Genomic DNA, 72,089 nt, shown 5'->3' with positions numbered 1-72,089 from the left:
GTGGTCCTTAAACTGGATAAGTTAGTATCAGTTATATCACAAATTGCACAGAATTGAGTAACGTGTTCTAAACCAATGCAATTTAGGTATTTTATGTTGCTGATCACTATTCAAGCATTTTATCACTGTAGCACTTCAACCTGAGAAGATAAATGCACATAGATTACACAAAATGCATAAAGCAGTAAGTAAAGCATACAGACTAAAAAGCATTCAGTACAATTATGCTCAAAAATACTGAGGGGTGACAATGTATAAACGTATTATTCTTACAAAACATATGATGCAGAGTCATTTGGAACCAGTATTATGTGTATGCTCCTTAAACAGAAGTTAGTATCAGTTATATAAAAAATTGCACATTATCAAGATTTAGCCTTTTCAGTGCAAATGGCATACAATATGCAGTTCCAGGAAAATGCCATGTGGCAACTTGTTGGAAACCGCTTCACTTTATGTATTCAATGGTCCTGCTCTGTATTCAAGCATTTTCATCACATTGCCACTTCAAACTGAAAACTTAAGTGCACAGAGCAGAATGTAAAGTATACAGATAAAAAACATAGAATGCCTAAATTGTGGTTGTTTATGGCACATTGCCACTTAGGAACTTTCCTGGCAATTGGCATTGTACGTCTTTTGCTGTGAAAACACTAAATCTCGATCCTGTGCAATTTGTTAAGTTAATGCCTCAAACTTGTTCAGTTTCAGGACCACGCACATAATACTGGTTCCAAAAGACTTTACATCATAGGTTTCGTATAAATAATACATTTGCACCTAATTACCCCTCCGTATTTTTGAGCAAAATGGAAATGTATGATTTTTGGTTTCTATGCATTACTTTCTCTCATTAGCATTTTCGGTGAAGCTGCGCCACTGTGATGAAAATGCTTGAAAAGTGATCAGCACCATATGCTATTTCTTATGTAATTGACTCAAACTTCTTCCATTTAAGGAGCATATAATACTGGTTCCAAACGACTCCACATCATACGTTTCTACATATCATCATATGTTTCTACATCATAGAGCATGGAGCACAGAGCGTAGACGATACATTACAGACCACAGAGCAAATAGCATGGACTGCAGAGCAGAGACCATATAGCCAAGACAACAAACATACACCATAATGCAGAGAAGAGAGCATAGACGGTAGACCACACAGCATAGACCATGTAGCCAAGACAAAAGAAAATATAGCATTGACCATAGAGTATAGAGCAGAGCATAGACCATAGAGCATACACCATAGATCATGGAGGATAGAGCACAGAGCACGTGCCAGAGACCACAGAGCATAGACCATAGAACATGGAGCATGGAATGTAGAACTCAGACTGTGGAGCATCGTCCATATAGCTTAGGTCAGAGACCATAGATGACAACTATTGAGCACGGACCAGAGAGCTTCTACGAGAGACCATAGACTACAGACCATAGAGCACAGACTGAAGAGGTTCAGCCAGGGACCAAAGACCACAGACTGTAGAGCATAGTCCATACATCTTATATCACAGACTATAGTTGACAAATAATCGATCACAGACTGTAGAGCTTAGGCCAGTGACCATTGGCCATAGACCACAGAACTTCTATGAGAGACCATAGACTACAGACCATAGAGGATAGGCGGTAGACCGTAGGCTCGAGACCATAGAACACAGACTGCAGAGCACAGTTTGAAGAGTTGAGGCCAGAGACCATTCACCACAGACCACAGAGCCCAAGACCAAAGACTACATACTTTAGAACAGAGACTCTAAATTTAGGCCATAGACAATAGATCAAGGACCTTAAAGCAGAGACAGCAGAGCTTCGACCACAGATCGTAGTGCATAGGCCAGAGATCATAGGCCATAGACACTAGACCTCATAGTGTAGACCTTAGACCATAGACGACAAACCGTAGAGCTAGTGCCAGAGACCAGAGAGCACAGACCATAGAACACAGACCGTAAGACTTAGGCCACAGGCCAAAGACCACGGACCATGGAGCACATACGGTAGAACTTAAGCAGAGACCATTGACCAAAGTCCGTATTGCACAGATCATAGAGTTTAGGCAATAGACCAGAGACAGCACAGTGTAGATCAAAGTCCACAGACCTTAGGTCAGAGACTATAGATGACAGATCATAGAGCACAGACAGTAGAGCTTAGGCCAGTGACCACAGACCACAGACAGCAGAACTTCGACGAGAGACCATTAACTACAGACATGAGCACAGGCCGGAGAGCTTAGATGAGCGATCGCAGAGACTGTAGAACACAGTTCGAGGAGTTTAGGCCCGAGACCATAGACCACAAATCGCAGAGCACAGACTGAAGAGCTTAGGCCAGAGGGCATAGACCACAGGACATAGACCATAGACTATCGAGCTCCTACTGTAGATCTTACGGCAGAGACCATAGTCCACAGACAGTAGAGCTAGTGCCAGAAACCAGAGACCACACACCGTAGAGCACAGACCGTAGAATATAGGTTTGAGCCGTTAGACTATAAACTGCAGAATATAGACCACAGACCTTTGGCCAGAGACCATAGACCACTGACCATAGAGCTAGAGCAGAGCCTAGACCAGAGACCATAGACAACATCCTTTAGAGCACAGACTGTTGATCTTAGTCAAGAGTCCATGTACCACAGACCATAGAGCTTTGGTGAGAGACCATTGAACACAGACCACAGAGCTTCTACAAGAGACCATAGACTAATGACCACAGAGCTCAGATAGTAGAGCTTATGCCAGAGACTACAGAACACAGTTTGAAGAGTTAAGGCCAGAAACCATAGACTACAAACCATAGAGCAGAAACTGACGAGCTTCGGCTAGTGAACATAGATCAAAGACTGAAGAGCTGAGGCCAGAGCCTACAGACCACAGACCATAGATCTTAGGCAGTGGAGTTTGGGCTAACGACCATAGACCACAGACTGCAGAACACAGTCGAAGACATTAGGCTAGAAACCATAGACCACAGAACGTACACCGCAGATAGTAGACCACAGACCGAAGAGCTTAGTCCAAAGACCATAGACTACAGACTGTACAGCATAGGCCAGAGGCTATACACCACAGACCACAGAGCTCAGACCATAGAGTTTAGGGCAGAGACCATAGACCACAGACTCCAGAGCATGGAGCAAAGGTGCTCTTTCAAAACACAGATGCGGAGAAATTTCTTTAGCCAAAGGGTGGTGAATTTGTGGAATTTCTTGCCTCATGCAGCTGTGGAGGCCAGGTAATTTGGTGCATTTAAGGCAGAGATTGATTGGATGTGGCATCAAAGGTTACGGGGGGAAGGCCGGGAACTGGGGTTGAGGAGGAGATAGAAAAAAGGATCAGCCATGATTGAATGGTGGAGAAGATGGCCGATTCTGCTCCTATATCTTATGGTCAAATCATCCTATTCATCAAGTAACTGGCGTGTAGCACAGGCTGTCATGGTCCGGTCCATGAAGTTCGTGTTCCATTTCACGGTACGGTCCATGGACTCCGGACCCTGGGTCTTCCGGCTGCCCCTTGTTTCAGTTGGGCTTAATCATAGGCACCTGATGCTTGTCTTGGGGCTGGGAATATAAGTGGCCCTGAGTTCGAGTGTGGTGGCTGGTTCGTCTTGTCAGTATCCCGTCCTCGCCTCCGTGGGGTAAGTCAGGCCATCTTTGACATTACCCTGAGGCTGGACTGTTCCCTTCCTTTCCCCTTCCTTCTGAAGCCGTGCCTGCAACCTGTGTCTGAAGCCTTGCCTGCAACTTTGTCAAGTTCAACCACCGGAGCGAGACCGGAGCCTTGCTGTGTCAAGATAAGGAACTGTCTATCATTGAGTTGGAACTGTCTCTGTGTCCACACCTTCACTGGGTAGTTCTGGCCGTTTGCCGCTATCTAGTATTGGGAACTGTCTCTGTGTCCATGCCTTCACTAGGTAGGTCCGGCTGTTTGCCGCTACCTAGTGCTGGAAACCATCTCTGTGCCCATGCCTTTGCTAGGTACATCCGGTGGTTTGCCACTACCTAGTATTGGGAACCGTATCATCGTGTTCAGCATTTTATGCAGATCCCCAGCCCCAAGTCCTGTTCCCAAGGAAGGGTCCTGGCTCTGTGTTCCATGTACTAGTCCCGGCTCTTAGTCCTGTTCCCAAGGAGGGGTCCTGGCTCTGTGTTCCATGTCCCTATGTTCCTGTCTCTCAAGTCCAAGGCTCCGTGTTCCCGTGCTCTAGATCAAGGCTCTGTGTTCCTGTCCTCCCCAAGACCAAGGCTCTGTGTTCTACGTTCCTGTCATCCCAAGTCCAAGGCTCGGCTGTTCCTGAGTACCAAGTTGAGGCTTCATGTTGTCGTCCTGTCCATGTGCTTCGTCTTGTATTGGAGTTCCCTCGTCTTGCCCAGGAGTCTCTCATTCTGTCCTGTAGCCTCGCCTAGTCCTGTCTCCCAAGACCACGTCATGTCTTCACCTAGTTCCGGAGTCCAAGCCCAACTGAAGACCCAGGTTCTGGGTCTTGTCCAGTCTCTAGCTCAGAGTCCAAACCCAAGCCTCATCATGTTCTCGCCTCGAAGAACCCAAGCCTCATCATGTCATCGCCTCGAAGTACCCAAGCCATGAAGAACCCAAGCCATGTCCAGTCCTGTAGCCACGACATGTCTTCGCCAAGAGTCAAGACCCAAGTTCCATGTCCCTGTCCAGTCTCTGGCTTGGAGTCCAAGCTCAGGCTCCTAGTTCCCAGTTCCTTGTACTGGTCCTGCTTGCCTAGCCAATGTCCTAGCCCAAGTCTGTGTTTTTGCCCCAGCTCTCTAGTCAAGTCCTGTTCCTTGTACTTCACTGTCTGTGTCTTGCATTTGGGTCCGCCATCAATGCCCACCTTATGACACAGGCAGCAAACCAGAGGCACTACCCTGGAGATCCTGTTTTTCACCTTTATTCCTAGCTTGCTAAAGTCTCTCTTCAGGACCTCCTCACATTGTCCACATATACCTTTGGTACCAATATGTACCAAGACTTGATGCTGCTCCCCTCCTCCACTGTTGATTCATTGGATCTAATTTGGGGGCTACAGCACGAGACTCAGAGCTAGAGACCATGTGATTGTGGCTCCCGCCTAGAAGGGGTCCTCACCAAGATTAGCTTCAATAGGTTTCAATAGGTACATTTAATCTCAGAGAAATGTATACAGTATTCATCCTAAAATTCTTTTATAGGGGTTATTCGAAGGGGTGCGGAAGGGTATATAGAAGATTGGAAGGGGTAACAGAAGGCTTCAGGGAACGCAGGCGGAGGAGAAGTGTATCAGAAAGATTGAGGGAGAAGAAAGGGGAAGAATAGGAGAGGGGAACAGAGAACTGCGAGTGGGCATAAAGGAGTATGGGGAGAACAGCAGTGGGAAAAGAATGATATAGGCAAGGAGGTAAGTATAGGGGATATTAAGGGGGTGATTGGAATTGGAGAAAAATGATATCGTGAACTGGGAATTGGAGGAGAGGGGAGTAGGGGAGAGTGGCAAAGGCCTAGGGATATAAGGGAGATTGGGAGAGGAGGAGAAGGATAAATGGTAGTTTGGGAGTGGTGAGAGTGGTTGGAGATGGGTAAGGGGAAAGGGGGTATAGGAAAGTTTGGGAGGGATAAAAGATGTTTATAGGGGAATATGGTAGAGGTGGTGTATTGGAGAAATTAAAAGAGGAAGAGATAAGTATGGGGGAGATTAAGGAGCGGCAAGGTATGGGGGAGATTTTGAGTGGAAGAGAATGGTATATAGGAATATCGACAGGGAAGAGGAGGGATATGGGTATGTTGGAGGTTTGAGAGGTATAGTGGAGATCTTGAAGGGCAAGAAAGAGGTATGGGTGAAGGTGGGATATAGTTGAGATTGGGGAGGGAGAGGGTTATAGGGGAGAATAGAAGTGGGATTGCAAGCGTATAGGGAACTAGGTGGGAGGATAAACGGATAGGGTAGAATGGGAGGGGAAGAGAGTTACAGTAAAATGTGACAGGGGAAGAGACGAATATATGGGATTTTGGGAAGTGGAGTAGTATAGGGGAGATTGGGAGGTGAAAGAGATTAGCACAGAGGAATGTGGGGGAGAGGAAAGATGCATAATTGAGATTAGGAGGGGGCGGAGAGGAGTATCAGAGAAAGGAGGTGTAGGAGTGATGTAGGGGAGTGGCAGGAGGAGGAGGGGCCTAGTGGCCCTTTGGAAGGGGATATATATTAACATATATTATATGTTATATTGAACATTATTGATCTCATGAAATTATGGTGTTAAAAGTTGGGTCTTTTTTTCAGCCAAAGTGGCATGCAGAGCTGAGAAACGTTGTCCAGAATTGCTGGGATTTTCCGTTGGGTCCTTTATTCTACCACAGCCACCAGTGTGGTCATTTTGACTCCTATAATTGAGCCAGCCTTTCTAATCAGTTTATTGAGCCTGTTGACATTGCCCGTGTTGATGCCATTGCCCCAGCACACTACTGCATGGAAGATTGCACTGGCGATAACAGACTGTTAGAATGTACACCAGAATAGCTCAGTTGCCTCAGGAAGGATAGTGAATTGGGAGTCAGAGGCGAAGGGTATGACATTGCGTTAGGGGTATAAGGGAAATTGGGATGGGGTGGAGAGGTGTATAGAGAACTGAAAGGGGAGGAGAAGGGCATAGTGGAAGTTAGGAGGGTGTAGACGGGTATAGTGAACTGAAAATAGAAGAAATTGAGATGGTGTGGAGAAGGGTATAGTGGAACATGTCGGGGAGGGGAAGGTTATAGTGAACTGAGAGTCGGAGGAGAGGGGTATAGGGGAAGGTGGCAAGAGCCAGGGGTATGTGGGTATGGAATGGGGAGGAAAGAAGTATAGGAGATTGGGAGGGGAAGGGTATAATAGAGATTGGGGGTGATAGAGTGGTATAGGGGTTTAGTGGTATAAAAGAGATTGGGATGGTGAAGAAAAGGATATGAGAGTGATAGGGAGTGATAGGAGAGGGATAAGGAAAAAATATGAGAGGAAGAGAGAGGTAATGTAGGATTGGGAGGGTGCAGAGAAGTGCATAGGGGAGATTGGAAGGGGTATTAGAAAGGTATAGGGAAATGGGAGGGGGTGGCCAATGATATAGGGGAGACTTTAAGGAGAGGATTGGTATAGTTGAGATTAGAATGGGAGGATATGTGTAAGAAGGAGAGTGCAAGGGCCGGGGTGAGAGGGAGTTTCAGATGGGATGAAGAAGGATATAGGATAGGTTGGGAAGGATGAAAACCTGTATGGGGCATTGAGAGCGGGTAGATGGGCTCAGGGGGATTGGGAGGGTAAGGGGAGTCATATAAGGGAATGTAAGAGTGGGAGGAGAGGTATGGTTGAGATTGGAAATGGGAGGAAAGTGCACTGGGATATCTGAGAGAGAGTGTATGTGGTACAAGAGCAGGACACCAACCCGTAGGTAGTATTAACAGAAGTGTGTTTATTAATAGTTGCAAGGAAAGCCGGGGAGCGAGGATTAGGCCGAGGAGTGAGCGAAGCTGGACCGGGGATCAAACCCAGGTCACTACAGCAAGACTGTAGTGTAATGGGAATTTAGAGGATTTGGAAAATTTTAAATCCCAAAAGAAGGCAACTAAGAAGTGATTAAGAAGGAAAGATGGAATATGAAGGTAAGCTTAGACAGTAATATTAAAGAGCACACCAAAAGTTTCTTTAGATAAATAAAGCGTAAAAGAGAGACGAAAGCACATATCCGACCGTTGCAAAATAATGTTGGAGAGGTAGTAATGGGGGAAAGGGATAAGGTGAGCGAAATGAGTAAGTATTTTTCATCAGTTTTCACTGTGGAAGATAATAGCAGGACGCTGAAAGTTCAAAAGTGTCAGGTGATGAATTGTGTGAAGTTTCCATTACTAGGGAGAAGCTCCCTGAGAAACTGCAAGGTCTCAAGATAGATATGTCATCTGGACCGGATGACATACACGCCAGGACTCTGAAAGAAGTGGCTGAAGAGAGTGTGTCGCATTAGTAATGATCTTTCAAGAATCAATTGATTGTGGCACAGTTTGAAAATTGCAAATGTCACTCCGCTCTTCAAGGAGGGAGAGAAGCAGAAGAACAAAAATTATAGATTAGTTAGTCTGCCCTCAATGGTTGGGAAGATGTTGGAGTCGATTGTTAAGGGTGAGGTTTCAGGGCTACTTGGAGGCACATAATAACATAAGCCATAGTCATTGTTGTTTCCTTAAGGAAAATTTTGCCTGATAGAATTGGAGGATGCTGAGCACTTTCAGAAGGCCTTTGACAAGGTGCCACGCAGGAGGCTGCTTATCAAGTTAAGAGCCCATGATATTACAGGAAAGATGCTAGCACGGATAGAGAACTGCCTGATTGGCTGGGCACAATGAGAGGGAACAAAGGGAACCTTCTCTGGTTGGCTGTCGGTGCCTAGTGGTTTTCCACAGGGTATAAGTTAGGACCACTTCTTTTTACGTATATGTCAACAATTTGTATGACAGAACTGATAGCCTTGTGGTGAAGTTTGCAGACGATATGAAAATAGGTGAAGGGCAGATAGAGAAAGGTATTAGAGGGAATTAGGCAAATTTGGAGAAGGGCAAAAAAGTGATGGATGGAAGGTAGTGTCGGGGAGTTTATGCACTTTTGTATGATACTTTCTAAATGGAAAAAAAAATCAAAAATCTGAGGTGCAAAGGTGCTTGGAGTCCTTGTGCAGGATTCCCAAAGGTTAATTTGCAGGTTAAGTCAGTGGTGAGGAAGGCAAATGCAATCTTAGCATTCAATTTGAGAGCACTAGAATATGAAAGCAGGAATGTAATGTGGAGGCTTTATAAATCACTGGTGAGGCCTCATCTGGAGTATTGTGAGCAGTTCTGGGCCCATAATCTATGAAAGGATGTACTGGCATCAGGAAGGGTGAAGATGAAGATCCAGAGATGAGGGAGGGCGATTGGAGACAGTGAGTGAGTGGGGAAGAAGGTGATCCAGTGACAGGTGAGGAAATGGGAATGGGCAATCCAGAGGCTCCAGGGAGAGGAGAGGGATGGTAACATGTAAAAAGCGATTCAAACATTGGTAGGTCTGGTGAACCAGAAGAGGTTGGCGAAAGATGGCGACCACGAGACAGGATGGGAGGTGAGTTTAAAATGACGTTGAGTAGAATGTGGGGAAGTTGATAACCCAAGTACAGGGGGTGAAGGTGAATGATGTGACCCAGGAACGGGCTATTGGGGATAGGATAGGGTGATCCAAAGATGGGGAGTGAATGGGATTTAGAAGGGGGTTGGGGAGACATTTCGATGACAAAATCTTCCATCATCTTCAGGAATAATCTGGTGATAGGCAGGAGTTACAGAGGTGTAGTCACATCTTGGTTGGAGTAGGCGTGTAACTAGGTGACTTTCAAGAGAAGGAAAGGATATAGGCAGTTAGCGCAGATGTGAGTGCTACTGGCCAATAGTTGTGAAGGAGGCTCACCAGTTGACTAGTTGATCAGTGACATCACTTCATCCAGATTGGTGACCATTCAGAACCTGTCAATACAAGGGTAGCCTGAGCTGGGCAGCAGGGATGGATTTAAGGAGAATCTGAGTGAACAGAGACGGGAAGAGACGGATCAGGAACACTGACAGGGGCTAGAGGGGCAGGATGGCATTTCTACTACACAATGAGTGTTCTGCAGAGTCAGTAAGCATGAGAGACACGAGATTTAAAATAGAACTGATTTATTTATGACAAAACCACAATATTTAACTCAAGTCCATTGCAAGACTGATGTTCTCAGAACAAACCCTTCCCAAGTCCAGTGACCAGAGTTCAGAATTTAACGCCAGGCAGATGGATTGAAATGGCAGGGTGTTGGGACACAAGGGAAGGGTTGAGCTGGTGCTCCTAAAAATCCAGGTGGGTGAGGAAGGAATGTGACAGGCGAAAGACCATAAGACATAGGAGTAGAATTATGCAATCTAGCCCATCGAGTCTGCTCTGCCATTCAATCATGGATGATCCTTTTTTCTTCTCCTCCTGAACGCCAGTTCCCATAACCTTTGATACCCTGTCCAATCAAGAACCTATCAATTTCTGCCTTCAGTACACCGAACGACCTGACCTCCATGACTGCACGTGGCAACAAATTCCACAAATTCACCACCCTTTGGCTAAAGAAATTTCTCCGCATCTCTGTTTTGAAGGGGCGTCCCTCTATTCTGAGGCTGTGCCCTCTTGTCACCATGGGAAACAAACATCCTTTCCACATCTTCTCTATCCAGGCCTTTCAACATTCGAGAGGTTTCAATTAGATCCCTTCTCATCCTTCGGAATTCCAGCAAGTACATACTCAGAACCATTCCTCGTATGATAACACCTCCATTCCTGGAATCATCCTTATGAACGTCCTCTCGACTCTCTCCAACCCAGCACATCTTTTCTAAGATCAGTGGCTCAGAACTGTTCACAATACCCAAGGTGAGGCCTTACCATTGCCTTAAAAATCCTCAGCATCACATCCTTGCTCTTGTATTTTAGACCTCTTGAAATGAATGTTAATGTGGCATCTGCCTTCCTCACCACCAACTCAATCTGCAAGGGTGTTCTGCACAAGGATTTCCAAGTCCCTTTGCATCTCAGATTTTTAGATTTTCTCCCTGTTTAGAAAATAGTCCACACATTTATTTCTACTAGCAAAGTGCATGACCATGCATTTTCCAATATTGTATTTCATTTGCCACTTTCCTGTTCATTCTAATCTGGCTAAGTCCTTCTGCATCCAACCTGTTTCCTCCAATACTACTGCCCCTCCACCACTCTTCGTATCAGCTGCAAACTTGGCAATAAAGCCATCTATTCCATTATCTAAATAAGTTATATACAGCATAAAAGAAGTGATCCCAACACCGACCCCTGCGGAACACCACTAGTCACTGGCAGCCAACCAGAAAAGGATCATTTTACTCCCTTTCGCTGCTTCCTACCAGTCAGCCAATGCTCTAACCATGTTAGTAACTTTCCTGTAATACCATGGGGCTCTTAACTTGGTAAGTAGTCTCATGTGTGGCACCTTATCAAAGGCCTTCTGAAAGTCCAAATATACAACATCCACTGTATCCCCTTTATCTATCCTACTTGTAATCTTCTCAGAGAATTCCAACAGGTTTCGTTGGGCAGGATTTTCCCTGAAGAAAACCATGTTGACTTTGTCCTATCTTGTCCTGTGTCACCAAGTACTCCATCACCTTATCCCGAACAAATGACTCTAACATCTACCCAACCACTCAGATCAGGCTAACCGGTCTATAATTTCCTTTCTGCTGCCATCCTCTTTTCTTAAAGAGTGGAGTGACATTTGCAATTTTCCAGTACTCTGGCACCATGCCAGAGTCCAATAATTCTTGAAAGATCATTTCTAATGCCACCACAATCTCTAACGCTACTTCTTTCAGAACCCTAAGGTGCAGTTCCTCTGGTCCTGGTGACTTATGTAATCATAGGCCTTTCAGCTTTTTGAGCACCTTCTCTCTTCTAACTGCACCCACTTCTCTTCCTTCACACACTACAACATCAGACATACTGCTAGTGTCTTCCACAGTGAGGACTAATGCAAAATACTCATTTACTTCATCAGCCATCTCCTTGTCCCCCGTTATCATTTCTCCCGCCTCATTTTTTAATGGTCCTATATTCACTCTCATTTCTGCCATCAACGTCCTTTTATCCTTGCAGTTTCTTAACTCAACCAACAAGGATTCAACATCTTCCAACCCTATGTCACATCTTTCTACTGATTTGATGCCATTCTTTACCAGTAGAGCCACACCACCCCCTCTGCCGACCTTCCTATCCCTCCGATATAACATCTAACCTTCAACATTCAGCTACCAACTACAAACCTCCTTCAGCCACGATTCAGTGATGGCTACAACATCATACCTGGCAATCTGTAATAGTGCAACAAGATCATCCGCCTTAATTCTTATACTACGTGCATTTAGATACAGTACCTTGAGTACTGTATTTACTATTCTTCCAGTTTCTGCATCCTTAATGTTTTGATACTTAGCATGTTGGCTGCAACTAAGTCCCATTACCTGCCTGACCTTTCTGACAGCCTGACTGCACGCTATTTTTACTTTTTTTTACCACCTGTCCTACCCTGAGTTCCTGCACTTCAGTTCCCACCCCTGCCAAATTAGTTTAAACCCTCCCTAACAGCTCTTACAAACCTGCCTGCAAGAATATTGGTCCCCCTCAAGTTCAGGTGCAAAGCGTCACTTTTGAATAGGTCATAGCTATCCAAATAGACAGATCCAAATAATCGAAGAACCTGAAGCCCTACCCCCTGCACCAGGTTCTCAGCCACACATTTATCTGCCAAATCATCCTATCTACCCTCTCTGGCGTGTGGCACAAGCAGCAATCCAGAAATTACTACCTCGGAGATCCTAGAAACATAGAAACACAGAAAACCTACAGCACAATACAGGCCCTTCGGCCCACAAATCTGTGCCGAACATGTCCTTACCTTAGAACAACCTAGCTCTATTTTTCATAGCCCTCTATTTTTCTAGGCTCCATGTACCTATCGAGGAGTCTCTTAAAAGACCTCACAAGGAAATCTGCAGATGCTGGAATTTCAAGCAACACACATAAAAGTTGCTGGTGAACGCAGCAGGCCAGGCAGCATCTCTAGGAAGAGGTACAGTCAACATTTTGGGCCTAGACCCTTCGTCAGGACTAACTGAAAGAACAGCTAGTAAGAGATTTGAAAGTGGGAGGGGGAGGGATGGAGCCAAGAGCTGGACAGTTGATTGGCAAAAGGGATATGAGAGGATCATGGGACAGGAGGCCTAGGGAGAAAGAAAAGGGGGAGGGGGGAAAAGGCCCAGAGGATGGGCAAGGGGTATAGTGAGAGGGACAGAGGGAGAAAAAGGAGAGAGAGAAAAAGAACCTCCTGTCCCATGATCCTCTCATATCCCTTTTGCCAATCAACTGTCCAGCTCTTGGTGAGTGCGTGGAATGGGCTGCCGGCAACAGCGGTGGAGATGGATAAGATAGGGTCTTTTAAGAGACTTGAAGATAGGCACATGGAGCTTAGTAAAATAGAGGGCTATAGGTAAGCCTAGTAATTTCTAAAGTAGGGACATGTTCGGCACAACTCTGTGGGCTGAAGGGCCTGTATTGTGCTGTAGGTTTTCTATGTTTCTATATTAACCCATCCCTTCACTTCCTCATCCAGGTCATTTATAAAAATCACGGAGTCCCAGAACAGAGGCACACAACTGGTCACCGACCTCCATGCAGAATATGACCTGTCTACAACCACTCTTTGCCTTTTGTGGGCAAGCCAGATCTGGATCCACAAAGCAACGTCCCTTAGATCCCATACGTCCTTACTTTATCAGTAAGCCTTATCAAATGCCTTGCAGAAATCGATATGCACTACATCTACGGCTTTACCTTCATCAATGTGTTTAGTCACATCCTCAAAAAATTTAATCAGGCTCATAAGGCATGACCTGCCTTTCACAAAGCCATGCTAACTATTCCGAATCATATTATGCCTCTCCAAATGTTCATAAATCCTGCCTCTCAGGATCTTCTCCATCAACTTACCAACCACTGAAGTAAGACTCACTGGCCTATCATTTCCTGGCTATCTCTACCCCCTTTCTTGAATAAGGGAAAAACATCCGCAACCCTCCAATCCTCCAGAACCTCTTCCGTCCTCATTGATGATACAAAGATCATCGCCAGGGCTCAGCAATCTCTTCCCTTGCTTCCACTGTAGCCTGGGCTACTTCCCGTCCGGGCCCAGTGACTTATCCAACCTGATGCTTTCCAAAAGCTACAGCGCATCCTCTTACTTAATATCTACATGCTCAAGCTTTTCAGTCCACTGCAAGTCATCCCTACCTTCGCCAAGATCACTTTCCGTAGTGAATACTGAAGCAAAGTATTCATTAAGTACCTCTGCTACCTCCTCCGATTTCATACACACTTTTCCACTGTCACATTCGATTCTCTCACGTCTTATCCTCTTGCTCTTCACATACTTGTAGAATGCCTTGGGTTGTCCTACTGCTCAGCTTTCTACCTCGCTCTCTAAATTCTCTTTTCAGGACCTCTTTGCTTTTCCTTCCCATATCATTGGTACCTATATGTCTTAAGCCACCTGGCCGATCTCTCTCCCTCTCCAAAATGTTGTGGACATGATCTGACACATCCTTGACCCTGGCACCTGGGAAGCAACATATCACTCAGGTGTCCCGTTCACATCCACAGAATCTCCAGTCTATTCCCCTCACTGTGAGTCCCCTATCACTACCGCTCCCTTCTTATCTCTCTTTCCCTTATGCACCACTGACCTATGCTCAGTGCTTTTAACCCAGTCGCCATAGCATTTTCCAGGGAGGTCATCCCCCACAAAAGTATCCAAGGCGATATACTTATTTTTGAGGGAAAGGGAAGAAGTAGGAGACCCAGAGGGAAGTGATAGGCAGGTGAGGAGAAGTAGGAGGCTAGAGGGATTAGTAAACCACTATGTAACGTTTGCATAGGTTTCTGCCACTGTAACATTACTCCCACTGCTGTGCCCCAAGCAACCAGGAGGTACAAAAACGTCGTGATATTTACATGCGCTTCTCCTGGAAAATTGCAGTGATTTACTTTGGACGTTCAAATTTGAAGGCAGAATACAGAGCTAATGACAGGATTTTAAGTTGTGTGCAGGACCAGAGGGATACTAGGGTCCACATCCAAAGATCTCTCTAAGTTTCCAATAGAGGTGGTTCAAAAGCCATTAAGTTGGCTTTCATTACTCAGGGATTGAAAAAATAACGAGCAGGATAGACAAAGGAAGATCGGTTGATCTTTTTTGTCCAATCCTGCTGAAGGTTCTCATCCCAAAACACTGATTTTACTCTGTTCTATAGATGCTGCGTGGCCTGCTGAGTTCCTCCAGCATTTTCTGTCTGTTACTTAGATTTCCAGTATCTGCAGGTTGATGCTTTGTACTTGGAGTTTCTGAAGGCCTTTAACAAGGTGTCACACAAGAGGCTGTTTAATAAGCAGGAAAGATTACAGCATGGATAGAGGACCAGCTGATTGGCAGATGACAAAGAGTTGAAATAAAGGGAGACTTTTCTGGTTGGCTGCCAGTAACTAGTGATGTTCCACAGAGGTCTGTATTGGAATTCATCTTTATTTTTACATTATATGTCACTAATTTGGATGATGGGATTGATGGCTTTGTTGCAAAGTTTGCAGACCATTCAAAGATAGTCAAAGGGGATGGTGGTTTTGTGGGAGCAGGGAGGCTATAGAAGGATTTAGACAGATTAGGAGATTGGGCAAAGAAGTGGCAGATCTCCGACTCCGACTCAGGCACAAGACGGAATACAGTGTCAGGAATGTATGGTCATGAACTTTGGTAGAAGGAATGAAAGGGTTGATTATTTTCCAGATGGAGAGAAAATTTTAAAAAATCTGAGGTGTAAAGGGTCTTGGAGTCCTTGTGCAGGATTCTCTAAAGGTTAATTTGCCAGTTCAGTCTGAGGAAGGCAAATGCGATGTTAACATTCATCTTAAGAGGACTTGAATATTAAAGCAAGGATGTAATGCTGAGACTTTATAAAACACCAGTGAAGCCTCACGTGGAGTATTGTGGGCAGTTTGGGGCTACAATCTTAGCATATTAATGCTTATCCTAAAACCTGGCTCCACAAAACCCCTTAGCTATCCTCCATCCACTACCCCTTTATTCTAGTGTCTTCTCCCTCGCTTATAAATCCGGAAGAAGGGTCTTGGCCAGAAACGTTCAATGTTTACTCATTTCCACAGATGCTGCCTGAGCTGCTGAGTTCCTGCACCATTTGGTCTGGCGCTTCAGAATTCGGTAAATGAGACATAGGAACATAGAAAACCAACAGCACAATATAGGCCCTTTGGCCCACAGAGTTGTACCAAACATGTCCCTACCTTAGAAATTACTAGGCTTACCTATAACCCTCCATTTTACTAAGCTCCATGTACCTACCTAAAAGTCTCTTAAAAAGACCCTATGGTATCTGCCTCCACCACCGTTGCCGGCAGCCCAATCCACGCACTCACCACTCTCTGAGTTAAAAAACTTACCCCTGACATCTCCTCTGTACCTACTCCCCAGTACCTTAAACCTGTGTCCTCCTGTGGAACCGTTTCAGCCCTGGGAAAAAGCTTCTGACTATCCACACGATCAATGCCTCTCATCATCTTATAGACCTCTGTCAGGTCACCTCTCATCCTCCATCGCTCCAAGGAGAAAAGGTCGAATTCACTCAACCTATTCTCATAAGGCATGCTCCCCAATCCAGGCAACATCCTTGTAAATCTCATTTGCACTCTTTCTATGGCTTCCACAGCCTTCCTGTGGTGAGGTGACCAGAACTGAGCACAGTACTCCAAGAGTGGTCTGACCAGGGTCCTATATAGCTGCAACATTACCTCTTGGCTCCTAAATTCAATTCCATGATCGATGAAGGCCAATACACCGTACGCCTTCTTAACCTGCGCAGCTGCTTTGAGCGCCCTATGGACTCGGACCCCAAGATTCCTCTGATCCTCCACACTGCCAAGAGTCTTACCATTAGTACTCATCAATGTGTTTAGTCACATCCTCAAAAAATTCAATCAGACTTGTAAGGCACCACCTGCCCTTGACAAAGCCATGCTGACTCCTCCTAATCATATTATACCTCTCCAAATGATCATAAATCCTGCCTCTCAAGATCTTCTCCATCAACTTACCAACCACTGAGGTAAGACTCACTGGTCTATAATTTCCTGGGCTATCTCTACTCCTTTTATTGAATAAAGGAACAACATCCGCAAACCCCTAATCCTCCAGAACCTCTCCAGTCCCCATTGATGATGCAAAGATCATTGTCAGAAGCTCAGCAATCTCCTCCCTTGCCTCCCACAGTAGCCTGGGGTACATCTCATCTGGTCCCGGTGACTTATCCAACTTGATGCTTTCCAAAACCTCCAGCACATCCTCTTTCTTAATATCCACATGCTCAAGCTTTTCAGTCTGCTGCAAGTCATCACTACAATCACCAAGATTCTTTTCCATAGTGAATACTGAAGTAAAGTATTCATTAAGTACCTCTGCTATTTCCTCCAGCTCCATACACTCTTTTCCACTGTCACACTTGATAAGTCCTATTCTTTCACGTCTTATCCTTTTGCTCTTCACATACTTGCAGAGTGCCCAGAATGTCTTTTATCCTGCCCGCCAAGGCCTTCTCATGGCCCCTTCTGGCTCTCCTAATTTCCTTCTTAAGCCCTTTCCTATTTGCCTTATAATCTTCCAGTTCTCCAACATTACCTAGCTCTCTGAACCTTTCATAAGCTTTTCTTTTCTTGACTAGATTTATTACAGCCTTTGTACACCACGGTTCCTGTACCCTACCATAACTTTCCTGTCGAATTGGAATGTACCTATACAGAGCTCTACACAAATATCCCCTGAATATTTACCACATCTCTTCCATACTTTTCCCTGAGAACATCTGTTTCCAATTTAAGCCTCCAATTTCCTGCCTGATAGCCTCATAATTCCCCTTAATCCAATTAAATGCTTTTCTAACTTGCCTGTTCCTATCTCTCTCCAATGCTATTGTAAAGGAGATAGAATTATGATCACTACCTCCAAACTGCTCTCCCATTGAGAGATCTGACACCCGACCAGGTTCATTTCCCAATACAAATCAAGTACAGCCTCTCCTCTTGTAGGCTTATCTACATGTTGTGTCAAGAAACCTTCCTGAACACAACTAACAAACTCCACCCCATCTAAACCCTTTGCTCTAGGGAGATGCCAATCAATGTTTAGGAAATTAAAATCTTCCATCACGACAACTCTGTTATTATTACATCTTTCCAGGATCTGTTTCCCTATCTGCTCCTCAATATCCCTGTTACCGTTGGGTGGCCTATAAAAAACACCTAGTAAAGTTATTGACCCCTTCCTGTTCCTAACCTCCACTCACAGAGAGTCCGTAGACAATTCCTCCATGGCGTCCACCTTTTCTGCAGTCGTGACACTATCTCTGATCAACAGTGCCATGCCCCCACCTCTTTTGCCTCCCTCCGTCCTTTCTGAAACATCTAAAACCTAGCACTTGAAGTAACTATTCCTGTCCCTGAGCCATCCAAGTCTCTGTAATGGCCGACATATCTCCAAGTACTGATCTACGCTCTAAGCTCATCCACTTTGTTCACAACACTCCTTGCGTTAAAATAGACACATCTCAAACCTTTGCTCTGAGCGCGTCCCTTCTCTATCACCGGCCTATCCTCCCCCTTGCACTGTCTGCAAGCTTGCTCTATTTGTGAGCTAACCTCTTCTTCCCCAGTCACTTTAGTTCTGTTTCCACACCCCCAGCAATTCTAGTTTTAAACTCTCTCCAGTAACCTTAGCAAACCTCCCCGCCAAGGTATTGGTCCCGTTGGGATTCAAATACAACCCGTCCTTTTTGTGCAGGTTACATCTGCCCCCCAATGATCCAGAAATCTGAATCCCTGCCCCCTGCTGCAATCCCTCAGCCATGCATTTATCCTCCACCTCATTCTATTCCTATCTCACCGTTGTGTCGCACAGGCAGTAATCCCGAGATTACTACCTTAGCAGTCCTGCTTCTCAACTTCCGTCCTAACTCCCTCTAGTACTCCGTAGTATAATTCTCCGTAACTTCCGCCACCTCCAACGGGATCCCACCACTAAGCACATCTTTCCCTCCCCCCTCTCTGCTTTCCGCAGGGATTGCTCCCTACGCGACTCCCTTGTCCATTCGTCCCCATCCTTCCCCACTGATCTCCCTCCTGGCACTTATCCTTGTAAGCGGAACAAGTGCTACACATGCCCTTACACTTCCTCCCTTACCACCATTCAGGGCCCCAGACAGTCCTTCCAGGTGAGGCGACACTTCACCTGTGAGTCGGCTGGGGTGATATATTGCGTCCGGTGCTCCCGATGTGGCCTTCTATATATTGGCGAGACCCAACGCAGACTGGGAGATCGTTTTGCTGAACACCTACGCTCTGTCCGCCAGAGAAAGCAGGATCTCCCAGTGGCCACACATTTTAATTCCACATCCCATTCCCATTCTGATATGTCTATCCACGGCCTCCTCTACTGTAAAGATGAAGCCGCTCTCAGGTTGGAGGAACAACACCTTATATTCCGTCTGGGTAGCCTCCAACCTGATGGCATGAACATTGACTTCTCTAACTTCCGCTAATGCCCCACCCCCCCTCGTACCCCATCCGTTATTTATATACACACATTCTTTCTCTCTCTCTCATTTTTCTCCCTCTGCCCCTCTGACTCCTTGCCTATCCTCTGGGGTTTTCCCTCCCTCCCCCTTTTCCTTCTCTCTGGGCCTCCTGTCCCATGATCCTCTCATATCCCTTCTGCCAATCACCTGTCCAGCTCTTGGCTCCATCCCTCCCCCTCCTGTCTTCTCCTATCATTTTGGATCTCCCCCACCCCCTCTCAAATCTCTTACTAGCTCTTCCTTCAGTTAGTCCTGCCGAAGGGTCTCAGCCTGAAACGTCGACTGTACCTCTTCCTAGAGATGCTGCCTGGCCGGCTGCGTTCACCAGCAACTTTGATGTGTGTTCCCTCTAGTACTCCCTTTTCCTACCTATGTCATTGGTACCTATATGTACCATGAACTCTGTATGTTCTCCCTCCCACTGCAGGATATCTTGGAGGCGATCTGAAACATCCTGGACCCTGACACCTGGGAGGCAAACTACCATCCGAGTTTCGTTCCTGCGTCCACAGAATCGCCTGTCTGACCCCCTAACTATAGAGACCCTATCACTACTGCCTTCCTTTTCCTTTCCCTACCCTTCTGAGCCACAGGGCCAGACTATGTGCCAGAGGCACGGCCACTGTCACTTCCCCCAGGTAGGCTGTTCCCCCCCCCCAACAGTACTCAAACAGGAGTACTTATTGTCAAGGGGTACTCTCGTACCTGACTCTTCGTCTTCCCTCTCCTGACTGTGGCCCACTTGACTGTCTCCCGTGGTCCCGGTATGACCACCTGCCTATAAGTCCTTTCTATCACCTCCTCGCTCTCCCTGACCAGGCGAAGGTCATCGAGCTGTATCTCCAGTTCCCTAACACGGTCTCTCAAGAGCTGTAGCTCAACACACCCGACGTAAAACCCTCTGACCACGCAACCAAATACGCATGCGTACGTATCACAGCCAGTTTCCGACTGATGCACATGTCCATTCCTGCCTCTCGCGTTCTCGCGCATGCGTACGTATCACAGCCGGTTCCCGATTGATGCGCATATCATCCCTGCCCCCTCCCCCCATCGTTCTCGCGCATGCGTATGTAGCACAGCCAGTTCCTGACTGAAGCGCATGTCATTCCTGCCCCCTCCCCCCCCACTTCGTTCTCGCGCATGCGATCAGTGGACAAAAGCTCTTGGAGAATCGGCAGCAGGTAGGAACGGGAGGGGCTTCCGAACCGCCACTGAGGGATAATTACTGTGAGCCCGAACAGTCCTTTCCCCCTCTGTCAGCCCCAAGATCTGTACCCGGGCCCCGCGGAGCTTTCTGCTAATGAGGGAAAGAGTTGGCGTCATTTCTAAATTCAGATCCAGTGGTCGTGACCCATGACCTCAATATCAAATACGTATGTCACATATTTTTTCCCTCCGATTCTCGCGCACGCGCTTAGTAGCCGATAGGCTCTGCAGGAATGGCGGTAGCGCCAAATGTTGGAGGAACTCAGCCGGTCAGGCAGCATCTATGGAACAGTCAACGATTCAGTCCGAGACCCTTCATCAGAACTGGAGATAAAGATGAGGAGTCAGAGTAAGAAAGTGGAGAGAGGGGAGGAAGAACCACACTGATGGGTGAAACTGGGAGAGGGAAGGTGAATTAAAGAGCTGGGAAGTTGGTTGGTGGAAAAGATACGGCTGAAGAAAGGGGAAATCTGATAGGAGAGGGTAGAAGGCTATGGAAGAAATAAAAGGGGGTGTAACACTAGAGGGAGACAATGGTCGGTTAAGGAACTAAGGTGATAGAGGGACAAGGGAATGGATATTCATGCCATCAGGTTGGGAGCTACCCAGGCAGAATATAAGGTGTTGCTCCTCCATCTTGAGCATGGCCTCATTGCGACAGCAGAGTAGCCCATGGCCTGACATCCGAATGGGAATAGAAAGTGGAATTAAAATGGGTGACCACTGGAAGTTCCAACTTTTTCTAGCAGGTGTAGCATAGGTGCTTGGTGAAGTGTTTCCCCGATCTACACTGGGTCTCTCCGATATACAGGAGGCTACGGCAGGAGCACTGGATACAGTAGATGTCCCCAGCAGACGCACAGTTGAACTGTTGCCTCACCTGGAAGGACTGTTTGAGGTCCAGAATGGTAGTGAGAGAGGAGGTGAAGGGGCAGGTGTAGCACTTGGTCCACTTGCAAGGACAACTGCCAGGGAGGGATGAAAGGTCAAGGGAGTTGTGAGTCGTGTAGGGAGTGATCCCTGTGGAAAGCAGAAAGGGGGGTGGGGCATGAAAGTTACTCCCACTGGAGGAGGCAGAAGTCACAGAGAATTATGTGCTAGGCACGGAGGCAGATGGGGTGGTAGGTGAGGACAAAAGGAACCCTCTCCCTGGGCGGGGGTGCCGGAAGGATGAGGTGAGAGCAGACATGCGCAAAATGGAAGAGATGCAGTTGACGACAGCGTTGATGGTGGAGAAATGGCAGAAGGCAGGAACAGGCATCTGTTCAGGTATTTCACCACCAATGGCATCCACGCCATGACTGTGGGACAATGACTGTAAGCTCCAGACACGTAGTGGTCACGCATCACCAGGACTTCCCTGGTCAACTACCTCTATCTCAGCCCCACAATCCATACCCGCGCCTTGGGGAGCATTCTACTGCTCAACAAAGGAGCTGCCACTATATATCTGATGTACACGCATCTCTGGGCTCATGGCCATTAGACACATTTCTCATTCAAGGGAGATTCTGGGTAGACAGGATGACATGGGGTCATTATCTGGTAATTGGCAGGATGTGGTTGAGTACTCGGGTGGAATCATTGGATCAGACTGACATTGCTCACCTCCAGCTTGCTAAATCCCATATTTAGGAAGTCAGTACAAGAATATAGTCCTCCGTTAATCTTAGATGAAGAGTCTACCATCCAGTCAATGATAATAATGAAAAATAACAAAATCCTTCCCTCAGCTTTAGTACTTGAGAAAATCACTTTTGTTCTACCTCCTCTTGTTCTGGATCTACCTACCCATGAAAGCATACTTTGTACCATTCTCTCTGGTACATAATGATATCAAACACATTTGTCCGTGGAAAAGGAGTGACCTGTAGCTTTCACAACATAAAAGTGCCACTCTCCAACGAGAAACACGACTGCCCTTCCCCTCATATTCATTGCTATTGCCATCAATGAGTTCACCACCGTCAATCACGTGGGGGGTTGGGGGTAGTGGATAGAATAATCATAAACTCTGCAGGTTCTGCTGTGTAAAATCATGTGCTTTTTGTAGATAGATATATTGATAGATACTTTATGCAGTCCAAAGTAAATTACAGTGTCACAGAAGAAAAAAAATGTTACCATAGTCAGTCCAACAGGAGGAGTCATCACTGTCTCGACTATAGGTTAACTCATTGCAGAGCTTAATGGCCAAGGGTAGAGCTTAATTGACTCATTGTAGAGCTTAATGACTAGCAGTATGCCTGATGTTGCAGTGTGTAAGGAAGAGAAGTGGATGCAGTTACTGTTGCAAGAGAGAAGGTGCTCAAAAAGCTGAAAGACCTAAGTGTACGTAAATCATTTTGGCCAGAAGAACTGCACCCTAGGGTTCTGAAGGAGGTACCGTTAGAGGTTGTGGTGGCATTAGAAATGATCTTTCGTACATAGGGATTGGATAATTATGTCTGCGGGCAGGAACAAGCACGAACAAATTGGGATATAAACACCTACAATGGTTGGTATATAGGCTTGTATGCAACATTTTGGACCAGTGGAAATGGTCCAGAAGGGTTGTATGGAAACTATTATTACCATTTTTCTTAACAACTAATTTCATTACTTAGCCTAATAGGTTAGATTTACCACAGTACATAATTATCTATTTAAATGTTTATTTTGCTTTTATATCATCTCAATGTGTACTTAAGAATGTATAAATAATTGTAGTTTTATACATATAAAAAAATGGAATAGGTTATATGTGTGAAAAAAGTACATGATAATTGTGAACTCCTTATCCAAATAAAAATAAAATAAAAAAAAATGATCTTTCAAAAATCATTTGACTCTGGCATGGTACCAGAGAACTGGAAAATTGCAAACATCCCTCCGCTCTAAGAAAGGAGAAAGGCAGCAGAAAGGAAATTATAGACCACTTAGCCTGACGTCAGTGGCTGGAGTGAATTGTTAAGGATGAGGTGATGGAGTACTTGGTGACACAGGACAAAATAGTACAAAGTCAGCATGATTCCCTTCAGAGAAAATCCTTCCTGACGAACCTGTTGGAGTTCTTTGAGGATTTACAAGTAGGATAGATAAAGGAGATGCCAGTGGATGTTGTATATTTGGACTTCCAGAAGGCCTTTGACAAGGTGCCACACATAAGGCTGCTTACCAAGTTAAGAGCCCATGGTATTACAGGGAAGTTACTAACATGGTTAGAGCATTGGCTGATTGGTAGGAGGCAACAAGTGGGAATTAAAGGATCCTTTTTTGGTTGGCTGCCAGTGACTGGTGGTGTTCCACAGGGGTCGGTATTGGGACCACTTCTTTTTATGCCATGTTAGCATTCATTTCCAGAGGTATAGAATACAAGAGCAAAGATGTGATGCTGAAGCTTTTTAAGGCACTGGTAAGGCCTCACCTTGAGTATTGTGAACAGTTTTGGGCCTCTAATCTTAGAAAAGATGTGCTGGCATTGAAGAGGGTCCAGAGGAGGTTCACAAGGATGATTCCAGGAATGAAAGCGTTATCCTACGAGGAACCATAAGATGATATGGTATAGGAGCAGAAGTAGGCCATTTGGCCCATCGAGTCTGCTCTGCCATTCAATCATTGGCTGATCCAATTCTTCCAGTCATCCCCACTCCCCTGCCTTCTCCCCAAACCCGTTGATGCTCTGGCTAATCAAGAACCTCTACCTCTGCCTTAAAGGCAAATGACTTGGCCTCCATGGCCGCTTGTGGCGACAAATTCCACATATCTACCATTCTCTGACTAAAGCAATTTCTCCGCATCTCTGTTCCAAATGGACATCCTTCAATCCTGAAGTTGTGCCATCTTGTCCTAGACTCCCCTACCATGGAAAATAACTTCGCCATATCTAATCTGTTCATTCTCCTGAACTTCAGGGAATACGTAGAAACATAGAAAACCTACAGCACAATACAGGCCCTTCAGCCCACAAAACTGTGCCCAACATGTTCTTGCCTTAGAAATTACCCATAGCCCTTGATTTTTCTGAGCTCCATGTACCTGTCCAGGAGTCTCTTAAAAGACCCTATCGTATCCGCCTCCACCACCATCGCCGGCAGCCCATTCCACACATTCACCACACTCTGCGTAAAAAACTTACCCCTGACGCCTCCTCTGTACTTACCCTCTCGTGCTAGCCATTTCAGCCCTGGGAAAAAGCCTTTGACTATCAAAGGACACTCAAAGCTGCTATGCAGGTTGACTCTGTGGTTAAGAAGGCATACGGTGCATTGGCTTTCATCAATCGTGGGATTGAGTTTAAGAGCCGAGAGGTAATGTTGCAGCTATATAGGTCCCTGGTCAGACCCCACTTGGAGTACTGTGCTCAATTCTGGTCACCTCACTACAGGAAGGACGTGGAAACCATAGAAACAGAGAGGAGATTTAGAAGGATGTTGCCTGGATTGGGAAGCATGCCTTATGAGAATAGGTTGAGTGAACTTGGCCTTTTCTCCTTGGAGCGACGAAAGGTGAGAGGTGACTTGATAGAGGTGTACAAGATAATGAGAGGTGTTAATCATGTGGATAGTCAGAGGCTTTTCCCCAGGGCAGAGATGGCTGGCATGAGAGGGCATAGTTCTAAGGTGCTTGGAAGTAGGTACAGAGGAGATGTCAGGGGTAAGTATTTTTACACAGAGAGTGGTGAGTGCGTGGAATGGGCTGTCAGCGGTGGCAGTGGAGGCAGAAATGATAGGGTCTTTTAAAATACTCCTGGATGGCTACATGGAGCTTGGAAAAATAGAGGGCTATGGGTAAAGCCTAGGTAGTTCTAAGGTTTAATGTTTAGTTCTAATGTTCGGCACAGCTTTGTGGGCTGAAGGGCCTGTATTGTGCTGTATGTTTTTCTATGTTTCTATCTACACGATCAATGTCTCTCATCATCTTATACACATCTATCAGGTCACCTCTCATCCTCCACCGCTCCAAGGGAAAAAGGCCAAGTTCACTCAACCTATTCTCATAAGGCATGCTCCCCAATCCAGGCAACATCCTTGTAAATTTCCTCTGCACCCTTTCTATGGTTTCCACATCCTTCCTGTAGTAAGGTGACCAGAATTGAGCACAGTACTTCAAGTGGGGTCTGACCAGGTCCTATATAGCTGCAACATTACCTCTCGGCTTCTAAACTCAATCCCAGGATTGTTGAAGGCCAATGCACCGTATGCTTTCTTAACCACAGAGCCAATCTGCACAGCAGCTTTGAGTGTGCTATGGACTCGGACCCCAAGATCCCTCTGAATATCCACACTGCCAAGAGTCTTACCATTAATACCATATTCTGCCGTCGTATTTGACCTACCAAAATGAACCACCTCACACTTATTTGGGTTAAACTCCATCTGCCACTTCTCAGCCCAGTTTTGCATCTTATCAATGTCCTGCTGTAACCTCTGCAAGCCCTCCACACTATCCACAACACCCCCAACACCCCCAACTTTTGTGTCATCAGCAAATTTACTAACCCATCCCTCCACTTCCTCATCCAGGTCATTTATAAAAATCAGGAAGAGTAGGGGTCCCAGAACAAATCCCTGAGGCACACCATTGGTCACTGACCTCCGTGCAGAATATGACCCGTGTACAACCACTCTTTGCCTCCTGTGGGCAAGCCAGTTCTGGATCCACAAAGCAATGTTATCTTGGATCCCATGCCTCCTTACTTTCTCAATAAGCCTTGATTGGGGTACCTTATCAAATGCCTTGCTAAAATCCATATACACTACATATACTGCTGTACCTTCATCAATGTGTTCAGTCACATCCTCAAAAAAATTCAATCAGGCTCGTAAGGCACGACCTGCCTTTGACAAAGCCATTCTGACTATTCCTAGTCATATTATGCCTCTCCAAATGTTCATAAATCCTGCCTCTCAGGATCTTCTCCATCAACTTACCAACCAGTGAGGTAAGATTCACTGGTCTATAATTTCCTGGGCTATCTCTATTCCCATTCTCGAGTAATGGCACAACATCCGCAAACCTTCAATCCTCCGGAACCTTTCCTGTCCTCATTGATGATGTAAAGATCATCGTCAGAGGCTCAGCAATCTCCCTCGCCTCCCAAAGTAGCCTGGTGTACATCTCATCCGGTCCTGGTGACTTATCCAACTTGATGCTTTCCAAAAGCTCAGCACATCCTCTTTCTTAATATCTACATGCTCAGGCTTTTCAGTCCGCTGTAAGTCATCCCTACAATCGCCAAGATCCTTTTCCGTAGTGAATACTGAAGCAAAGTATTCTGCTGTCTCCTCTGGTTCCATACATACTCTTCCACTGTCACACTTGATTGATTCTGTTCTCTCACGTCTCAACCCTATTGCTCTTAGCATACTTGTAGAATGCCTTAGGGTTTTCCTTAATCCTGTCCGCCAAGGCCTTTTTATGGCCCTTTCTGGCTCTTCTAATTTCTTTCTTACGCTCCTTCCTGCTAACCTTATAATCTTCAAGGTCTCTATCATTACCTAATTTTTTGAACCTTTTGTAAACTCTTCTTCTTGACTGGATTCACAACAGCCTTTATACACCATAGTTCCTGTACCCTACCATCCTTTCCCTGTCTCATTGGAATGTACCTATGCAGAACTCCACACAAATATCCCCTGAACATTTGCCCCATTTCTTCCGTATATTTCCCTGAGAACATCTGTTCCCAATTTATGCTTCCAAGTTCCTGTCTGGTAGCCTCATATTTCTCCTTACTCCAATTAAACACTTTCCTAACTTGTTTGTTCCTATCCCTCTCCAATGCTATGGTAAAGGAGATAAAATTGTGATCACTATCTCCAAAGTGCTTTCCCACTGAGAGATCTGACACCTGACCAGATTCATTTCCCAATACCAGATCAAGTACAGCCTCTCCTTTTGTAGGCTTATCTGCATATTGTGTCAAGAAACCTTGAACACACGTAACAAACTCCACCCCGTCTAAGCCACTCGCTCAAAGGACATGCCAATCGATATTTGGGAAATTAAAATCTCCCACCACGATAACCCTGTTATTATTACACCTTTCCAGAATCTGTCTCCCTATCTATTCCTCGATGTCCCTGTTACTATTGGGTAGTCTATAAAAAGTACCCAATAGAGTTATTGACCCCTTCCTGTTCTTACCTTCCACCCAGAGACTCCGCAGACAATTCCTCCATGTTTCCTCCTTTTCTGCAGCTATGACACTTTTCTCTGATCAACAGTGCCACACCCCGACCTCTTTTTCCTCCCTCCCTGTCGTTTCTGAAACATCTGAAGCCTGTCACTCGAAGTAACTGTTGCTGCCCCTGAGCCATCCAAGTCTTCATAATGGCCACAACATCATAGCTCCAAGAGCTGCCTGACATTCCTGATATGCTAACCCTTTCATTCCTGGAATCATTCTCAAGAATCTTCTCTGAACCCTTTCCAATGTCAGTATATCCTTTCTAAGAGAAGGAGCCTGAAACTGCACACAATACTCAAAGTGTGGTCTCAGTAGTGCCTTACAGAGCCTCAACTTCACATCCCCGCTCTTATACTCTTTCTTTATCAATCTTTTTATTAATTAAAAAAGTACAATTAAAAAAACAAGAGGAGAATTATCACAAATATCTGTATCAATAACAATACGTATAAAAGGTAAAATAAACATTATCAAGATCATACATAGTAATAATCTAATATATAATAAAATATAAGATAATCAATTCTCCTCTTGTCATTTCATGAGAAGAAAAAAAAGATAAAGAAACTTTTATGATTCATATAGAACCTCACTATTCTCTATAAACATAAAAAAGTAAAAACAAAAGAGAAAAAGAAAAAAGAAAAAAAAGGGGACTGGGCAGCCCATACTGAGAGTAAAGCAAGAAGAAAAAGAAACTTTCTGATCAAATCCAAAGTTTCGAAGAAGTAACTGGAACAGCAATAAATCAAACCATGTGAAAATATTGAATAAAAAGTCGCCAGGTTTCTTGAAATTTAAAGGATGTATCAAATGTCGGACTTTTTATTTTCTCTAAACTTGGACAGGACATAATGGAGGAAAGCCAATAAAAAACAGTAGGTGGATTGGAATCCTTCCATTTAAGCAAAATAGCTCTCCTAGCCAATAAAGTTGTAAAAGCTATCATCCGTTGAGCAGAAACAGGAATATATCCTACTTCCGGTGGAATGATCCCAAAAATTGCTGTAAATAAATTCGGTTGCAAATCCAGATTCAAGACTTTTGATAAAGTTTTAAAGTTCTTTCCAAAAATTCTCTATCTTGATACAAGACCAAAACATATGAGTTAAAGTAGTCACCTCAAGATTACATCTGTCACAAATAGGATTAATATTGAGAAAAATACGGGCTAATTTATCCTTTGACATATGTGCCCGATGCACTACTTTGAACTGTATCAAGGAATGACGGGCACAAATAGATGAGGTATTTACCAAATAAAAAAATTTGATCCCATTGATTACCTGAAAGTGACTCTTGAAATTCCAATTACCACACACGTTTAATTTTATCGTTCGATATCGTTCGCAAATTCAATAACCGTTCCTAAATTATAGCTATCAGTCCCTTTTGAAATGATTTAACCTGAAAAAGGGTATCTATCATATTGGGTGGATAAGCAGATGGAAAGTTTGGAAGTAAACTACGTAAAAAATGCCTAATTTGTAAGTAACTAAAAAAGTGTGCATTAGATAAGTCATATTTGCCCACTAACTGAGTGAAAGACATTAAACAATTCCCCATTAACAAATCTAAAAAAGTTATTATTCCTTTGGTTTTCCAAATTAAAAAGCTCTGATTTGAAATTGATGGTTTAAAAAAATAATTAAGATGGATTTTACTAGAAAGATCAAAGTTATTAAACTCAAAAAATCTATGAAACTGAAACCAAATTCTCAATGTATGTTTAATAATGGGATTGAGGCCTTGACTATCAATCTTGGAGAGCAAAAAAGGAAGAGGTGCACCCAGTAAAGAACATAGAACATAGAATAGTACAGCACAGTACAGGCCCTTCAATATTGTGCCGATCCTCAAACCCTGCCTCCCATATAAGCCCCCAACTTAAATTCCTCCATATACCTGTCCAGTAGTCTCGTAAACTTGACTAGTGTATCTGCCTCCACCACTGATTCAGGCAGTGCATTCCACGCACCAACCACTCTCTGAGTAAAAAACCTTCCTCTGATATCCCCTTTGAACTTCCCACCCCTTACCTTAAAGCCATGTCCTCTTGTATTGAGCAGTGGTGCCCCGGGGGAGAGGCGCTGGCTATCCACTCTATCTATTCCTCTTACTATCTTGTACACCTCTATCATGTCTCCTCTCATCCTCCTTCTCTCCAAAGAGTAAAGCCCTAGCTCCCTTAATCCCTGATCATAATCCATACTCTCTAAACCAGGCAGCATCCTGGTAAATCTCCTGTGTACCCTTTCCAATGCTTCCACATCCTTCCTATAGTGAGGCAACCAGAACTGGACACAGTACTCCAAGTGTGGCCTAACCAGAGTTTTATAGAGCTGCATCATTACCTCATGACTCTTAAACTCTATCCCTCGACTTATGAAGGCTAACACCCCATAAGCTTTCTTAACTACCCTATCCACCTGTGAGGCAACTTTCAGGGATCTGTGGACATGTACCCCCCGATCCCTCTGCTCCTCCACACTACCAAGTATCCTGCCATTTACTTTGTACTCTGCCTTGGAGTTTGTCCTTCCAAAGTGTACCACCTCACACTTCTACGGATTGAACTCCATCTGCCACTTCTGCATCCTATCAATGTCTCTCTGCAATCTTCGACAATCCACTACACTATCTACAACACCACTAACCTTTGTGTCATCTGCAAACTTGCCATCCCAGCCTTCTACCTCCACATCCAGGTCGTTAATAAAAATCACGAAAAGTAGAAGTCCCAGAACAGATCCTTGTGGGACACCACTAGTCACAATCCTGCAGTCTGAATGTACTCCCTCCACCACGACCCTCTGCCTTCTGCAGGGAAGCCAATTCTGAATCCACCTGGCCAAACTTCCCTGGATCCCATGCCTTCTGACTTTCTGAATGCCTACTGTGTGGAACCTTGTCAAATGCCTTACTAAAATCCATATAGATCACATCCACTGCTCTACCCTCATCTATATGCCTGGTCACCTCCTCAAAGAACTCTGTCAGGCTTGTTAGACATGATCTGCCCTTCACAAAGCCATGCTGACTGTCCCTGATCAGACCGTGATTCTCTAAATGCCCAGAGATCCTATCTCTAAGAATCTTTTCCAACAGCTTTCCCACCACAGACGTAAGACTCACTGGTCTATAATTACCTGGACTATCGCTACTACCTTTTTTGAACAAGGGGACAACATTCGCCTCCCTCCAATTCTCTGGTACCATTCCCGGGGACAACAATGACATAAGGATCCTAGCCAGAGGCTCAGCAATCTCTTCCCTCGCCGCATGGAGCAGCCTGGGGAATATTCCGTCAGGCCCCGGGGACTTACCTGTCCTAATGTATTTTAACAACTTCAACACCTCCTCTCCCGTAATATCAACATGCTCCAGAACAACACTCATATTGTCCTCACCATCATCAAGTTCCCTCTCATTGGTGAATACCGAAGAGAAGTATTCATTGAGGAACTTGCTCACTTCCACAGCCTCCAGGCACATCTTCCCACCTTTATCTCTAATCGATCCTACCTTCACTCCTGCCATCCTTTTGTTTTTCACATAATTGAAGAACGCCTTGGGGTTTTCCTTTACTCTGCTCGCCAAGGCCTTCTCATGCCCCCTTCTTGCTCTTCTCAGCCCCTTTTTAATCTCCTTTCTTGCTTCCCTTTATTCCTCAATAGACCCATCTGATCCTTACTTCCTAAACCTCATGTATGCTGCCTTCTTCCACCTGACTAGATTTTCCACCTCACTTGTCACCCATGGTTCCTTCACCCTACCATTTTTTATCTTCCTCACCGGAACAAATTTATCCCTAACATCCTGCAAGAGATCTCTAAACATCGACCACATGTCCATAGTACATTTCCCTGCAAAAATATCATCCCAATTCACACCCGTAAGTTCTAGCCTTATATCCTCATAATTTGCCCTTCCCCAGTTAAGAATTTTCCTGTCCTCTCTGATTCTATCCTTTTCCATGATAATGCTAAATGCCAGGGAGCGGTGGTCACTGTCCCCCAGATGCTCATCCACTGAGCGATCTGTGACCTGACCCGGTTCATTACCTAGTACTAGATCTAGTATGACATTCCCCCTAGTCGGCCTGTCCACATACTGTGACAGGATTCCGTCCTGGGCACACTTAACAAACTCTGCCCCATCTAAACCCTTGGAACTAATCAGGTGCCAATCAATATTAGGGAATTTAAAGTCACCTATGATAACAACCCTGTTATTTTTGCACCTTTCCAAAATCTGCTTCCCAATCTGCTCCTCTGTAGAGTAGGCCAAAGAATACCCCTTCACCGAGTTTTTCTCCAAATCCACCCATAAAGGACATTCATGTATATCTGAACAATGAATCCAAAACAAAATATATCGAATATTAATTGCTCAGTAATACATTCTAAAATTTGGCAAAGCCATACCACCATGCTTTTTTAGTTTCTGTAATAGAGGTTTACTCTATTTAAAGGTTGCATAGATGAACTACAACAATTGTTCATCCCAGTTTGGCAAAAGAATAAATCAAGGAAGGTAGTGCACCCGTGGCTGACAAGAGAAATTAGGGATAGTATCAATTTCAAAGAAGAAGCATACAAATTAGCCAGAGAAAGTGGCTCACCTGAGGACTGGGAGAAATTCAGAGTTCAGCAGAGGAGGACAAAGGGCTTAATTAGGAAGGGGAAAAAAGATTATGAGAGAAAACTGGCAGGGAACATAAAAACAGACTGTAAAAGCTTTTATAGATATGTATAAAGGAAAAGACTGGTAAAGACAAATGTAGGTCCCTTGCAGACAGAAACAGGTGAATTGATTATGGGGAGCAAAGACATGGCAGACCAATTGAATAATTACTTTGGTTCTGTCTTCACTAAGGAGGACATAAATAATCTTCCAGAAATAGTAGGGGACAGAGGGTCCAGTGAGATGGAGGAACTGAGCGAAATACATGTTAGTAGGGAAGTGGTGTTAGGTAAATTGAAGGGATTGAAGGCAGATAAATCCCCAGGGCCAGATGGTCTGCATCCTAGAGTGCTTAAGGAAGTAGCCCAAGAAATGTGGATGCATTAGTGATAATTTTTCAAAACTCGTTAGATTCTGGACTAGTTCCTGAGGATTGGAGGGTTGCTAATGTAACTCCACTTTTTAAAAAAGGAGGGAGAGAGAAACCAGGGAATTATAGACCGGTTAGCCTAACGTCGGTGGTGGGGAAACTGCTGGAGTCAGTTATCAAGGATGTGATAACAGCACATTTGGAAAGCGGTGAAATGATCGGACAAAGTCAGCATGGATTTGTGAAAGGAAAATCATGTCTGACGAATCTCATAGAATTTTTTGAGGATGTAACTAGTAGAGTGGATAGGGGAGAACCAGTGGATGTGGTATATTTGGATTTTCAAAAGGCTTTTGACAAGGTCCCACACAGGAGATTAGTGTGCAAACTTAAAGCACACGGTATTGGGGGTAAGGTATTGATGTGGATGGAGAATTGGTTAGCAGACAGGAAGCAAAGAGTGGGAATAAACGGGACCTTTTCAGAATGGCAGGCGGTGACTAGTGGGGTACCGCAAGGCTCAGTGCTGGGACCCCAGTTGTTTACAATATATATTAATGACTTGGATGAGGGAATTAAATGCAGCATCTCCAAGTTTGCAGATGACACGAAGCTGGGTGGCAGTGTTAGCTGTGAGGAGGATGCTAAGAGGATGCAGGGTGACTTGGATAGGTTGGGTGAGTGGGCAAATTCATGGCAGATGCAATTTAATGTGGATAAATGTGAAGTTATCCACTTTGGTGGCAAAAATAGGAAAACAGATTATTATCTGAATGGTGGCCGATTAGGAAAAGGGGAGGTGCAACGAGACCTGGGTGTCATTATACACCAGTCATTGAAAGTGGGCATGCAGGTACAGCAGGCGGTGAAAAAGGCGAATGGTATGCTGGCATTTATAGCGAGAGGATTCGAGTACAGGAGCAGGGAGGTACTACTGCAGTTGTACAAGGCCTTGGTGAGACCACACCTGGAGTATTGTGTGCAGTTTTGGTCCCCTAATCTGAGGAAAGACATCTTTGCCATAGAGGGAGTACAAAGAAGGTTCACCAGATTGATTCCTGGGATGGCAGGACTTTCATATAAAGAAAGACTGGATGAACTGGGCTTGTACTCGTTGGAATTTAGAAGATTGAGGGGGAATCTGATTGAAACGTATAAGATCCTAAAGGGATTGGACAGGCTAGATGCAGGAAGATTGTTCCTGATGTTGGGGAAGTCCAGAACGAGGGGCCACAGTTTGAGGATAGAGGGGAAGCCTTTTAGGACCGAGATGCGGAAAAACTTCTTCACACAGAGAGTGGTGAATCTGTGGAATTCTCTGCCACAGGAAACAGTTGAGGCCAGTTCATTGGCTATATTTAAGAGGGAGTTAGATATGGCCCTTGTGGCTACGGGGGTCAGGGGGTATGGAGGGAAGGCTGGGGCAGGGTTCTGAGTTGGATGATCAGCCATGATCATAATAAATGGCGGTGCAGGCTCGAAGGGCCGAATGGCCTACTCCTGCACCTATTTTCTATGTTTCTATGTTTCAATCTAGGATTTTTATTATTCCAAATATAAGATAACATTTTTGTGTCTGTTCTATCAAAAAACAGTTTAGCAACAAAGGAAGGGCATAAAAAGTTTTCGGAAGGGTCCCTGAGGATATAGGATCAGTGAAAATTTGGGATAGCTGAGGTGTAAGTATTTCAGTAAAAGTTTTAAAACATTCTACTGTAAATCTATCCAGTCCCGGAGCTTTACCTGTTTGAAAATAGGATATAGCCCTTGCTATTTCCTCTTGTTTAATAGTCACATCTAATGTATTCAAATCTTGAATAGAAATTTTGGGTATATTCTGTTACGTAACTGGCAACAATGAATATCAATCGAGACAGGTTATATAAAAACAACCAAACATTTATTAAACACGGATAAACCATAAGGTTAAAAAAAACAAATGAAAACTTTAACCGGAAGATAACCGTTATGCAGCCATTCAACAAATCACTCCGTCACTCGGCACTGGTTCTTAAAGCGTTAAATGCGAAAACAGTTCTTAAAGCAGTAAAGTCAGATATAGTTCTTAAAATGGTAAATTTGAAAGTCGAACAGATTTGCACGTTCAATTGGGAGAGACTTCTCTGGAAAAGGATTTCATCACAGACACAACTTTCCTGCTGGTTCTGTCCACAGGATTCACGATGCCGAAAATAAACAGTTTAAAACAACTGACCTTAAATTCTTTTAGAGAGAGAGCACCATTGCATGAACTCCTTGCTCTTTTTGGAAAGAGTTATCTCCGATGCAGGTAGCTACTCCTCCAATGAAGCCTCAATAAGGTCGGTCCTTTATTAAACTGCCAAACGATGCTGACTTTTCTCGATCCTTCGCTCCTGTACTTCGATAAATTCTTCACTCTCCCTTCTACTGTTGGAATTGGGTAAATCAACACATCTAGCCAAAAATTTCCAGTCCAATAATATGGTATCTTGCAATAGAACGCAAAACCGTTTTAAAAATGAAACTGTGTCACAAAAACAAACACGCAACAGAAACGAAGATACAGCACATCCTACCTGGAAATCTACAAACTAAAAACCAACTGCGTCACCTGGGTCGACCCTTATATAGCCATGGGGCACATGCCATCACGTGACCTCACATTGGCGGGAAAATCACATCAGGTGACCTCCAAAAGATCATTTTTGGTCTCTTGAACAAAATTTTAACAATTTATACAAAATACAAAGGTATAAAATTTACAAAATACAGAGTACATACAATCTTATTTTTCAGCCCTTTACAAACTAATGTACAGTGGGAATGTTACGAATGTTAAAATATCACTCCAAAACAACAAATTTTCATTGTACATTTGACATCTAGACAAACAATCAGTGATCATATTGTCTTTACCCTTAATATGAGTGATCAAAATATTGTACTCCTGTAACATTAGACTGCAATTTAATAATCTATTTTTGTTTTTCATTTTACTCAAAAACAGTGATGGATTGTGATCTGTATAAACTGTGAGTGGTTTATGAGTAGAACCAATGTACACTTCAAAATGTTGTAAAGCTAAAACAAGAGATAACAATGCTTTTTCTATTGTTGAATAATTTCTTTGATGGGCATTAAATTTCTTAGAAAAATAAGCTACCGGACGTTCAACTTCATCACCATCATCTTTTTGAAGTAACACTTCTCCTGCAGCTTCATCACTAGCATCTACAGCTAATGAAAATGGTTTTTCAAAGTGAGGAGATTTAAGTATAGGTTGACTACACATTATAGCTTTCAATTTATCAAATGCCTCCCGACAAGACTCTATCCAAACAAATTTCTCATTTTTCTTCAAGAGATTAGTTAATGGAAGAACAATGTTTGCAAGATCCTTACAAAATTTTCTGTGATATCTGAGAATCTTCTGAGAGTTTTTCTATCAGTTGGAGTGGGTACTTCTAAAATTGCCTGAACTTTTGCTTGAACAGGTGCTAATTTTCCCTGACCCACAACATAACCAAGGTAAGTCACTGTGGCATGACTAAATTTACTCTTAGCGAAGTTAATAGTTAAGTTAGCTTTTGAAAGTCTCTCAAATAATTTCTCCACTGCCATAACATGTGCTTTCCGCGTATTATTCCCTGTAACCAAATCATCAATATAGGCATCTGTATCTTTTAATCCATTAATCATCCTCTGAAAAGTACCTGGTGCATTCTTCATCCCAAATGGAAGAACATTATATTCATATAACCCAGATGGGGTTACAAATGCTGAAATCTCTCTACCTCTATCCTTAAATGGAACACTCCAATAACCTTTTAACAAATCAATTTTTGTAAGGAATTTGGCCTGTCCAACTTTATCCACACAATCATCTACTCTAGGGATTGGATATGCATCAGTTTTTGTCGCAGCACTCACCCTTCTGTAATCTGTACAAAACCTAAAACTATGGTCGGGCTTAGGCACCATAACACGGTGAACTACAATTCGAATTAGAATATCTAATAATATCATTCTCTAACATATACTTAATTTCTTGTTCAGCAAGTTCACATTTTTCCCTGTTCATTCGATATGGATGTTGTTTTATGGATTTTGCATCTCCAACATCTACATAATGTGCAGCTGCGGTGGTTCTTCTAGGGACGTCTGGAAATAAATATATATAAAAATTAACTGTTTCATCTGCTCTCTCTGCTCTGGCCGTAAATTAGCTCATTTTTCATCAATATTTTCCAGAAGTTTTGAATTTGGTAACCTGGCTGAAATAATGTTGGGTTTAAAGTGAGTTTCAGACAAATCCTCCAGTAAGATTCCATCAAGATCAGACTCATTATTGATCACAACAGTCATAGTAGCAACCTTTCTCTCATAATACGGTTTTATCATATTTATATGACACAGCTGTGTTGTCTTCCTCCGATCTGGGGTTTTTACCACATAATCCACATCATTTACGTTAGATTTAATCTCATAAGGACCATGGAATTTGGCTTGTAATGGGTTCGTTTGCACTGGGAAAAGAACCAACACCTTATCTCCAGGCTTAAATGACCTCATCCTAGCTTCCTTATCGTACCACGTCTTCATCTTCTCTTGAGCTAACTTTAAATTTTCCTTGGCCAAGCTACAAGCTTTGTACAATCTGTCTTTATATTTCAGAACATAATCTAGCAAACTAGTGTGTACTTCTTTATTAATCCACTGTTCCTTCAACAAAGCCAAAGGTCCTTGAACTCTATGTCCAAACACAAGTTCAAAAGGACTAAAACCTAATGATTCCTGTACTGCCTCCCTTACTGCAAAAAGTAGTAAATGTATACCTTCATCCCAGTCCTTTTCATTTTCCACACAATATGTCCTGATCATAGTTTTTAGTGTAGAATGAAATCTCTGCAAGGCTCCTTGTGATTCTGGATGATAGACGAGGAAATAATCTGTTTTGCCCCCAGTTTATAAACTATCTGCTGAAACAACCCCGACATAAAATTACTACCTTGATCTGATTGTATTTCCTTAGGCAACCCCAAATAAGTAAAGAATTTTATACGTGCCTTTGTCACAGTTTTGGCTGTATAATCCTAAGAGGTACTGCCTTTGAAAACCTAGACTCTGTGCACATAATAGTTAATAAATATTGATGTCCAATTTTAGTTTTTGGCAAAGGACCTACACAGTCCACAATGGTTTTTGAGAACGGCTCACCGAATACTGGAATTGGTTGCAGTGGGGCCACTGGAGTTTACCAACAGTTTGACACGTATGACATGTTCTACAAAATGACGCCACATCTCGTCTTACACCAGGCCAATAAAAATGTTTAGAAATTTTGTTCATAGTTTTCTTTACACCTAAGTGACCACCCAAAGGAATACTATGAGCCATAGTTAAAATCTCATTTCGGTAAATTTTAGGAACTACTAACTGATGATTAACTTCCCATTCCTCACCAGCAGGAATTGTAGGTTCTCATTAATACCCCCTTTTCAAAATAATATCCAGCTGGTACTTTTTCCATTTCACTATCTGGAAGAGCTTGTTCTTTTAATTTAACTATCTCAGGATCTCTACCCTGCTCTGCTATCATTTCCTTCCGAGATAAAGACAAATCTTCCTGGTCAGACTTACCATCAAAATCCTGATCAAATAATGTAGGCAAAAAAGTTTCTGATACATCCTCAAAATTTGATTCTTGATTTGAACTGTCATAGGTAACAACCTCATTCTTTACATCAGTCTTTTTAGCCATAGCTCTAGTTACAACACAGGAAGAATCTGTGTTAGAATCCCTCTGTGGTTCCTCAGAATTTGAATTTATTGTCAAATGCACTTCAGGAAAACTTGTCCACCTGCTAAATCATTCCCTAACAAAAGAGAAACATCATTCACAGGTAAACTAGATTGTAGTCCTGCTTTAACAACCCCTGTAACTAATCCTGACCTTAAATTTGCTCTATGTAAATGTACTGGCATAAGGGCACTCCCTACTCCTCTTATGTAATTTACCTCACCAATGTCAGACTCATCACTAAACCTTAGCACACTGTCTAATATTGTGAAGCTCCAGTATCTCTAAGTATCCTTATTGGTACTGACTTGGATCCTTCATTCAAGGATATAAATCCTTCTGTTATAAAAGCTTCATATCCCTTCTTCACTTGGTCAGACTCTGACACATCTTCATTAATATTTTCTAAACCCTGTGGTTTTACAGGTTTTTCAATATGCTGCATACAAGCACCTGGGACCGCTTCTTTCTCTTTCCGTTTCAATCGGAAGCAATTAGCTACTACATGTCCAGGTTTTTTACAATAATTACAAATAATACAAAATGTCCTTCCTTCACATGTCTCCCTTCATCCTTACTTATCTCACTAACTTCAGATTTAATTTCTGGTTTACCTTGACTCTCTGTGCTAGTTTTCCTTTTAAAAATTTTACCTGGAGAAAATTTATTCTTGTGAATTAAAACATTCTCATCAGCCAATTTAGCAATCTCCTGCAATGTAGCAGTGTCCTGTTCATTTAAGTATGTTCTCACTTCAACAGGAATGCTTCTTTTAAATTCCTCCTGCAAAATCAACTCTCTTAATTTATTATACTCCCCATTTACATTTTTAGAGGAAACCCATCTCTCAAAACACACAGATTTCTCATAGGCAAATTCCACATAAGTTTTTTCCACTGATCTCTTTAAACTTCTAAATCTTTCTCTATACGCTTCCGGAACCATCTCATATGCCTTTAATATGTGCTGCTTAACAATATCATAATCCAGTGCTTGCTCAGCATTTAAAACTGTATAAACTTGTTGTGCCTTGCCTTTAATTACACTTTGTAACATCACTGGCCATTGGTCTTTCGGCCACTTTAAACTCAGAGCAACTGTTTCGAAATGTTGGAAATATGTGTCCACATCAGCTTCATTAAATGGAGGAGCCAAAATAACCTCACGACTAGCAGTAAACTGTTTCGTAGAACCAGAAGACTGACTCCCGGACTTTAATTTCTGCATCTGTAGTTCGAATTTCCTCTGGTTATCAGCTTCTCTTTCTTCAAATTCCCTTATTTTATTAGCCTCTCTTTCGGCCATTTCCACTTTAAATTTTTCAAACTTTAACTGTTCAAGATGCAACTGCATTTCTAAATTACTCATTGGAAACTTCTCTAACACCTCAGCATCAAACAATTCCAAATTAATATAATGTTCAGCGATTTTTTTTTGTATGAATGCCTTGGTGGAATTCCACGTAATTCCTTTAATATCCAACTTCCTAGCAATCTCCAATACCTCAGGTTTTCTCGCAGTCTCTAAAGATCCCGAGTCAGGAGTCTTCAAAAACCCGTCAATATCCATTGTTGCCGAATACAACACACACACCAATCAAACCAAAAAAAATCGGGTATTTCCCTTTTCCAAATCAAAATGGCAATTACCAGCACTTGAACTCAAAATCGGAACATCTCCTGGCCGAGCCCCCACAGATTATGTTAAGTAACCGGCAACAATGAATATCAATCGAGACAGGTTATATAAAAACAAGCAAACATTTATTAAACACGGATAAACGATAAGGTAAAAAAAACAAACGAAAACTTTAACCGGAAGTTAACCGATATGCAGCTGTTCAACAAATCACTCCGTCACTCGGCACTGGTTCTTAAAGCGTTAAATGCGAAAACAGTTCTTAAAGCGATAAAGTCAGATATAGTTCTTAAAATCGTAAATTCGAAAGTCCAACAGATTTACACGTTCAATTGGGAGAGACTTCTCTGGAAAAGGATTTCTTCACAGACGCAACTTTCCTGCTGGTTCTGTCCACAGGATTCACGATGCTGAAAATAAACAGTTTAAAACAACTGACCTTAAATTCTTTTAGAGAGAGAGCACCATTGCATGAACTCCTTGCTCTTTTTGGAAAGAGTTATCTCCGATGCAGGTAGCTACTCCTTCAATGAAGCCTCAATAAGGTCGATCCTTTATTAAACTGCCAAACGATGCTGACTTCTCTCAATCCTTCGGTCCTGTACTTCGATAAATTCTTCACTCTCCCTTCTACTGTTGGAATTGGGTAAATCAACACATCTAGCCAAAAATTTCCAGTCCAATAATATGGTATCTTGCAATAGAACGCAAAACTATTTTAAAAATGAACACGCAACAGAAACGGAGATACAGCACATTCTACCTGGAAATCTACAAACTAAAAACCAACTGCGTCTCCTGGGTCGATCCTTATATAGTCATGGGGCACATGCCATCACGTGACCTCACATTGGTGGGAAAATCACATCAAGTGACCTCCAAAAGACCATTACATCATTCTCACAAAAAAAAACACAGATCTCCTTGAGCATGTGACAATTCAATCTTTGCAAGAATCTATTCATAAGAGTAGTATTGTCTGGAGAATCAAATTTATAAAGGTTAGAGTAAAAATCCAAAAATACCTTATTAATTTCCTGACAATCTGACGTTTCAGTTCTATCAGTTCTTTGTATTTTCAAAATCTGCCTTCTAGCCATAGCTGCTTTAAGTTGACCGGCCAACTGTTTACCTGACTTATTCACTTGTATATAAAATTGACTTTTAGATTTCAGAAGTTGCAGTCTAATAGGAAAAGTCAAAAGCAGGTCATCCTGTGTTTGAAGTTCCACCCTTTCCTTATATAAATCTTCACTAGGTGTTACTGAATAAACATTTTGAAAAGCTCAAACAGATAAATAGAGGGATAGCTCAAGCGAAGCGGCCAGTGCGTGAGTGGGCCAGTGAAGCAGTGGAGCTTGAGGCTTTGACTCGAGAGATTCTGGCAGTTTTGGCAGTTGGTCTGTGCAATCAAATCAATCAAGATTAGAATAGATCAGCAGTAAGCCGTTGATTATACAATCAAGATTTGAATAGCTCAGACTCAGCAGAAAGCAGCTGATTGGGCAGTCGAGGTCAGGTGACCAAACATTTTGAAAAGCTCAAACAGATAAATAGAGGGATAGCTCAAGCGAAGCGGCCAGTGAGTGAGTGGGCCAATGAAGGAGTGGAGCTTTGAGGCTTTGACTCGAGAGGCTTCGACGAGAAGAGGCAGAGGACAAGCTAGCTCGCAGTTAGTTTTTACAATGTCTCCTGAGACGGTGATGTGTCTCTCATGTGAGATGTGGCAGTCTTGGGGGAACGCCCCTCTCCCGCAGAGTGACATCTGCCAGAAATGCATACAGCTGGGCGATCTGGAAGACCATGTAAGGAATCTGGAGCAGCAGCTGGATGACCTTCGGCTCATAAGGGAGAATGAGGCAGTCATAGATGAGAGCTACAGGGAGGTAGTCACACCTAGGCTGTCGGAAGCAGGTCGTTGGGTGACAGTCAGAGGGGGGAAAGCGAAGGTGAGCAGACAGGTAGTGCAGAGCACCCCTGTATCCATTCCCCTGAATAATAAGTTTACCGTCCTGGATACTGTTGGTGGGGACGACTGACCAGGTGTGAGCCACGGTGGCAGGGCCTCCGGCACTGAGTCTGACCCTGTGGTGCAGAAGGGTGGGACGGAGAAGAGGAGAGCTGTCGTCATTGGAGACTCTATAGTCAGGGGAGCAGACAGGAGATTTTGTGGACGTGAGAAGGACACCCACATGGTTTGTTGCCTCCTGGGTGCCAGAGTCCGGGATGTCTCTGACCGGGTGCACAACATCCTGGTATGAGAGTGAAAGCAACCAGAAGTCGTGATACATGTTGGGACCAACAACGTAGGCAGGAAGAGGGATGAGGTCCTGAAGTGTGAGTTTCGGGAATTAGGCAGAAGGCTGAAGAACAGGACCTCAAGGGTGACATTCTCAGGATTGCTGCCAGTGCTACGTGACAGAGACGGTAAGAATTGGAGGAGATGGCAGTTGAATGTGTGGCTGAGGAGTTGGTGCAGGGAGCAGGGTTTTAGATTTTTAGATCATTGGGATCTCTTCTGAGGAAGATGGGACCTGTACAGATTGGATGGGTTGCACCTGAACTCGAGGGGGTGCAATATCCTTGCAGGTAGGTTTGCTAGCATGGTTCGGGAGTGTTTAAACTAATTTGCAAGGGGGATGGGACCCAGAGCGATAGAGCAGTGAAAGAAGTGCATGGAGTAAAGCCAGATCTAGCATACAGAGAGGCTTTGAGGAAAGAGAAGCAGAATAAACGGTGTAAAGACAGTAAGGTAGAAGGGCTGAAATGTATGTACCTCAATGCAAGAAGCATCAGGAACAAAGGTGATGAACTGAGAGCTTGGATACATACATGGAATTATGATGTAGTGGCCATTACAGAGCCTTGGCTGGCACCAGGCACCAATGGATTCTCAATATTCCTGGATTTCAGTGCCTTAAAAGGGATAGAGAGGGCGGAAAAAGGGGAGGAGGGGTGGCATTACTGGTCAGGTATACTATTACAGCTACAGAAAGGGTGGGTAATGTAGCAGGTTCCTCTTTTGAGTTAATATGGGTGGAAGTCAGGAACAGGAAGGGAGCAGTTACTCTACTGGGGGTATTCTATAGGCCCCCTGGTAGCAGCAGAGATACAGAGGAGCAGATTGGGAGGCAGATTTTGGAAAGGTGCAAAAATAACAGGGTTGTTTTAACTTCCCTAATATTGATTGGCACCTGATTAGTTCCAAGGGTTTAGATGGGGCAGAATTAGTTAAGCGTGTCCAGGATGGATTCCTGTCACAGTATGTGGACAGGCCGACCAGGGGGAATGCCATACTAGATCTAGTACTAGGTAATGAACCGGGTCAGGTCACAGATCTCTCAGTGGGTGAGCATCTAGGGGACAGTGACCACCGCTCCTTGGCCTTTATAATTATCATGGAAAAGGATAGAATCAAAGAGGACAGGAAAATTTTTAATTGGGGAAAGGCAAATTATGAGGCTATAAGGCTAGAACTTGCGGGTGTGAATTGGGATGATGTTTTTGCAGGGAAATGTACTATGGACATGTGGTCTATGTTTAGAGATCTCTTGCGGGATGTTGGGGATAAATTTGTCCCGGTGAGAAAGATAAAGAATGGTAGGGTGAGGGAACCATGGGTGACAAGTGAGGTGGAAAATCTAGTCAGGTGGAAGAAGGCAGCATACATGAGGTTTAGGAAGCAAGGATCAGATGGGTCTATTGAGGAATATAGGGAAGCAAGAAAGGAGCTTAAGAAGGGGCTGAGAAGAGCAAGAAGGGGGCATGAGAAGGCCTTGGTGAGTAGGGTAAAGGAAAACCCCAAGGCATTCTTCAATTATATGAAGAAAAAAAGGATGACAGGAGTGAAGGTAGGACCGATTAGAGATAAAGGTGGGAAGATGTGCCTGGAAGCTCTGGAAGTGAGCGAGGTCCTCAATGAATACTTCTCTTCGGTATTCACCAATGAGAGGGAACTTGATGATGGTGAGGACAATATGAGTGAGGTTGATGTTCTGGAGCATGTTGATATTAAGGGAGAGGAGGTGTTGGAGTTGTTAAAATACATTAGGACAGATAAGTCCCCGGGGCCTGACGGAATATTCCCCAGGCTGCTCCACGAGGCGAGAGAAGAGATTGCTGACCCTCTGGCTAGGATCTTTATGTCCTCGTTGTCCACGGGAATGGTACTGGAGGATTGGAGGGGGACGAATGTTGTTCCCTTGTTCAAAAAAGTTAGTAGGGATAATCCAGGTAATTATAGACCAGTAAGTCTTACGTCTGTGGTGGGAAAGCTGTTGGAAAAGATTCTTAGAGATAGGATCTATAGGCATTTAGAGAATCATGGTCTGATCAGGGACAGTCAGCATGGCTTTGTGAAGGGCAGATCGTGTCTAACAAGCCTGATAGAGTTCTTTGAGGAGGTGACCAGGCAGATAGATGAGGGTAGTGCAGTGGATGTGATCTATATGGATTTTAGTAAGGCATTTGACAAGGTTCCACATGGTAGGCTTATTCAGAAAGTTAGAAGGCATGAGATCCAGGGAAGTTTGGCCAGGTGGATTCAGAATTGGCTTGCCTGCAGAAGGCAGAGGGTGGTGGTGGAGGGAGTACATTCAGGTTGGAGGATTGTCAGTAGTGGTGTCCCACAATGATCTGTTCTGGGACCTCTACTTTTCGTGATTTTTATTAACAACCTGGATGTGGGGGTAGAAGGGTGGGTTGGCAAGTTTGCAGACGACACAAAGGTTGGTGGTGTTGTAGATAGTGTAGAGGATTGTCAAAGATTGCAGAGAGACATTGATAGGATGCAGAAGTGGGCTGAGAAGTGGCAGATGGAGTTCAACCCGGAGAAGTGTGAGGTGGTGCACTTTGGAAGGACAAACTCCAAGGCAGAGTACAAAGTAAATGGCAGGATACTTGGTAGTGTGGAGGAGCAGAGGGATCTCGGGTACATGTCCACCGATCCCTGAAAGTTGCCTCACAGGTGGATAGGGTGGTTAAGAAAGCTCATGGGGTGTTAGCTTTCATAAGTTGAGGGATAGAGTTTAAGAGTCGCGATGTAATGATGCAGCTCTACAAAACTCTGGTTCAGCCACACTTGGAGTACTGTGTCCAGTTCTGGTCACCTCACTAGAGGAAGGATGTGGAAGCATTGGAAAGGGTACAGAGGAGATTTACCAGGATGCTGCCTGGTTTAGCAAGTATGCATTATGATCAGAGATTAAGGGAGCTAGGGCTTTACTCTTTGGAGAGAAGGAGGATGAGAGGAGACATGATAAGAGGTATCCAAGATAATAAGTGGAATAGATAGAATGGATAGCCAGCGCCTCTTCCCCAGGGCACCACTGCTCAATACAAGAGGACATGGCTTTAAGGTAAGGGGTGGGAAGTTTAAAGGGGATATTAGAGGAAGGTTTTTTACTCAGAGAGTGGTTGGTGCGTGGAATGCACTGCCTGAGTCAGTGGTGGAGGGAGATACACTAGTGAAGTTTAAGAGACTACTAGACAGGTATATGGAGGAATCTAAGGTGGGGGCTTATATGGGAGGTAGGGTTTGAGGGTCGGCACAACATTGTGGGCCGAAGGGCCTGGATGTGCTGTACTGTTCTATGTTCTATGTCTATTTCTTTAATCCTGTTAGTAAACACTAAAGGTTCAGCTTTAGTTTTCCTTAAAGCTGCTGAATATGAAATTATCTGTCCCCTAAGAAAATATTTCATTGCATCCCAAATAACCAAATTTGACATACCCTGAGTTGTATTTAATTCAAAAAATAGAGAAATTTGTTCTTTAATAAAACTTAGAAATGCTGAATCATGTAGCAGTGTAGCATTAAATTTCCGCTAAGATGCATTCCGTATATTATCAAGAAACTTCAGTATTAGTTTCATGGGCACATGATCCAACAACACAATAGCGTCATACACACAGTCAGCAACAAAAGGCACCAATTGTGTATCCAACAAAAAATAAACAATTCTTGAATATTTATCTTTAGGATGTAGAAATCTCCAAATATCCACCAAATAAAGAAGAATTAATACAGGTCGCAGCCTTATTAGGAAGCCATCTTTGGTTGATGGCCTATCAATCGAGGGATTGAGACAACAGTTAAAGTCACCACCCATAATCAGCTTTATATTCATTTAAATTCTGCAATGCAGAAAATAACTTCTTAAAAAATTCAGAGCTATCTACACTCGGTATCTACACACACACCAAAGCCATCTTTTAACCACATAAGGTGTTATACTTAAATGCACGCAGCATAAGGTGGATGATCTTGCTGTACAACTACAGATTGGCAGGTATGATATTGTGGCCATCACTGAGACGTGGCTAAAGGATGCATGTCTCTGGGAGCTGAACATCCAAGGATACATGGTGTATCGGAAGGGTAGGAAGGTAGGCAGAGGGGGAGGTTTGGCTTTATTGGTAAGAAATGATATTATATCATTAGAAAGATGGGACATAGGATCAGAAGGTGCAGAATCTTTATGGGTTGAGCTAAGAAATCGCAGGGGTAAAAGGACCCTGATACAGGCCTCCAAACAGCTGCAGGGATGTGGACTACAAATTACAACAGGAAATAAAAAGGCTTGTCAGAAGGGCAGTGTTATGATAATTGTGGGGGATTTTAACATGCAAGTGGATTGGGAAAATCAGGTCGGCACGGGATCTCAAGAGAGAGGATTTGTAGAATGTCTCCAAGATGGCTTTTTAGAACAGCTTGTTGTTGAGCCCACTAGGGGATCGGCTGTACTGGATTGGGTATTGTGTAATGAACTGGAGGTGATTAGAGAGATTGAGGTGATGGAACCCTTTTGGAGGCAGTGATCATAACATGATTGAGGTCACTGTGAAATTTGAAAAAGAGAAGCCGAAATCTGATGTGTCGGTATTTCAGTGGAGTAAAGTATAGTGGCATGAGAGAGGAACTGGCCAAAGTTGACTGGAAGGGACACTGGCGGGAAAGACAGCACAGCAGCAGTGGCTGGAGTTTATGCGAGAAGTGAGGAAGGTGCAAGACAGGTATATTCCAAAAAAGAAGAAATTTTTGAATGGAAAAAGGATGCAACTGTGGCTGACAAGAGAGTCAAAGCCAAAGTTAAAGCAAAGGAGAGGGCATACAAGGAAGCAAAAATTAGTGGGAAGACAGAGGATTGGGAAGTTTTTAAAAGCTTACAAAAGGAAACCAGGAAGATCATCTGGAGGGAAAAGATGAACTATGAAAGGAAGCTAGCAAATAATATCAAAGAGGATACTAAAAACTTTTTCAAGTATATAAAGAGTAAAAGTCAGGTGAGAGTAGATATAGGACCGATAGGAAATGATGCTGGAGAAATTGTAATGAGAGATAAGGAGATGGTGGAGGAACTGAACGAGTATTTTGCATCAGTCTTCATTGAGGAAGACATCAGCAGTATACCAGACACTCAAGGGTGGCAGGGAAGAGAAGTATGCGCACTCACAATTTCGACAGAGAAAATACTCAGGAAGCTGAATAGTCTAAAGATAGATAAATCTCCCGGACTGGCATACTGGAAGATTGCAAATGTCACTCTGCTATTTAAGAAGGGGGCAAGGAAGCAAAAAAGAAGTTGTAGACCTGTTAGCTTGACATCGGTGGTTGGGAAGTTGTTGGAGTCAATTGTCAAGGATGAGGTTATGGAGTATCTGGAGGCATATGACAAGATAGGCAGAACTCAGCATGGATTCCTTAAAGGAAAATACTGCCTGACAAACCTATTACAATTTTTTGAGGAAATTACAAGTAGGCTAGACAAGGGAGATGCAGTGGATGTTGTATATTTGGATTTTCAGAAGGCGTTTGACAAGGTGCCACACATGAGGCTACTTAACAAGATAAGAGCCCATGGAATTATGGGAAAGTTACATACGCGGATAGAGCGTTGGCTGATTGGCAGGAAACAGAGTGGGAATAAAGGGATCCTATTCTGGTTGGCTGCCGGTTACCAGTGGTGTTCCACAGGGGTCCGTGTTGGGGCCACTTTTCACACTGTACATCAAGAATTTGGATTATGGAATAGATGGCTTTATGGTTAAGTTTGCTGATGATATGAAGATAGTTGGAGAGGCTGGTAGTGCTGAGGAAACAGAGTCTGCAGAGAGGCTTGGATAGATTGGAAGAATGGGCAAAGAAGTGGCAAATGAAATACAGTGTTGGAAAGTGTATGGTTCTGCACTTTGGCAGAAGAAATAAACAGGCAGACTATTATTGAAATGGGGAGAGAATTCGAAGTTCTGAGATGCAATGGGACTTGGGAGTCCTTGTACAGGATACCCTTAAGGTTAACCTCCAGGTTGAGTTGGTGGTGAAGAAGGCGAATGCAATGTTGGCATTCATTTCTAGAGGAATAGAGTAGAGGAGCAGGTGTGTGTGTGATGTTGAGGCTCTATAAGGCGCTGGTGAGACCTCACTTGGAATACTGTGGGCAGTTTTGGTCTCCTTATTTAAGAAAGGATGTGCTGACATTGGAGAGGGTACAGAGAAGATTCACCAGAATGACAGAATGATTCCGGGTATGAGAGGGTTAACATATGAGGAACGTTTGTTTGCTCTTGGACTGTATTCCTTGGAGTTTAGAAGAATGAGGGGAGACCTCATAGAAACATTTCAAATGTTGAAAGGCATGGACAGAGTGGATGTGGCAAAGTTTTTTCCCATGATGGGGGAAGTTTAGTACGAGAGGGCATGACTTAAGGATTGAAGGGCGCCCATTCAGAACAGAGATGCAAAGAAATTTTTTTAGCCAGAACGTGGTGAATCTATGGAATTTGTTGCCACGGGCGGCAGAAGAGGCCAAGTCATTGGGTGTATTTAAGGCAGAGATTGATAGGTATCTGAGTAGCCGGGGCATCAAAGGTTATGGTGAGAAGGTGGGGGAGTGGGACTAAATGGGAGAATGGATCAACTCATGATAAAATGGCAAGGCAGACTTGATGGGCCGAATGGCTGACTTCTGCTCCTTTGTCTTATGGTCTTATAACAAACCAGTAACAGTTAAGTATCTTCCAATTGAATCAGTGACAGTATTAAAATGTACAAAAGGGATTTTAGAATTAATAAAAATAGATACCCCTCTGATTTTAGTAACTGATGAATAGTGAAACTGAGAATCCTTCCAAAATTTAAAAAAGTGGTTTTCATCCTCCCTACAGATATGGGTCTCCTGCACAAACATAATATCAGCTTGGAGTGTTCTTAATTTCTTAAAGATCTTTCTGCGCTTAATAGGTTGGTTCAAGCCATTCAGGTTCCAAGAGATGATATTAATTTTATTAACATCCATAACAAGGCTTTAATTTAAAATTTAATACAATAAGTTAGTGCACCAGCACAGACCAAACCCGCAGGGAAGAACAGAATGTGGATTCCATCAGAGAGAAAAAAAACATGATTGACAGGAAAACCTCTCAGGACTGCCCAGCCGAAAAAACCTAATAGCCCCACCCCTCCTCCCCCCAAAGCCCGAAAACCATCCAATAGGCGGACAGCATGCTGAACTATATCCCTTATCCTGTGTCTCCAATAGGCAGCCTGTTCTTAAAAAATTAAGCGTTAATACCACTGACTAAAGATACTACAACACATACATGAAGAAATAAACAAATTCCAAATGTTTTGATATTATGTCTAACAGAGGCTAAAGCGTAGTTAACAGCGGCCATCTTAAATTCATTGAATTAAAATTGATCGTATATTCAAAAAAGATAGATCCAACTAACTAATACGTTACGACTGGTGTTACTGTTACAAACCAAGGGAAAAAATAAGTACATGTACATATAATAAATCCAAAACTGTATTGAGTATTAAAGCAAACAATAATTCTAAATATTTTTTATTAAGGAAAAGAAAGAAAATAAAAAAAATAAGCTTAAAAAAAGGGACAAAAAGCAAATCAAGATATAAAAGAAGAAGAGTAAAACCTAAAGGAAAAAATAAAACAGCCAAAATGATGTCTGGGCAGACATAAAATGTATATTAAACTTCCAACAATCCAACTACAAACGAGTTCCAGCTAAGGATTAAGTGTTTAACCAGCTACAAAGGACTCCCAGCTGAGTATTAAGTGTTTAAATTGCTTGCAAGACAGGCTTAAACTCCTTTATAAATTTCCAAGCCTTTTCTGAGGAGTCAAATCATTTTGGGCAGGCATTAGGCGGGGAGATTCTCAAACGAGCTGTATTACGCAAAGAGGGGCGACAGTTCTTATAAGGTTCAGCTATCACTTCCTGAAATTTAATTCTTTTTGCATAAACCTGTGGGGCAAAATTTTCAACTATGCGAATCTCTACTCCATTATAAATTAGCTTCCCCTGCTTCCTAGCATCTCGAAGAATTGCTTCTTTAGTAATAAAGTAATTGCCGGGCGAGGTTTCAACTCAATGGAAGGCTTCAGGCGGAGGATTCGGTGGGCTCTATCTATCATCGGAGGAGCTTCAAGTACCTCACTAAAAAGTGAGTATAGCATATTCATGTAAAACTTCAGTGGCTCACCGGTTTCCATGTTTTCAGGCAAACCCAGTATGTGTAAATTCATCCTACGACTCCTGCTTTTCAGATCCGTTGTTTTCTTAATTCTTAATAATTCCGAAGAAAGCTCAACAATTCCATAGTAGATATCTTTAATTCTTGTTCATTAATCACTTGATTCACTGTCTCCTGTTCTCTTTTGATTCTATTAGTGTCCTTTTTAAGCGTCTGATATTGAAATTCTAGATTCCTCAAAGATTCCTGGACAGCAGAAACGGTTTTTTCAAGCCTTTCATTAGCATTCGTCAGTTTATCAATCTTGGTATCCACCATTCCGATCTTGGTGTTAATATCTTGCATCAAAGAAAACATTCTTTATGAAGTGGAGACTTCCTCTGACTCCTTTGTTTGTTCAGCTTCGGAAACAATTTTGCCACCTCCTAATTCAGTTCCAGTTTGGGTTCCAGCTATTGTAATTAAATCGTAAATCCTTCACTGAAAGTAATAAATCTTCAAAGTTTAAACAAAACTAGCAGTGGAAAGTAAGTTGTAAAAGGAAGGAGTAGCGCCAACACACGTCTTACTCCATGGGCTGCTGAGAGGAGACTTCCCCTGCTCTTATATTTTATACCTCTAGAAATGAATGTCAACATTCCATTCACCTTCTTCACCATTGTCTTAATATAGAGGTTAACCTTTAGGGTATCCTGCACAAGGACTCCCAAGTCCCCTTGCATCTCTGCATTTTGAATTCTCACCCCATCTAAATAATTGCCCACTTATTTTTTCCACCAAAGTGCACAATCATACATTTTCCAACATTGTATTTCATTTGCTACTTTGTTTGATGGCTCACTGAAATTCAGAAGGATGATGGCGAATCTCATTGCAACCTTTTGAATGTTGAAAGGCCTAGACAGGGTAGATGTGGAAAGGATGTTTCTCTTGGTGGGAGAGCCTAGGCCAAGAGGGCACAACCTCAGGATAGAGGGATGCCCTTTCAAACAGAGATGCGGAGAAATTTCTTTAGCCAAAGGGTGGTGAGTTTGTGGAATTTGTTGCCACATGCAGCTGTGGACGCCAGGTTGTTCGGTGTATTTAAGGCAGAGATTGATGGTTCTTGATTGGACATGGCATCAAAGGTTACGGAGAGAAAGCCGAGAATTAAGGTTCAGGAAGAGATAAAATAAAAGAATCAACCATGATTGAATGGCGGAGCAGACTCAGTGAACCAGATGGCCTAATTCTGTTCCTACGTCTCATGGTCTTATGGGTAAGAATGAGCTCATAAAGTGCTCTTTGGTGCAGCGCAGTTGTTTTACTAAAAGTGTTCCTATGTTCAGCAAAGGTGACATGCAGAGGCTGGGAAACATTGTCCAGAATTGCCGGGACTCTGTAGAACATGAACAGAGCTTGAGATGATACAAATTAAGAGAGACAAATTGAGCCATGTCACAGATTGAAGATGGGTGGAATGGCCCATTCTGATATAGACAGGAAAACAGTCGGGGAACTGAATGGTCAGTCCAGATCCCTGATCTGTCCCAGTTAGATTAGGATCTGTTTCTTGAACTTGGGTCAAACCTCGCTGTAACAGTGTGATATCAAACATCATTATAGAGACTAAAATTATCTCATCTGAAATGCTGCCCTTCACCCATTGATGTCTTTTGTAAATCTTTTTACAGGTTGGAAATGACAAAGAATTTGTGTGCAGGAATCTCATACAGAACAGAATTTCAGGTTTGCTGTCTTTGTCCAGATATTTGAGGAGTGACCAGCTATTTCCATTGTAACACCAATATATCCATTGTTGATCTTAGGAGATGAAGAAGTATCTCATCCCAGCTGGAAAAATGCTTTGTGTCTGAAGTGAAGTTTTATGTAGTAACTCTGAAGTCTGCTGGAAATGAGGTGCTGAGAACACACCGGTATTTGATGCCAAGGGACTTTCTCAGTGTGAGATTCTCTCACTCAGCAAGCCACAGAAACACCTGTGAGTTTACAGAGTGAAGACGCCAATCACCTGTTCTGTGTGTGGGACAGGATCTACTCAGTGACTCAGCATGAAGATACATCAGCAAGTTCACACCACAGTGAGATGCTCCACCGGTTCTGTCTGAATGAAGTGATTTAGTCTGTTGCCCACACTGACGGTACGTCAGAAAATTCACATCAGTGAGTTCACAAGGAACAGAGTCTTCAATGATTCCGTGTGTGGAAAGAGATTCCCTTGGTTATCTGACCTGCCTAGATATGAGTGTGTTCACACTGGTGAGAGGCTGTTCAACTGTTCAGACTGTAGGAAAGGATTGACTTTGTCATCGGATCTATTAGCATACCTGTCATTTCACACTGGGGAGATGTTCATCTGCTCAGACTGTGGGAAGAGGTTCAATCGATCATCTGCCCTACTGGTACACCAGCGAGTTCATACTGGGGAGAGGCCATTCACCTGTTCAGTGTGTGCAAAGGGATTCACTCAGTTATCCTCCCTGCAGGCACACCAGCGAGTTCACACTGGGGAGAGGCCATTCACTTGTTCAGTGTGTGGAACGGGATTCACTCAATTATCTTCCCTGCAGACACACCAGCGAGTTCACACTGGGGAGAGGCTGTTCATCAGTTCAGTTTGTGTGAAGGGATTCAGTCGATCTTGTCACCTACAGGGACAGCACCGGGTTCACAGTGGGGAGAGGCAATTCACCTGCTCAGTGTGTGGGAAAGGGTACAGTCATTCATCTGCCCTACTGGCACAGCAGAGAATTCACACTGGGGAGAGGCCATTCACCTGTTCGGACTGTGGGAAGGGATTCACTCAGTCATCTTCCCTACAGGCACACCAGCGAGTTCACACTGGGGAGAGGCTGTTCACCAGTTCAGTGTGTGAGAAAGAATTCAGTCCATCTTGTCACCTACAGAGTCATCAGCGAGTTCAGACTGGGGAGAGGCCATTCACCTGTTCTGTGTGTGGGAAGGGATTCAGTCAATCATCTGCCCTATTGGTACACCATCGTGTCCATACTGGGGAGAGGCCGTTCACATGTTCAGACTGTGGGAAGGGATTCACTCAGTCATCTTCCCTTGAGGCACACCGACGAATTCACACTGGTGTGAGGCCCTTCAGTTGTTCAGTCTGTCAAAAGACATTCACTCAATTATCTTCCCTACAGACACACTGGCGAGTTCACACTGGGGAGAAGCCGTTCCATTGTTCAGACTGTGGAAAGAGATTCACTCAATTATCTTCTTTACAAACACATCAGCGAGTTCACACTGGGGAGAGGCCATTCACCAGTTCAGTGCGTGAGAAGAGATTTTGCCGATCACATCACCTGCAGGGACACCAACGAGTTCACACTGAGGAGAGGCCATTCATCTGCTCAGTGTGTGGGAAGGGGTTCACTCGATCATCTGCTGTATTGGTCCACCAGCGAGTTCACACTGGGGAGAGGCCGTTCACCTGTTCAGACTGTGGGAAGGGATTCAGTCAATTATCTTCTCTCAAGGCACATCAGCGTGTTCACACTGGAGAGAGGCCATTCACCTGTTCAGACTGTGGGAAGGGATTCACTCAGTTATCTTCCCTACAGGCACACCAACGAGTTCACACTGGAGAGAGACCATTCAACTGTTCAGTGTGTGGGAAGGGATTCACTCAGTTATCTTCCCTACAGGGACATCAGCGAGTTCACACTAGGGAGAGGCTATTCACAAGTTCAGTGTGTGAGAAAGGATTCAGTCGATCACGACACCTACAGGGACATCGGCGAGTTCAGACTGGGGAGAGGCCATTCACCTGTTCCGTGTGTGGGAAGGGATTCAGTCAATCATCTGCCCTATTGGTACACCATCGTGTCCATACTGGGGAGAGGCCATTCATCTGTTCAGACTGTGGGAAGGGATTCACTCAGTCATCTTCCCTAGAGGCACACCGACGAATTCACACTGGGGTGAGGCCATTCTGCTGTTCAGTGTGTGGAAAGGGATTCACTCAGTTATCTTCCCTACAGACGCACCAGCGAGTTCACACCGGGGAGAGGCCATTCACTTGTTCAGTGTGTGGAAAGGGATTCACTCAGTTATCTTCCCTGCAAACACACCAGCGAGTTCACACCGGGGAGAGGCCATTCAGCTGTTCAGTGTGTAGAAAGGGATTCACTCAATTATCTTCCCTGCAGACACACCAGCGAATTCACACTGGGGAGAGGCCGTTCACTTGTTCAGACTGTGGGAAGGGATTCACTCAATTATCTTCCCTACAGACACACCAGCGAGTTCACACTGGGGAGAGACCGTTCACTTGTTTGGATTGTGGGAAGGGATTCACTCAATTATCTTCCCTACAGACACATTTGCGAGTTCACACTGGGGAGAGGGAGTTCACCTGTTTGGACTGTGGGAAGGATTTCAAATAATTAAATTCCCTACAGACACACCAGTGAGCTTGCACTGGGTAGAGGGAGCTTACCTGTTTAGACTGTGGGAAGGGTTTCACTCCATTATCTTCCCTACAGACACACCATCGAGTTCACACTGGCGTGTGGCCTTTCACCTGTTCAGTATGCGGGAAGGGAATCATTCAGTTATCTAATCTGAAGGTACATTAGATTATGAAGACACGCAGTCCTCTTTTATTGTCATTTAGTAATGCATGCATTAAGAAATGATACAATATTTCCTCCAGTGTGATATCACAAAAGACAGGACAGACCAAGACTGAAAAAACGTAACAAAACCACATAATTATAACATATAGTTACAACAGTGCAACAATACCATAACTTGATGAAGAAGTCCATGAGCACAGTAAAAAGTTCAGAGTCTCTCAAATGTCCCACATCTCACGCAGACAGGAGAAGGAAGAAAAACTCTCCCTGCCATGCCCGACCACAGTCTGACTCTGAGTCATCCGAAAACTTCGAACCTCCGATCAGCTCTCCAACACCAAGTACTGAGTGCCATCTCTATCCGAACGATTTGACTTCAATCTCAGTCGCCAACAGCAGGCAAAGCTGGGGATTTTGAGGCATTCCCTCCGAAAGATTCCCGATCGTGCAGTAACAACAGCAGCGAACTGGCATTTCAGAAATTTCTCCAGATGTTCCTCTGTGAGTCCTTGCAAGTGCATATCAATTAGTAGAACCACAACCAGAGACATATATAGGTTTAGACCAGCCCCTTCAATCCATTCAATTAGCTCAACTATGCTATGCTGCCCCCAGTAGACATATTGAAAACATGGCTGCTTGGCAAGTCCAAGAATGGGAACCCACCATCATGAAAATCTGCAGTTTGAATGCAGCAGTAGATGACAGACTCCCTCCAATAGGGCCCCAGCTACCTTGGAAAAAATAAGATGAGGCATTGGAAAAAAGTTGTTTTGCAGATGTGCTCAGTGAATCCATCCTCTAGGACCATGATTAGCTCCACTTCCACTTCAGTTGCCCCATCAGTGAACTGATCCCACAAATTATGGACTCAGTTTCAGGGACTCTTCATCACACATCTCAATATTTAGTATTTTTTAAGACCATAAAAGATAGGAGCTGAATTCGGCCAGTCAGCCTATTGAGTCTGTACTGCCATTGCATCATGGCGGACCTATTTTCCATCTCAGCCCTAATCTCCTGCCTTTTTCCTGTATCCATTCTCACCCAGACTAAACAAGAATCTATCAACATTTGCCTTATATACATCCAATAAATTGAACTCCACAACCACCTGTGGCAAGAAGTTTCAATGAGTGCTGCTAAAAAATCTGTGTGGGCCACAACAGGGCTTACCTACTGCTGAGCGAAACCCTGTGAGGGTAGCTCAAGCATGTTCTGGACGCTGTGCCACAACGCCCCCAGTGAAGCACAGAGGCTTTATTTCCTTAGTCTGGGCGGCTTGTAAGCAGGTGACAACATGGGTTCAGGCCTAATTGTCACTATGACCGAGGACTTGGCTCCCACTATCCACTCCTGCTTGCATCCAATAAATTAGTGAATCAAACTTGCAGTGTACCAGATTAACAATGTCCGAAAGGGTCTTGTGATCACAAGAAAAGTAAACATGATATGCATTCTTGCTCTCTCTCTCCCTTTCCCTCTTCCTCTCTCTTCTCTCCCTCTCTCTCTCGATGATGAGTGAGTGCTACCAACACTTGAGTCAGTAAACTGGAAGTAAAAGTGGCGCTGTAGAGATTGACACAGCAAGCTATTGGTCTCTTTCTTGCTATGGCAGGAGCAATATCTTCCCTCGTTAGTGACAGAGGGGGGCCTGTTGGGATGGAGTCTAGATCATGGTCTCTTTTGGGCTTTCCTGTTGATGGCATGGTGGGTGATCGGGTGTCTGATGCTCTTTGGTGAAATAAAGGGGGAGGGGTGGGGGAGTGTTGATGCTTTTGCTGTTGCAAAAAGTTCTATTCAAAAGGCTCAAAGGAACATCTAAACAAGCCTGAAGCAAGTCCTGTGGACTGATGAAGTTAAAATAGAACTTTTTTGGCCACAGTGAGAAAAGGTATGTTTGGAGAAAAAAGGGTGCAGAATTTCATGAAAAGAACCCCTCTCCAACTGTTAAGCACGGTGGTGGATTGATCATGCTTTGGGCTTGTGTCGCAGCCAGAGGCACGGGGAACATTTACTGGTAGAGGGAAGAATGAATTCAATTCAATACCAGCAAATTCTGGAAGCAAACATCACACTGTCTGTATAAAAAGCTGAAGATGAAAAGAGGATGGCTTCTACAACCGGATAATGATCCCAAACACACCTCAAAATTCACAATGGACTACCTCAAGAGGCACAAGCTGAAGGTTCAGCCATGGCCCTCACAGTCCCCTGACCTAAACATCATCAAGAATCTATGGATAGACCTCAAAAGAGCAGTGCATGCAAGACGACCTAAGAATCTCAAAAACTAGAAGCCTTTTGCAAGGAAGAATGGGCAAAAATCCCCCTAACAAGGGGGACGACACTGGTGCCAAACTGAATGGGTCCTAATGCCCTTCCCTTGGACAACATTGGTGTCGTGGAGAGGGGAGACTTGCAGCCTGGGCAACTGCTGGTCTATACAACCTTGCCCAGGCCTACGCCCTGGAGAGTGAAGACTTTCCAGGCGCAGATCCATGGTCTCGGAAGACTAACGGATGCCCCCAAACAAGAATTGAAAGACTCTTAGCTGGCTACAAAAAGTGTTTACAAGCTGTGATACTTGCCAAAGGGGGGTGTTACTAAGTACTGACCATGCGGGGTGCCCAAACCTTTGCATCAGGTCCTTTTCCTTTTTTGTTATTTTGAAACTGTAAAAGATGGAAATAAAAGAAGTGTTCTTGCTTAAGATATTAAAGAAATGTGTCATCTTTAACTTTATGCCTTTTGGAAATCAGTTCATCTTTTACTCGCTTAGCTATTCACAGTGACAGAAATTTTGACCGGGGTGCCCAAACTTCTGCATGCCTTATCATTCGCTCTTTGGGGTTTTCTTTTGTTTTGTGATCATCTGCGGAGAGTAAGAATTTTAGGTTGTATATTGCACACATTCTCTGATATTAAATGAAGCCATTGAACTATTGAATGAAGTTATCCCCTCTGGTTGAGGGGTAATAACTGTTCCTGAACCTGGTTGTGTTGGTTCTGAAGCCCCTGGGTCCCTGATAATGGATGCTGCTTTCTTGTGATAGCGCTCTGTATTGATGTGTCAATGGAGGGGAAGGCTTTACTAGTGATAGACTGGGTCATATCCACTACTTTTTATTGGAATATTCGTTCCAGAGCTTTAGAATTCCCATACCAGGCTGTGATGCAGCCAGTCAATACAGACACCAGACCACACATCTCCAGAAGTTTTCCATTGGATTAGATGTCATGCCAAAACCTCATAGACTTCTAATGAAGTAGAGTCGCTGCAGGGTTTTGGGGCAATTATACTTGGTCCTAGAGCACATACCCTGAAATGATAACACCGAGGAATTTTAAGTTGCTGATACCTTTGATCCTCCAATGAGGACTGGTTCATGGACTTCTAGCTTCATCTTTCTGAAGTCAGTAATCAGCTTCTCAGTCTTGCTATCATTGAGTAAGATGTTGTTGCGGCACCACTCAGCCTGATTTCCAGTTAGGCTCCTATATGCCGATTGGTCACCACTTTTGATTCAGCCAATGACCATGGGCTCGTCATCAAACCTAAAAAGGATATTAGAGCTGTGCTTAGTCACACCATCATAAGCGTAAAATGAGTAGGGCATGGGGCTAAGCATACAGCTTTGTGGTGCACCTGGGCTGATGGAGATTGTGAGGCAGATTTTGTAATCAATCCAAACTGACTGGGGTCTGAAAGTGAGGAAAACAAGGATCCAATTGCACAAAGAGTTAGCCAAGCCAAGGTCTTAAAGTTTCAGGAATAGTTTTGAGGGGAAGCTAATATTGAATGCCGACCTGTAGTCGATATAGAACATCCTAGTCTATGCGTCTTTGTTGTCCAGATGTTCCCAGCGTTAAGGAAATGAAATGGCTTCTGCTCTGGACCTGTAGTGCCAGTAGGCAAACTGGAGCGGATCCAAGTAGCTTCTCAGGCAGGAGTTGATGTGCTTCATCTCCAACCTCTCAATACACTTCACTGCAGTAGATGTAAGTGCTAGTGGACGATAGTCATTGAGGCAGGATAGCACGTTCTTTTTAGGCACAGAATAAGTGAGGCCTACTTGAAGCTGGAGGGTACCTCAGACAGCTGAAGCGAGAGCTTGAAGATATTGGTGAACACATCCAACCAGTTGATCAGCACAGATCTTTATTACACGGCCAGTTGCCACATCTGTGCCTGTTGCTTTCTTGAAGGATGCTCAACCCTCGACCACAGAGACTGAAATCACAGCATTGTCTGAGGCTGTGGGAGTCCAAGTTACAACAGTCAAAGCGAGCTTAGAAGACCTTGAGCTCATCTGGAAGCGAAGCCTCTCACGCACCTCTCTTAATTTCACTTTGTAAGAGGTGATAGCATTCAAGCCCTGCCACAGCTATCGATCATCCATCATTGGTTTCAGTTTGGTCCTTGAAATATTACAAATGGAGAGAGACAAATTGAGTCACATCACAGACTGAAGGCGGGCAGAAATGGTCCATTCTGATACAGGCAGATCTAGATGATCTGTCCCATCCAGGAGTTTCTTCTGCTTCTGTTGGACCTTGTTGTACCGGTGTAGTGTACATAAACTAAAATTATCTAATCTGAAATACCGTCCTTCACCCTTTGATGTCTTTTGAAAATCTTTTTCTAGGTTAGTAATGACAAAGCATTTGTGTACATGACCCTCAAGCACAGCTGCACGTCAGATTTGCTGTCTCTGTCCAGATGTTTGAGTGACCAAGTGTTTTCTTTGTAACACCCTTATTTCTGGTGTTGACCCTTAGAGATGAAGAAATATCTCATCCCAGCTGGAAACATGTCTTGCATCTGAAATGAGGTTTCCTCTCTTCAATCAATGAAATATACTGGGAGTGGGTTGATGAGAACAAACCGGTATTTTTTTTTTACTGAGGTTAGTACTTCAATGACATTGACTGAGCAAGGGGTTCACTATGTTTGGCATGTGACTTGATGAATTGCCAGAGAACTGATAATGGAGATATCATTGTCCTTTCCCCATCGTGGGGAGGGTTTCTCTCATTCATCTGACTTGCAGACACATCAATGAGAAGAGGCCACTCACCTGCTCTGTGTGTGGCAAAGGATCTATTCAGTCATCCAGTGTGAACATACATCAGCAAGTTCATCCCATAGTGAAATGATTAACCTGTGATACCTGCAGGAAGCGATTCATTCTGTCATCCAAGCTGATGATACAACAGCAAATTTACAGCAGTGAGAGGTCTTCACTTGCTCCATGTGTTGGAAGAGATTGACTCACTCAGCCGATGGATAGAAACACCAGAGAGTTCACTCGGTCATCTGAACTGCTAACGCGGCAGAGCTCACTCACACTTAGGACAAGCCGTTCACCTGCTCAGACTGTGGGAATAGATTCACTCAGTCAGCTCAACTGACGGTACATCAGCGAAATCACACTGGGGAGAGGCTGTTCACCTGCTCCCAATGTGGGAAAGGATTCACTCAATCATTACATCCAGTTCTGCACCATGGATACTGGGAATGGGATGAGCCGGGATTGAGTATTAGGAGAAAAGGGATGTGGGTGTGATAAAAGGGACAGTGGGAGGCAAGGGGAATGTGGCGACAGAGCGTCACAAAGATGATCTGCTGAAGAACCAAAAGGTATACAAGAAGTTTATATATCTCGTAGAGCTCTAATTGAAATTTTAATTCACTGCGAGTTGGACCCAGTTCTTCCTTTTAGGCCTCGGTCAGATCTATTCCCATTAACTACTAACGTTTGGAGATCAGCCGGTTGTGGATGTCAGACCTGATCTCAATGTTCCAATTCAATTGGTAAAAAAAAATCACTGATCTATTATAATTTCTTCACGGGAGACAAACTTGGAACTATACTTTTTGTCCAAGACCAAAATCCTCAACTTTGGATCCAGTAGTTCAGAGGACCGACTGAATTCCTACCCACATTCTTAGCGGGTAAGCAGCCTCTCCCCAGTATGAACTAACGGATGTACCTTCAGCTATAAAGGCAAGACAGCGACTGTACTTCGTCAGGAGTTTGAAGAGATTTGGTATGTCAACAAATACACCCAAAATCGTCTATAAATGTACCATAGAGAGGAGCATTCTGACAGGCTGCATCTCTGTCTAGTATCCGGGGGCGGGGGGGGGGGGGGGTGGGGGGTGGCTACTGCACAGGACCGAAAGAAGCTGCAGAAGATCATAAATTTAGTCGGCTCCATTTTGGGTACTAGCCTACAAAGTACCCAGGACATCTTCAAGGAGCAATACCTCAGAAAGGCACCGCCCATTATTAAGGACCCCCAGCACCCAGGGCATGCCCTTTTCTCATTTCTCATTGGTAGAAGGTACAGAAGCCTGAAGGCACACTCTCAGAGATTCAGGAACAGTTTCTTCCCCTCTGCCATTCGATTCCTAAATGGATATTGAACCTATGAGCACTACCTCGCTTTTCAAAATATATATTATTTCCGTTTTGCACGATTTTTAAATCTATTCAATATACATTTACTGTAATTGATTTACTTATTTATGTTTATGGTTTTTCTTATGTAATTTGTATTGCATTGAACTGCTGCTGCTAAGTTAACAAATTTCATGACACATGCCGGTGATAATAAACCTGATTTTGATTCTGATTCTGAGTTTAGATGGCGTAATGAATTCCTTTGCACAGTCTGAGCAGGTGTATGGCCACATTCCGGTGTGAATTGACTGATATGCCTGTACCTCAGATGATTGAATGAATACCTTCCGACAGTCAGAGCAAGTGAAAAGACTCCCCCCAGTGTGACCTTGCTGGTGTACCAACAGGACAGATGGTCGAGCGAGCCCCTTCCTACACCCTGAACTGGTGAACGCCCTCTCCTCAGTGTGAACTCTCTGGTCTGCCACTAGGGCAGATGACCGAGTGAATCCCTTCCCACATTCTGAACATGTGAAAGGTCCAGCCAGTGTGATTTGACTGGTCTGTCTGTAGTTGAGATGATTCAGTGAATCCCTTCCCATAGTCTGAACAGGTGAACAACCCAGTGTGAACTCTGGCGTGCCAAAAGGGAGGATGACCTTGGGAATCCTTTCGCATACACTGAGGTTGTTCCTCCAACTTGGGTTGAACCTTGCTGTAATATTGTGATGTCGGAATTCACAATATAAGCTGAAATTATCTCATCTGAAATGTTGTCCTTCACCTATTGATGTAGTTGGTAAATCTTTTAACAAGTTGGAAATGGGAAAGAAATAGTGGGCAGGAATCTCAAACACAATAGCACCTCAGCACTAATATCTCTATCCAGATATTTACGGAGTGACCAGATATTTCCTTTGTAACACCAATTTATCTGTCAACGCTGATGAGAGGAAGATGTATCTCAGTGCAATCCACTGGAACCGGGGTGCAGAGAACACACCAGCATTTGTTGATCTGTCTGTCTGTAGGAAACGATTCATTCTGCTATCCAGGCTGACGCTACATCAGAAAATTCACAGCAGTGAGAGGCTGATCACTTGCTATTGGAAAAGATTCACTCACTCAGCCGATCCACAGACACCCCAGTGACTTGACAAGGGATATAGACTGTTCAATTGTTCTGTATGTGGGAAGAGATTCACTCAGTAGCTTGATCTGTTGACACATCCGCGAGATTTCACGGCTGGGAGGTCGTTCACCTGTCTGGACTGTGGAAAGGGATTCACACGATCATCTCACATGCAGGCAGACCAGCGAATTCACACTGGAATTCACTCACTCATTTGAACTACTGCTACACCAGAGTTCACACTGTTGAGAGACCCGCTCAGACTCTGGGGAGGGATTCACTTGGTCATCTGACCTATTGGCAAACTAGCCTGTTCACAATGAGGACAGACCATTCAAATGCTCACACTGTGTGATGGCATTCACTCAGACATCTCACCTGTAGGCAGACCAGCGAGTTCACATGGTAGTCAGGGTGGTCACCTGCTCTGACTGTGGGAACGGATTCATTCAACTATCTGAGCTACAGACACACCAGTCAGTTCACACTGGAATCAGGCCATATACCTGTTCACACTGAGGGAAGGGATTCGCTGCATCGTACAAACTGAAGGTACACCAGGGAGTTCACTAGGGAGAAACCATTAACCTACTTTGAATGTGTCATCCCACCTGCTGCATGGGAGAATCCGTACTCCTGTTCCGTTTGTCTGAAGGGATTCACTCAATCACCTACCTTCTTGGTATACCAGTGACTTCACAATGCGGAAAGGCCGTTCATCTGCTAAGAATGAGGAAATCTTAACCGATGCGGCATCAATGAGTTCACGATGGAGAGAGTCCTTTCACCTGCCCAGATTGTGGGAACGAATTCACATAGTCAATCGTCCTACTGGCACACTAGTCGATTCACAGTGGGGAGAGGCCGTTCACCTGCACAGACTGTTGGAAGGAATATACACCGATTCTAAACGTGGCACACTGAGTTCACACTGGTTTAAATATGCTTCATAACGGATATAGAACTGGCTCCCTAAGATTGTTATAGCCAGGGTGGTAGTGGAGATAAGCTCCCACTACTAATACGAGAGAACACAGGTTTAAAGTGCTTGGAGGCGGGTACAGAGGAGATGTCGGGGAAGTTTTTTTTACGCAGAGAGAGTAAGTGGAATGAGCTGCCGGCGACGGTGGTGGAGGCGGATACAATAGGGTCTTTTAAGAGGCTCCTGGATAGCTACATGGAACTTAGAAAAATAGAGGGCTATGAGTAACCCAAGGTAATTTCTAAAGTGAGTACATGCTCGGCATAACATTGTGGGCTGAAGGGCCTGTATTGTGCTGTAGGTTTTCTATGTTTCTACGTATTAAATGCTCCCTGAAAGAGCCTCCCGCAACCAAGTCCAGCTCCTGGTCATGTGTGGCGAAACCTTTTCTACTAACAGAAGAAAGGGCAAAGGCCAGTTACTGGCGCCCTAAAACCAGAAGTATTGGGCAGATGGGATTCGTCAGCCATGGTTCGAAACTCATCTAGGAGAAGGAAAACTCTGATTTCAAAACTTTGCTGCCTTGCGGCTATACCGACTGACGGCAAATGCTTCGGGAGTAAACCCCGAGGGAATATATGGAGCTGGAGTTCTTAACCAAGTCTTACATTGAGCTCAATGTAGACTGGCGACTCCTGCGACGTTGCTGATACTAAACCGTATCAGTCTTTTCTTTGGGTTCATCAGATGCGTGGAGAAGGGGATCTTGCTACATGGGAAACAACTTGCACTCCATATTCTACCAGCCAGGCTCGCGTATCTAGACAGCTGGAACGCAATATCCATGGTCAAATCTGACCGAAGGAATCTTCAGACTCAGAATAGTTGCTGAATCCAGAGACAAGTTCAAAAGTTACTCTTGATGTCGAATAATTACTGCCGTTGCTCATCCAATCCAGTTTTGCACCCCAGTTACTGCGCAGTTTCTTCTGCTGATATTCATATTTAATTGGACTGTAGTTTAATATTCTGAATTGGTGACAAATAAATCAGTTCCATTTTAAGCTCAGTCTCATGTACTTGGTGAATCTGCAACACATCCAGTGTATATTAGGGAGTCAAAAGCCTAGGAGGTCCCTGCCATTATTTCTGTTGCACGGCAGTTCTTTTAAATCCAACTCCGATGTTCACCTCTCACTCTTGCTGTGGTGATGGGTTCCAAACCTCCGAGTGAAAGGTTTTCCTTGAATTTCCTGCATGACTTTCTGTAGACTGAAGTCTGGCTGCAATTATGTCTGACATGTTCTCTTTCCCTCAAATCTCTCTGGGCCGAGGAAGAATGACAATATTAGTTAACTACCTTATTCCCTGTCCACTTCAACATTATAGGTCACTTTCACCTCTTGCAAAGAGCTGGCTCAAACAATAGGGTTATTAGAATACACCACGTTCTCTAAAATCTGTAAGCAGAACTTGGAACGTTAAGTTGGGTGTTCATTTAAGCAGGGTCAGAAACCAGAGACAGGTCAGCACAGGACAAAGTGTCGGCCTCTTGGCAGTGGTAAGGGTAAAAGCATATGATGAACAGAGAAACAGCAGGGGGCGTGGCAATGACAGAGTAGCAGTGTTTGGAGGTTTTTTGACAGAAAAAAATAGTTTACTTTGACTGTTGACATGGAAGCTTGCTGTATTAATCTGGCATCTGAAATCGAATAGAAATATTGTCTGGAATGGTGGCATTTGGCAGAAGTGTGGCAATGCTTGTAAATGCTTTCAATGGCACTGTTCTTACTCAGGAATATCTGAGTTTTGGAATATATTATCATGAGAATCGAGTGCATGGGTGCCAAGAGTCCAAAATTGTGCCGAATGGCGCGCATGTGTTCAGTGGAGAAAGGGCTCCAGAAATTGGTCTGCTAGACCTCCAAGGCATAGCTGAGATCTTTCGCTCTAAAGCTAAGGATTTGGGACTCAGCCGAAAAGTACAGTTCTAAGTTTGTCTCACGTGAGAAATTATAATGTATCCATCAGACAAGTGGATAAGCGAGTTTCTACCATTTGAGGTGAAACACTGAAATTAGGTCCGATGTCCAGAACTAGCGGAAGTTCAGACTTCGGTAGCTAATGGGAATAGCTTTGGCTAAGGCCAAAAAGAAAGAACTAGGTCCAAATCCCAATGAATTAAAATGTCAATTAGAGCCCCGCAAGATACATAAACTGCTTCTATAGCAGATTACCTTTGTGAGACCATTGTTTCTTTTATTCAGTTTGCGTGTATAATCACGAACGCCTCTGTCTTGAGTAACAGGAGTCCTGTAGCAGTCACACTACGAGAGTTTCACCCTTTACAAGAACGTCCAATCACCTACTCTTCACATTCATTGGTATTGTCATTGCTGAGTTCACCACCGTCAATCATTCAGCATCACAGTGATCAGGAGGTCTCTGTGGAAATACTGTGTGCTCCTGGTAGGCAGTAGGACATGCCCAGAACTTTTACGCTAGAGCAACACACTCAGTCAAATCACAGATGGATAACGATCTTTTGTAAATATTTTACAGGGGAGAAAAGACAAATGATTTGAGTATAGCAATCTCTAACAGAAAAAGTCTCAGAATCATATGGGCAGTTAGGTTAAGATGTTTCCATCAGCTTTGCAGTCAGTACGTTTGAGTAAAATTTAAAGGGATACTTCTTTTAATGTCAATACACTGTATGCACCGAGAAACAACTTTTTTATCTTAAAGAGCTCAGTGGGAAAACACGTCTCAAACAACTCAGAATCATATGGACAGTTAAGTTAAGATGTTACCATCAGCTTTCCAGTCAGTACTTTTAAGGAAAATTGAAAGGTACACCTATTTTAATGTCAGAACACTATATGTACTGAGAAAACAACTTTTTCATCTTGAAGAGCTCAGTCTTCAAAGAGGTCTCATAAATCTGAAAATCATATGAGGAGTTAAGTTAAGATGTTCCCATCAGCCTTGCAGTCATTACTTTAAATGAAATTGAAAGGGATATCTCTTTAAATGTCAATGCACTGTATGCGCTGAGAAAACAAGTGTTTTATCTTGAGGAGCTCCGTGATAAAGCTGGTCTCAAACAACTCAGAATCATATGGGGAATTAAGTTAAGATGTTTCCATCAGATTTCCAGTCAGTACTTTTGAGTAAAATTGATGTGTATACTTCTTTTAATGTCAATGCACTGTATGCACTGAGAAAACAACTTTTTTATCTTGAAGAGTTCTGTGATCAAACAGGTCTCAAACAACTCAGAATCATGTGGGGCGTTAAATTAAGGGGTTTCCATCAATTTTGCAGTCAGTACTTTTGAGTAAAATTGAAAGGTATACTTCTTTGAATGTCAATGCACCGTATCTACTGAGAAAACAACTTTTTTATCTTGAAGAGCTCAGTGTTCAAACAGGTCTCATGAATCTCAGAATGATATGGACAGTTAGGTTAAAATGTTTCCATCAGCTTTGCAGTCAGTACATTTGAGTAAAATTTAAGGGGATACTTCTTTTAATGTCAACACACTGTATGCACTGAGAAACAACTTTTTTATCTTAAAGAGCTCAGTGGGAAAACACGTCTCAAACAACTCAGAATCATATGGACAGTTAAGTTAAGATGTTAACATCAGCTTTCCAGTCAGTACTTTTAAGTAAAATTGAAAGGTATACCTATTTTAATGTCAGAACACTATATGCACAGAGAAAACAACATTTTTTATCTTGAAGAGCTGTGTGATCAAACAGGTCTCAAACAACTCAGAATCATGTGGGAATTTACCTTAAGATGTTTCCATCATGTTTACCGTCAGTACCTTTGAGTAAAATTGAAAGGTATAATTCTTTTAATGTCAGTACACTGTATGCACTGAGAAAACAACTTTTTTATCTTGAAGAGCTCTGTGATCAAACAGGTCTCAAACAACTCAGAATCATGTGGGGCGTTAAATTAAGGGGTCTCCATCAGTTTTGCAGTCAGTATTTTTGAGTAAAATTGAAAGATATACTTCTTTTGATGTCAATGCACTGTAGGCACTGATAAAACAACTTTTTTTTATCTTGAAGAGCTCAGTGATCAAACAGGTCTCAAACAACTCAGAATCATGTGGGGAGTTAAGTTAAGGGGTTTCCATCAGCCTTGCAGTCAGTACTTTTGAGTAAAATTGAAAGGTATAGTTCATTGAATGTCAATGCACTGTATGTACTGAGAAAACAACCTTTTCATCTTGAAGAGCTCAGTCTTCAAAGAGGTCTCATAAATCTGAAAATCATATGAGGAGTTAAGTTAAGATGTTTCCATCAGCCTTGCAGTCATTACTTTGAGTGAAATTGAAAGGGATGTCTCTTTAAATGTCAATGCACTGTGTTACGTACCCCGTAACTGCGTTGCCAAACCAGCAGAAATGGATCACTCAGTTGGAGTCTGGATTACTAGAACTAAGAAAGTTTTATGAAAGAAACAAGCAACACAGTAATCGAAAGGATAATAAATGCAACAGTTCAGCGATGATAAACACACATGTGCACAGAATTAAGATAACAGCATCAATCAAGCTCTATCGTTGTCTAGGGGTAAATGACCAAATTTCAAAGTGACTCAAAGTTCAGTCCAGTTTAGTAGTTCAGTTCGCAGTAATCGTTGCCATGGCGATGGACCACGTGGGGGGAGAGAGAGAGAGAACAGGAACAACTGATCATTCAGACACGGCTTCACTCACAGACCGGCGATATGGCTCACAAGCAGCTTTTGGGCAGGTCCTTTGTGATGTCACCTGAGGTCACCGACTGTGACCCCTCCTCCAGATGCGGTCGATCCTCTGCAGTGAACCCGGCACCCAGGCAAGGGCGGACACACACCGGGTTCCTGCTGATCGTACCTTTCCACCCTGGCCGTTGTCTGGTACTTTCCACCGACTCGTGAGAGGCGTACCGCTTCCAGGGTCTCGTTACCTCGGGTGGCGTGTGTGTTGCCTTAGCGAACCTATCCCTTTTTATCCCCCTGCTGGGGTATCGCCTGTCCATCACTTCAAACAGTTCAGGGTTCAAAGGGGGAGCCGCTCCAGACAGCTCTCTCTCCCCCGTCCCTTCATTACACATCTCCAGACGCTGCTCCATTGTTCCTTATCTCTCCTTCCCCTGAGGGCAGGTGGCAGACCACTTGCTGATGTCACTGATGCTAACCCAGGCCAGCAAACATCTTAATTTTATGTGTATTCTCGTCACACTTCCCCCCTTTAAGGATTTTTACCGGGAGGTAAAAATTACAAACATGAATACATGATTTGATACACGCACAAATATACATCTTTATCAGCTATTTGGCTAACACAGCGAGTTTGAAGTTGTCATCACCTTGACAGACAGTCATCGCATTTTCTGTTCCTTTTACACGTGTTATTAATAATCCCTTAGACCAGGCTCCAACTCAGCAAACTTCATAGTGGCGAAAAACACTGATGAATTGCGACCAATGTAACCTCTCATTTGGTTTTGTCCCGGACCACAATAACAAGGGTCGTCCCATTCCGACTCAGTTTTCTCTCGCAAGGGCTTAGTAGGAGGGGGACGGATATTGACCGCAGAGTTATTGCAAAACTTCCTGCAGTACCCCACCATCTCCAAGAGCCTTCTGAGGGCCCTCTTGTCTGTCGGGGTTGGGAGGTCAGCGATAGCCTGCACTGTAGCTTGCATCGCTGCCAGCTGCCCCTGTGTCACCACAATTCCCAGGTAAGTGACCCTCGTGTGGCCGAATTCATTTTTTTCAAGGTTCACTATCAAGCTGGCTTCAGACAGCCATATTAAATTGCCAATACACACCTCTGTGTTCATCAGCCCTTTAGTCACTGAATTACTCATTATATATGATTGTTGTTTACTAGGCTGACCTATTGTAACAGACATCACCCAACGTCCCAGTTCTTTGCATTGCCTCGGGACAATCAAACACACGGGTGCGAGTCGTTTAATTACTTCTTCTAAAGATTCGCTTTGTTCGGGAATTAAGGGAGACACCTTATCAGTAGACCTGGCCAAAACAATAGCCTTCTCCCATCTGATCGATCCCATACTAGTCATTTCCACGCTAACACCGACTAGGTTTGTTAGTATATCAAAAGCCGGTGACCGTCTCAGTTCGCGTCGGTCATGATCAATAACATTCTTTCCCCTGGGCAGCCAGTAAATCTCTTTCATGATTCCACCAACTGTTTCCTCCAGCATCGCAAAATGTCCACCGGGGGGTACCTCGTGGGCCATGTTAAAAACCTCATCCCCATAACTCTTTTGCACCACCCCCCATTCCTCATCTGCGGGTACTGTACTTGATTTCCCTTTTTTCCTTAGCACTTCCTCCTCCACACAATAGCCTACTTGTTCCCTTGTTAAAGCTGTGTCAGAGAGAGCTGTCTCTGCCAAAACCATCAGCCCCTCGTCTCGCTCCTGCGTCTGCACAAATTCTTTCCTGGCTACTGCTACGTCCGTCCCAGCTCCCTCACTACCTCTTGTCTCACTACACCCCATCTCATACAAGGTTGGCAGAAACGTTTCAGCTAAATTCACTATCGCGGGCCCGTGATGAACCTGTGAGTCCATGGGCGGGGCCTCAATGCTGGCAGGCTGACCTGTCAATCTCACGACTGGGAACACGATTCCTCCGGCGATGTCATTACCGAGCAAGACTTCCACGTGTTTCATCGGTAATTCGGACCTCACCCCGATCGTGACTAGTCCAGAGACCAGGTTGCTTTGTAAGTGTATCTGGTGCAAAGGGACTGACTCTGTCCCTTCCCCAACACCTTTGACCTCTACCTCCCCAGTCTGGGTCTCTGAGCTAAACTCTAATACACTCTTCAGTATTAGTGACTGACACGCTCCCGTGTCTCTCCAGATCCGCACTGGAACTGGTTTTAACCCCTCCTTCACTGACACCAACCCGGCCGAGATAAACCTCTCGCGCCCTTCCTGGACTTTTTCAGACCTGTCCTTCCCTAGCGGTTCGCTTAACAGCTCGATACAGCCATTCAAAATTTCCGCTTTTCCTTTCCCCGTCTCCTTCCTTGGGGCAAAGCACCTGGACGCAAAGTGTCTGGCTTTCCCACAATTATAACAGACGACCCCAGGAGACTTCCTACCAGACTGCTCCCGGTCTACCTTATCCTTTTCACTAGTCCCCGGCTTACTTTCTGACTTTTCCGGCGGACTCTCCCCGCCGTCCTGACTACCCTTCTGGTAGCCTTTACTCGGGGCAAACTTCATTTTATGCGTCAACGCATACTCATCCGCTAACTTAGCAGTTGCGGCTAACGTGGCTGCCTCTTTCTCATCGAGGTAGGGTCTCATACCCTCAGGGACACAACCTTTAAACTGCTCAATCAGGATCAGTTGTAGCAGTCTGTCATAATCCCCCTCTACCCCCTTCGAGGCGCACCAACGCTCACAATATGTCTGCATCTCACGGGCAAACTCCAAATACGTGCGGTCCCACTGTTTCCTCGCATTCCGTAACCTCTGCCGGTATGCCTCCGGGACCAACTCACAAATCCTGAGGATGGCCTCTTTCACCACCTCATACCTCTGGGCATCTTCCGCGGACAAAGCGGAGTAAGCTTCTTGGGCTTTCCCTTTCAGTACACTCTGAAGTAAGACAACCCACTTATCCCTCGGCCAGTCCTGACTTATAGCCACTTTTTCGAAGTGGAGAAAGTACCGATCCACGTCGGTATCGTCAAATGGGGGAACCAGCCTAACCTCCTGGGTCGCCCGGAACCCTCTACCTTGGTTCGGCATGAGCCCCTGCTCGGCCCTTATCTTTATCTTCTCCAGCTTAAATTCCCTTTCCCTCTGTTTCTCCTCTCTCTCCAACTGTCTGTCCCTCTCTCTCTTCTCTCTCCAACTGTCTTTCTCTCTCTTGCCTTTCTACCTCTTTCTCTCTCTCTTGCCTTTCTAACTGCTTCTCTTCGTGTTCTAACTGCCGTACCCAGAACTCGTGCTCGAGTCTCAGTTTTTCAAGCTGTACCTGTACCGCGTCTCCAGCAGGTTTTTCAATAGACACTACCCCCAGCTCACCTTGGGGAAACACACCTTTAGATACATAGTGCTCTACAATAGCTCTGTGTATCTCCTCTGTCCTCATTGTCGACTTCACCTTAGCAAGATTCAACCGTTTGGCCACAGCTATCAATTCCGATTTCCTGGCATCCTCTAATGCCTCCAAGGTCGGCGCCTTTATAAATTCCTCAGCCTCCATTTCTGCTGTTTGTCTTTTCTTTCTTTCGGGAATTTTAACCCAATCAATTTACTCCGTCCCAAATTTAGCGTTCAAAATCCCGGACGAGAACCCCACTTATGTTACGTCCCCCGTAA

At 43.9% G+C, this 72,089-nt stretch overlaps 1 protein-coding gene across 5 annotated transcripts; it reads left to right on the top strand.

The window, feature by feature from the left end:
• Window positions 1–20,364: 20,364 nt before the first annotated feature.
• LOC134349673 (zinc finger protein 721-like) lies at window positions 20,365–58,046 on the top strand. 5 transcript variants are annotated; one of them, XM_063054365.1, is made up of 3 exons: window positions 20,365–20,479; window positions 50,489–50,619; window positions 52,323–58,046. In XM_063054365.1, the coding sequence occupies exon 3, from the start codon at window positions 52,998–53,000 to the stop codon at window positions 55,050–55,052; it is 2,055 nt and encodes a 684-aa protein (XP_062910435.1). In that variant the 5' UTR covers window positions 20,365–20,479; window positions 50,489–50,619; window positions 52,323–52,997; the 3' UTR covers window positions 55,053–58,046. The 5 variants fall into 5 exon arrangements, with proteins under 5 accessions (XP_062910435.1, XP_062910415.1, XP_062910444.1 ...); XM_063054382.1 differs by lacking the exon at window positions 20,365–20,479 and having other exon boundaries at window positions 50,064–50,619; window positions 52,323–52,377; window positions 52,458–58,046; XM_063054345.1 differs by lacking the exon at window positions 50,489–50,619 and having other exon boundaries at window positions 20,370–20,479.
• Window positions 58,047–72,089: the final 14,043 nt, after the last annotated feature.

This window comes from Mobula hypostoma, chromosome 1, assembly GCF_963921235.1.
Source record: "Mobula hypostoma chromosome 1, sMobHyp1.1, whole genome shotgun sequence".
Taxonomy (NCBI): Eukaryota; Metazoa; Chordata; class Chondrichthyes; order Myliobatiformes; family Myliobatidae; genus Mobula; species Mobula hypostoma.
The sequence above is the reverse complement of the archived record's forward strand: the minus strand, read 5'-3'. Positions and strand labels throughout refer to the sequence as shown.

What these genes read in the sequence shown, in the direction of transcription:
- LOC134349673 (XM_063054365.1), top strand. Translation starts at nt 52,998, where the DNA reads ATGTTCATCTGCTCAGACTGTGGGAAGAGGTTCAATCGATCATCTGCC.